General features: G+C 43.0%; 1 protein-coding gene and 1 long non-coding RNA gene across 7 annotated transcripts; both read left to right on the top strand.

Moving 5' to 3' along the window:
• Positions 1 to 27,369: 27,369 nt before the first annotated feature.
• On the top strand, positions 27,370 to 51,554 carry BTBD3 (BTB domain containing 3). Of its 6 annotated transcripts, XM_017834559.1 has the most exons (6): positions 27,370 to 27,473; positions 28,128 to 28,266; positions 41,764 to 42,028; positions 42,574 to 42,664; positions 43,134 to 43,252; positions 47,214 to 51,554. In XM_017834559.1, the coding sequence occupies exons 3-6, from the start codon at positions 41,886 to 41,888 to the stop codon at positions 48,244 to 48,246; spliced, it is 1,386 nt and encodes a 461-aa protein (XP_017690048.1). In that variant the 5' UTR covers positions 27,370 to 27,473; positions 28,128 to 28,266; positions 41,764 to 41,885; the 3' UTR covers positions 48,247 to 51,554. The 6 variants fall into 6 exon arrangements, with proteins under 6 accessions (XP_017690048.1, XP_017690049.1, XP_017690050.1 ...); XM_017834560.1 differs by lacking the exon at positions 27,370 to 27,473 and having other exon boundaries at positions 28,108 to 28,266; XM_017834561.1 differs by lacking the exons at positions 27,370 to 27,473; positions 28,128 to 28,266 and adding an exon at positions 29,810 to 29,824.
• Positions 51,555 to 52,076: 522 nt separating this feature from the next.
• On the top strand, positions 52,077 to 64,886 carry LOC108506987. Its single transcript, XR_001877919.1, has 4 exons — positions 52,077 to 52,215; positions 55,061 to 55,264; positions 63,740 to 63,914; positions 64,755 to 64,886. It is a non-coding gene; the product is annotated as an uncharacterized LOC108506987 (long non-coding RNA).
• Positions 64,887 to 71,204: the final 6,318 nt, after the last annotated feature.

Genomic DNA, 71,204 nt, shown 5'->3' with positions numbered 1-71,204 from the left:
GATCAGAATAGTCACCTTGGGCCTATTTGTCTTCCTGTGTGAGTAGTGATTATCTTCTCCGTAAGCCTTTCCTGGCTTTAGGCTGGGTTTAAAAAAAAAAAAAAAATCTCCAAAGCATCTAAGTTAATGAAATTACTGACGCATTTAAGAAATCAAATTGCTCCGTGTAGGGTCAAGTGAGTCAGTGCTCCGTGTCCTGGTGGATGGGGAAGGTGGTGGGGATGCTCTGGCACATTGCTGTCTGGGCAATGCCTGGGCACAGAAACTGCTTCAGTATTTCTCGAAGGCACTGAAGCGTGGCCTGTACGTGGCTTCATGTTCTCAATGCCTAATTAAGCACGAGGTCCAAGGTTTTGTGGAGATGATCTACAGGTCTCTGTCTGAGCTGTTCCACGTGCCTGTTTCTTTTAACAGGTTTTTAGCTCCGTAAACAAGTCACTTTAGTTTTATATGCGTTAAAGGAAGTCGTTTAGGCACAGCAGGGACTCAGTGGCAGGAGTAAGGGGATGTTTTTGGGTCTCACAAAGATTAATCTGCTCTTTCAAAGTGCTAATCCTTTCATCTAAGTTGCTGTGGGAATCCTAAACACCTTTCTATTGCACCCCATTACCCAGATATATAAATCTAGTCAGGGAAAAATCTCCTTCCAGCAGCGAGAAGTGAGTCATTTTTGGCGTGAGCAGAGTCCATGCAGGTTTGACACGAGTTTTCAGCAAGGTAACAGGAATTAAAGGGCACATCATGAGCTCATGAGACATCCGGATATCAGGATTCTAAATGCCACAGTGTAAATAATCTCTTACCACTCCATTAAATGAGAGACTTTCAGGGCATGCAGCTATTGTTAATGACTGCCTCCCTAATCCTGACTTTCACGGTGTGCTAATTCAAGGTCTCCCGGTGCTTTCTGCACAACACCACTATTTTCCAGTTAGGACTGCCCAGGGAAAGGGTTGCTGGACTGAAATGCACAGTGAGAGACCAGTGTGTGCAATGAATCCCTGTGGCCACTGCTTAGAGATGCTTATTTACCCCACTTGAAGATAAAGCTGCTGCTGTGAGGATGGGAAAAAATCCTATCCCAGGTTTAAATAGAAAAGAAGAGGAATGCAGGTTGCTAACAGACAGAAATGTCTCCATCATTGGCACAAAGCTGAGTCCAGAAGTCCTTGATTTTTGGAAAGATGTTGAACTGCTCCTATAAAGACCTAATTTTAGACACTATCAGCACCCTCAGTAAGTTTTTATTTCTGTGGAGCAATTAAACAATTATGTAAAAGCTAGTTAAACCCAGCAAATATTTGCAGTGCTGTAATTCCTTGGGCGGTGCTGTGACTGAAAGCAGTGCAACACTGGAAGAAAGTTGATAAACGCTATTCATTTAAAATTGCAATTAAAGAGAAACAAAAGCCAAACACTTCTCGTTTGATGCTTGGAAGAGTTTCACACAGATGGTCAAAACTGTCAGCACATCTTGAGGGTGTTCTTTGCCATGCAGTGACAATTGTGGGGCCCTTCCTGATGAAGGAAGACGAGAACTTTATCCCCTCATTGCACTAAGCTGTGACACTGCTTTTCACCTTTCAAATCCAGCTCTTACTGATGTGTGATATTAGGGCTGCAAAGGTGACCTGACAGCAGTGCCAGGTGGATGCTTCTGAGCACTGGGCTCTGCTTGCTCCTGAGCCTGGTTACTGGCTGAAAGGTTTTATTTGGATGTTTTTCAGTTAATTTCTGTGCTTCGTGTATTTTAATTACTCAGATGATAAAGTAAAGGTTTTATGATGTTCTAATGTGGAACTCTGCTCTTTTACTGCAGAGGTAGCAGCAATTTGCCAGCCCAGTGGCTGTGGGCTTCTGTCCATGTCTTGTGAGGTGTTTTATTTGTTGCTGGTTTTACTGGCACAGAGCCCTTGTCCTTTTCTGGAACATTTAAAGGAAATGGAGGGAGAAGAGCTCAGACTCCTTGGATGACAGTGCTCTTCCATGAATGCCAAAGGAAAGGGAATCGCCAGGCTTCATCTACAAAACCCCATATTGGATGGAAAGGGATGATGATGAAGATGCAAACCCATCTGTTTTGTGTGCTTTGAACCACAAGAAGTATCCTGGCTGGCACACAAAATGCTCACCGAGTATGGAAGGGAAGCTGTCAGGCAGTTGTCTTTCCAGGGCGTCAGTCTGTGAGACAAAGCTGTACCAAAGCTGGCCTCCACCACGCAGTTATGCAATTTTTGGGGGGTTATGATCAGTGTTTCCATTAAAACATCAGTTTAGCCCAGCATGCCTGGAACCTGCAATTCCTGATGGATATACAGCCCTCTCTTTGGCTCTTCACTGGTTCCACCCCTCTGGCCAGGTCTTGATTATCCCTCCTCAGACACTGGGGAGACACAAAACCTACCTTTGTATGGCAATGTGGTGAGGGTGGGTAGGGATTGCACCCATGGCTCTTTCCAGCATCAGAAACAGGAATGTCCTCTGTCCTCTCTTGTTCTCCATAAACAGCAAAAGGTTGGAGGCTGCAGGAGTATTTGGAAGCAGCATAGCCATTCTTGCCTCTAGTATTATATTTTTCCCAAGGGATCCACTTTTGGCTTTGTTAAATTGATGTGTTGGGCTACATGAGCACTAAGCAGCTTCAGCTCCTAAAGCCTTTGGAAAGGGTCTGGTTTTGGTAAGGATCTGCAGAGCTCTTTCTGACTTGCTCCAGCCGTGAGTTCTCTATTCTTCCAGAGCAGCCTCCTACAGTAAATTCTGCTGATCAGGGACAGACCTAGTGCCTTGTTTGTTCACTGGTGACAAAACAATGATAAATTCCCAAATCTCTCTGTAAACAGTTTCTTACTAAGATCCTGTCCTTCAGGCTGTGTTTGTGGAGAGAAGTGCATGTGAAAAGCAAGCAGTTTTGAAGAAGACAAGCTGAACTCTTGCCTGTTAAAGAGATGGATAAAGCAAAGATATGTCTAGACAATCTTTAAGGTCCCTTCCAACTCAAAGCATTCCATGATTCTTTGATCTGGAGGCACACTGGAAAGCAGAAAGCCCATCGTGTGAAGCAAAGATGCTCATGGGCACAGTCCAGTCGGCTCAAGGCATATTATTACTGTTCATGGGGTTGAAACCCAATTTACTAACATCAAGGCTATGGCATAAGTGACTGTAAATAAGGAAGCTCATGGCTGTGCTTAGCTCTCCATCCTGGCCTGGTCACCTGCTAGGAAAGTCAGTTCTGGGTGATGTAACTACAGGAATAGAGGGCACAGAGATACCTTTGCCCTTTATGGCTCAGATTGAGGGGCTGCAGTGGGGTGTGCTTGGTCCCAAGGGTGCAACCAGGCTGGAAAGAGCAAAAGGCACCTAAAGCTAATAAGACCTTCTCGGGGAAACTGTGTGTGTCTGTGAAGCTTTTACAACAACCATGGGGATTTCAGTCAAAGAGGCCACTAAGAAGTGCAGGGTAGGTAGTCCAAGGGGGGCAGTCTGAAATATGGATGTGGACAATCTTATATCAGGACACCACACTGTGACTGGATCAGCAATGACATTAAACCTTAAACCCATGACAGTGTCTTACTGATACCTGCTGTTCAGGGCTGCTGAGCTTCAGGTGCAGACTCAGCAAGCCTTGGAGTGTGGCTTGGTTTTTAATCTAAAGATGTGTAACGTTGCACTGAGCAGGAGGCTGTCGGGACCCATTTCTTGGTGTCTGTGTTTGTTTGGATCAGATCAGAGGTGCTGGTGTTGTGTGCAAGGCAGCAAGTCTTAGGTTTCCATCCTGTACTTGCAGCATATGTGTGAAAACTGGAAAAAAAAAAGAAAAAGGCAGGGAAAAAGCACTGCTGACGAATTTCTCTGCCTTAGTGATGCTCCTCTGGAGTGAACACAAAGTGTAGAATCAATAAAAAGCTTTATTTAGAAAGCTGAGGCCAGAGGAGAAAGAGCAAATGCTCTGCAAAAGGCAGAAAGGGGTAGACAGAGCAATTATGAAAGGCAGAAAATTACACCGAACCTTTAGAGGCACAAATGGGGTGCTATGACAGCATTTTAATCATCCATCCTATTTTCAGCATTGTGTTTGGATTAAAACCTCCCTCAATAGCATGTTCTTGGTAAATAAGGCTGGGTCAGGGGCATATTTTCCTGCTCAGCAAGTGAGATAAATATAGAAAGATGTTTTTCACCTTCTGAGGGGAGCTTTTCTGAAGCAGAAGGAGGAGTGGGAACTCTGAGCCTGCTCACAGGTAGTGTCTATTTTGCACATCTCTGCTTTTTTCCTGGTTTTTTTTGGTTGTTTTTTTTTTTTTCCTTCCCAAAGGATTTTTGAGCTTTTCTGTGCCACATACTCAGATGTGAAGCCTCCTTTCCTTAGGGGCTGAGGCAGGGCTGTGCTGCAGCCTCCAGCTCTGGTGACAGGTTGGATAACTCATGGCACTGTACAGAAGGCCAAGGTTATGTGAGGCTTGTGGGTTTCTAAAACCATCAGGGAAACACTGCTGCTCCCCTCGCCTCGCAAAACACCCTCAGGTTTCCACCTTGATTAAAGGAAAATGTTTTCCTGTAAGGTGGTGCTGCACATTATAGTCGGGGAAAAACATATAGGCTGGGAGAGGAGCTTGGCATCACCCTGCTAAAATCTGTCCTGTGCTCAGGTGCAGCCCTTGGCCCGTGCAATGGAAAAGCAAAGCCCTGCATGCTTCGGTCTGGGTTAACTTCACCTGCTGCCTCAAAATTCCAGACTGCCGCTCCCTGGCTATTAGTGGTGTCTATCAAATAGAAATCTAGGGTATCATGGAATGCTTTGGTTGGAAGAGACCTCAAAGATTATCCAGCTCTGAACTCCCCTGTTGTGGGCAGGGCCATCTTCCACTAGACCAGGTTGCTCAGAGCCCCATCCAGCCTGACCTTGAACACTTCCAGGGATGGGACATTCACAGCTTCTCTGGGCAACTTGTGCCAGGGCCTCCCCACCCTCAGTGTGAAGAATTTCTTTCAAATATGTAATCTAAACCTGTCAGCTTGAAGCCATTCCCCCTCATCCTATCACTCCATGCCCTTGTAAAAAGTCCCTCTCCAGCTCTCTTGTAGCATCTCTTCCAGTAGTTGCTGGAAGGGGCTCTAAGGTCTCCCTGGATCCTTCTCTTATCCAGGCTGAATGACTCTAGCTCTCTCAGCCTGTCTCCATAAGAGAGGCACTCCAGCCTTTGGAGCATCTCTGTGGCCTCCTCTGGACTTGTTCCAGCTGGTCCATGTCCTTCTTACTGCAGGTGGGGTCTCATGAGAGCAAAGTAGAGGGAATAATCCCCTCCCTCACCTGCTGCCCACAGTGCTTTGGATGCAGCCCAGGACATGGTTGGTTTCTGGGCTTTCAGGGCATGTTTGTGGGTAGTGCTGGGCTTCTCAACACTCCCAAGTCCTCCTCCTCGAGCCTGCTCTCAATCCATTCTCTGAGGAGCCTTTATTTGTGCCTGGAACAAAGACAGCAGACCCAAATCAGTTGTCAGGGTTCTGGTCTCTCGTTTTTAGGGTGAGGTGCTTTGGGGTTTAGTTGTGCAGTGTGAAGTTATAGCACTAATGATGTGGTCAGCAGTCCCCATGGAGGGGGAGCAGCACTCAGTGTTGCCTCAGAGAGAGCATCAACAATGTCACCTCTTGAAAACTGCTTTTTTCTTTCATCTTCCTTAAAGCCCACCTATATAACTTCTGCTTACCCGCAGCACAGCTGATAGAGCCAGCCATGGGAATGCAGCAAACGGGAAAATGCAGCTCAAAGTGGAGGATTCTCCTCTTGTGGCCCTCACTGGGGCCCCATCTTGGCTTATGCTCTGTTATGGCCTGGTCTGGCACATTCTGAATAGCAGGACGTTTTACTCAAGCCTTTATTGACTGGACCATAAATCCTCCCCAACTGCTGCATATATTTTTTGAGATAAACAAACTGAAAGTGTTTTTTGTTTAAATTAATTCTCCCAAGTGACTTAGGCTTTAATTATTTTTTTTGTTAAATAACCATTAAAGCTTTTGAGGAATGAGAGTTTAAGAAATGAAGAGCAATTTTTCTTGAATGCCTAGAAATCACTTTCTTCCAGTTCTTGATAAGCAGGTGACCAGTGCAGTAAAACCACTGGGAGCCTGCCCTTCATGAACTTGGTTGCTATTTTCTAGTCCTCCTCAGCTTCTCTTTGCTTTGTGCAACTCCAGATAAGAACCCCAAGAGCTGTGGTTGTCCCAAGTGCATTCTGGGTGCTGTCAGTATTTGAAATTTTCATTTCATACATTTTTAAAAATCTAAATCGTTGTCTCTTGACCGTGTTTTTTCTCAAGTCTTGATTCATAAGTTGTATAAGAAATCAGTGTATAGATGTCCTTTCTGTGCAGATTCTGGCTGGTTGCTTTCCTCCAGTGGAGTCCACATGTTTTGTAGCTGCACCTACAGCTTGTTGGATGGTGGCTGCTTTTGATTACTGCTGGAGAACAGCAGAAACATGAGCAAACAGCGATGTTCTGGTAGCAAGAGCCTTTCAGGCCAAGTCTCTTGTCCAGCTCCTGAGGGTGAGCTGTATTGGGAGCAAAGGTTTAGCTGAGCTTGGTGAGATGGGCTGAAGGACAGCAAACTGAAAAGATGAGTTTGAGTCAGGGGCAGCAGGTCCAAGCCCATTTTGCTGTTAATGCTTTCCTATTTGGGAGTTTAATCATGAAAGAAATTAAACATTCAGGAAAACCAGGATGAAGTGGTGAAACACTGAAGTGAGTTATTGCTTGTGCTGTCCCAAAATGTCAGGGTTATGGAAACTGAGTCACTTCTGTGCTCCTGAGCAAGGCTTTTCCATCCAGCTGACCACTGCAGCACCTTCCTGCAACAAGTATCTGCCTCCCTGATGCCCATCATCCCACTTTTCCTGGCCACACCACAATGTGAATTGGGAGCTCACTGTGTGAGACATCATGTGTCTGCTCATGAGCTGCTTTAGTAACAGTATTTTTATTTTCAGATAATATGTCCTAAATATTCAGTACACACATTCCTGCCATGAAAGACAACAACAAAAAAAATCTCAACAGCTGTTCCTTTGTTGTTCAACCAACAACAAAAAAAAAAAAGCAAACCCTACTACAAAGCAGCACTCCAAGGTCATGTTATTCCTTTATGGGGGGAAATGAAGAGGCTTAAAAAGTTTTAGTGATCTTGAGAATTTGCTGTTGTGCATTTTGAGATGTGAGCTTTCCTGCCTTGAGATGAGAGTCTGCTGAAGGTCACGTAGCTGGAACTATTGCTGTTTGAACTTCTCCACAGGAGTCCAGGAGCTACAACCCAAAATGCAGAGTGCCCTACAGTTACAGTGGATCCACAGGAGACCCTAGGAAAAGAGGCAATGCACTCTGACCCCTCTCTGGATACAGCAGTAAGGCTTGGGTTAATATTACTCCTCTAAAAAATCATTCACAGACTGTTTTTTCAATTGTACCTCTTTTCCTGATCAGTGCCAAGAAGGAAATTCAGCCTCTGGGTTATGGTGTGTGCACATTGAGATATGCTGTTTCTCAGGCAGATGAGGGGTCCAGAAATGCTTCCCAGGTGTTTTAAAAACCCATCAGCCTTCCAGTGCCAATTCTGAGAGATACTGAAAGGAGAAACTGCTTCCAAGCAGTAGATTACCAAGGTGACAACATGTGCAGCTGTGGACTGAGTCAGCTCATCAGATGATGTTTCCTTGCAGCAAAGTGGGGAAAATGAAATCTGCTGTTTAACAGGTGACATGCAACCCTTTGATGTCAGTTTGCCTTCTGCCCAGCAGGGAGATGCCCAGGAGATGCAATGCCCTTGCATATCTGTTTGCTTGACCTGCACCTGCTTCCAGGAGGGAAGGATCCAAGTCTGCTGCTGCTTCTGCAGCAAACAAATGGTGCTTTCCCCAGCTGATAATTTCCCTGCCACAGCTGTTTATGTGTCCTGTTGCTTTGGTTTTTCATAAAATTAGGGTATCAGGCTGCTTCTGAATAATTTTTATGCTGTGTGTTTGCTGCCAACACTTCTGGCTCATCAGAAGGGAGAAACCCTCTCTGCCACTGCAGTCTTCTGTAGCCACCACAGTTGGACAAAAACACTACTAATTTGGTTTGGAGTAATCAGGAATTCCCTTTGGGTAGCTTGATTCTTATTTCACAGAATATTCTGAGTTGGAAAGGACCCACCATGATCATCAAGTCCAACTCTTAAGTGGAGTTGGATCCCCTATAGGGATCGAACCCACAACTGACAAGTTCAGTTGTTTTATTGAGGTCAGAGGTTGCTTTTGGGGTATAGGCAGCTTTCAAGTTGCAACAAGCTGTGTCTGGAAACCTCAGTGTTTAAAAGAGACATCCTATCATGTCCTTTAGTCCTCCTGGGTTTTGGGTGCTGGCCATCCAAGAAACATCGAGGGCAAGTGATGAGTTGTGGTTCAGTGCAGGAGAACTGTGAGACACGGGCTCTCACCTATGTGTTACTTGGATGATTTGTCTTATTTAGGGCTTCTGGGAAGAAAAAGAGGGGTCAGCCTGTTTTCTGGGTGCAGGTATTGCAGGAACAAACCACATGCAGTAAGTGCAACATGCCTGAGATTCAACCTGTGCACAGACCAACTGTGAAATTCCTGTGCAGTGACTTTGACAGTTCTCAGAAGCAAAACAGCATTTCTTGGAGGCAATGGGTCAATCTTCACACAGATTTCTGTCAGTAATGGTTTTCTTGCATATAATGTCCAGGTCCTCAGACTGGTATATATGGATTTGTAAGAATTTCTGGGTAAAGATTATCCTTATGTGAACCTGTGGGGTCCTTGTGTTTGAGCATCATTCCTTCTGTTGCATTGGGGAGATGTGGCTTGTGCAGAGTTGGGGTCTCATTTCTGAGTCCACTTTGGCAGAGAGGCTCTTGCTGGCCAAGGCCTAATTGCTAAAATGATCCCTGAGGTTTACATTTGGAGCAGTGCCTTGGGAACTGATGGGGATCAGCAGAGCTTTACAGGAAAATCTGCCCAGTGCCTGTTTGCATTTGTCTGCCTTTAGCAAAAGCTATCAAGTTAATGCTAATTTAAATTCTCACTTAGGCATCTGTAGGTATAATTGCGTAAAGCACTGTGCATTAAATTACATCCACACATGGATTTGGAATCAGAGCCTTCAGAAAGACTACATATGTTAGCCTATTTCCAAAATACACTGGCCACTGAAGATCAAAAGCTATTATGCACCCTCTTTTTGCTTGGAAACATAATGATCTAAACTTACCCTGGGTTAGTTATACCCTGCTACCAGTTCAATTCCCACAGCTCTCCCATCAGTGTCATTGGGAAACACGGCCCTTAATATTTTATGAACCATTTTACTGATGTCTCCCAAGTCCATGGATTGCACAAGTTGGTTATGGTGGGTAAATAAAAGCCACAAATCCAACAGAAGCTTAAATCTCAGCTGTAACATGCTGCAATTAATCACTACAGCTATGTAATGCCTGGAACTAGGCAAGATTCCGAAGGCAAAGTCAGCCTGAAACCTGCATGGAAAGCAGAACCAGAGGGAAAGTCTCACCTGCATATACCTTGTTTTTAGGATTCCAGAGTCAGAGTTTGGGGTTTTTTCTTCATTATTTTATTATGCAAAGTGCAATCTTTAAGGTTTTCCTTTAGGGAGAAATGATTTCTGTGACTTGGAGCTCCCAGGGATGACCCGGTGTGAGTGTGTTCCCTGATGGCACAGGAGGACATGTGTCTGCTGGGCCAATTTGCAAGGGGGAAAACTGTTGTTGTCATTGGAAACTTCACAACTTTGTCCTTGAAAAATTGCTAATACCTAGTTTTTGGTCTCACATAACTTTCTGCTCAGCCTGTGCGTGCTGCTCTCAGTGCTGAGCTGTCTTAACACTGTATTAATTTCTTCTCCTCTGTGTGCATGGGTAGAATTGAAATCTCTCTTGGGGAGGAAGCTTGTTCCAAATAAGTTCCTAAACAATCAACTGAAGGAAACCCTGAAATCGTCTTCCACTTGATTTAATAATCCCTGCCAAGTGCATATGTATGCCAGGTTTTCAGCCTGGTGTTGGAACTGAGCCTTGAAGGAGGAACTGTCTATACAAGGTTTCTCCTTCAGTGCTGATTTCAACCAAGTCTGAAGAGCAGCAATCATATACACACCATGTCTGTGTGGTTCATGAAAGATGAGGTTTGTCCTAAGGCAGGTGCTGTGGTACCAGTCAGATCCTGCCTGCAAGGCATGGGTTTTTGGGTTCTCTGGGAACCCCCTCACCTGGGGCACATCATGTCACCAGCATCTCCTGCTGGGCTTCACTCCCAAATCCTCTATTAATGGATTTTTGAGGCTTCACTGGCCAAAGATCCTCTGCTGAGATACCTGCTCCTTCAGCTTCTTCCAGGTCCCATCAGGTTTCACAGCCTTATATATTTTTAAATCCTCTGACACTTGAAACTCTGTTCCCCTGCAAGGCCTTCTCCTAAATCCCAGCTCTTCAGAAGGCCCCAAGGGGACAGTGTTTGCCAAGGGTGAGGCTGTTCCAGTTTTGTGGGTGATGCCTTTTAGCAAGCAGCATGTTCAGAGACACGCTCTGCTGGTTCTGCCTATTGCTTTTGCAGAGAGGAGCAAATTGGGATATGATAAATCACTAAATCTTCACTTCCAACTGATGTCTGGGATGTAAACATTGTGCATAAACCCTCCTAGATGGTTTTAGATTTGTCCCTTAATATTTCTTCCCACCCACCCCATCACTGTTGCTCTAGAGTATGGTGTCTCTTAGTAGCTCAGTTTTGTTTTATTTGGCTATTTATGCTCACATTTCATACCTTTGGGGGTTCTTTTTAAAATTTTGATATTTAATTTTTTCTTGGCTTTCAGGAAAAAAAAAAAAAAACAACAACAAAAAACCCACACACACAAACAGAACAAGAAGGCAGGTGGCCACACATGGCTCAGGCCTGAGTGGTACAGGAAGAGTTGTTGGCTGGTGTGTGGTGCTGGAGAAGAACCTCTGCAAGGCTGAAAGGAGCATCCCTTCTCCACAGATGGGTTTTTAAATGGATTCTGGTGCCAGGAAAATCTGGAAAGAGTGCAATTCCCTTGTGCCAAGTTGGATGTCCTGCTCTTAAAAACGTGCTTTTTGAACTGTTGAAGAGCATAGTTTTAGATTCATCCTGGCATTCTCCATTCTTGGTGGTTCTGCTGGGTTTTTTTAATAAGTCCTCTTTCTCCTCCCTTTTCCCTGATCTCATTCCCTCACTGGATGAGGACTGACAGCTGCAGGGGATGTGAATCAGGTGCAACTCTGACATTACAGCTTTAAAACTGGTCCGTCTTTTCCCTTTCTCTGATAACAATGATGCAGAGCAAACACACGGGAGAGACATGTGGCAGGGAGAGGATTTTATCTGCTCACCCAGTTTGATGTTTAATACATGAGGCAGAACCCCAAGCACTTGATCAGGATATCAGGGTAAGCTGCAACAGAGCATGTTGACAGCAGCACAGTGGCTACATGACAACCAGGATCAATCTGATCTATGGAAGGGTTTAATACCTCTGGCAGTGACACTGTGACTGAGCTGAGCCTCAGCCTGGGCCTAACTTAATCCCTGAGCTGTGTAAAACCTTTCTCTGTGTGTTCCAGAGGCTGGAACAGTCAGAGAGGTTGCCTTCCATGAGCACAGGATGGCAGCTCTGTGCTAAAACTTGCTGCCTCGCAGTAAGTGATGGGGTGAGGAGGGATTTAAAAGAAAAAAACATTACAATGTCTTTGTTAGTCTTCCTGAAGTAAATAAGAAGAGGCTTGCCTAAGATGGCTGTTGGTGATTTGTGGCTTTTTTTAAAAATGCTTTTACTTTATGAATAAATATGCTATGAAGAGGGCTTCAGAGGAAAGATGACTAGTTAATATTTGACTTTCTGTGACTAAATTCACCAACGAAAGGTCTATATGCTGCCTTGTTTATTGTCAGTCATACTTAAACAATTACCAAACAGCTTGGTAATGGCCTGTATTATCAGCCATCAGCACCAGGAGTGGATTCGATCAGTGACACCCCCAAAAGCAGGAAGGAGAGAAAGGGGTTAAGCTGTAGGCAGGAAAGGGAAGGCAGAAATCAAGCAGCAAACAATTGGCACCTGGGCTCCATTGAAGACTAAAAGTGGAAAAAAATGGCTTAATTGAAAAATCTGCCTATTGTGTGAGCCTGCAGCCTCCAAGGGAAACAAACAAACCCATTCAAAGGAAGGAAAAAAAAAAGGCAAATAATTAAAAAAATCCTGTGCTGTGGCGCAGACTTGGGTTGTTTAACTCTTCCCTGCCCAGGAGTAGAAATATTGTTTGTAACCAAACAATCTCCCTTGTTAAAATATTTAGTTGGATCGAGTAATTTAGTAATTTCTTAGCTTCTCCTCGTGGCATCTTCCATCAGCAGCTGGAGCTGCTGGGGGATCCCAGGGCAGCATTGGATGTGCTGAAAACCCTGATCATGATGGGACAAGTGGAGAGATGATTCCTGATTTCTGTTTCACAGGTATCATAAAAATACAGAACTGTTTTCCCACTCACTTCAGTGTTGTTTGGGAGGTCTCCATAAGTTTCCTAGAAGTGTTTTCAATACTTTTCTACTTTAACTGTGGTAATAACTTTCTCCAGAGTTCACAGGCTGCAGTAGGTCTCCACTGCACAGCAAGTCAGTGAAGGCTTTTTTTGCTTCTCCAGCCCAGCCTTCCTCAGCAGTGAGTTGCTGAGAACCCCTGAAAACAGCTTGAGAACCCTCATATATCACTCCTGGACCTGATCCATAGTGAGGACAGTGCACAGCAACAAGCCTGGTGCTCTCTGGTGTGTGGCACACACCACTCTATTGGATTATCAGCTTGGAATGACGCCTTATTTACGTGGGGCTTGCCAGAATTGCTGCTTGGACAAATATTGGATAAGCTGTCCCAGGCCCAGCTTCCTTGGACAAGCAGCTTTTGAGCAAAAGCTCCTAATAGTGCTGGGTGGATGCAAGGTGTAATTTCATTGATTTATCATATCCAATTGTATTTTGCAGAGCACAGAGATGCTTCAACCCAGTTGTTTGCCATGTGAAATTCCACAGCCCTGATGGCATCAGCAAGTGTTACCTTGACCACTAAAGGCTCTGGGCTTCAGCAATGGAATATGAGCCCCAAGTTCTCCAAGAGGTCAGTTCTTCCCATAACACTAAAGATGTCCCTCGTGCTGTTTATTCTGCCCCTTAAATTTTCGTTTACCTGATTGCTGAATTGCTACTTGTGCATTTTTATGAAGTTATGTTTGAGTATGAGTGATTTTCAGGCTTTTTAAATCATAGAATCATAGAATGGTTTGGTTTGGAAGAGACCTTAAAGATCATATAGTTCTATCCCCCCCTGCCATGGGAAGGGACACCTTCCAGGTGACTAGGTTGCTCAAAGCCCCATCCAGCCTGGCCTTCAGCACTTCCAGGGGTGTCTCTCCATGTTCAACCTTGCTGTTGAAAAGTCTAATGTGGGCAGTGTCAAAGGCCCAGGATGGAGCTAATTTTAGACTATTCATACTTGAAACCAGAAGACTTTCCCTTCCATATTTGGCCAAATGAACATAAGGATTGGGTTTGTGTGCTGTAAGATATCTCCAGCAATGACTTCATTAGGCAGTGAATTCTATTGTCCTTTATTTTCTCTAATTCTTTTGAGGGTATATTATTTCATAAAATATTTTAATATGCTTTTTGGTATCATGACTAACTGTTTCAGAGGGGTTTTTTTTATTATTATTATACAAACTAGAAGAGATTCTTTTTATTTTGTGTTTTCCTCTTCAATTTGTCCTTGGCACTGCTAAAGCAGTTGTACTGGTTCTGAGGTTTTAGTGCATGTGGTGGAGGGCTTCTGTTATAACAAATTTCTCTAGCAGTGTTTAGAGCTGCTGCAGCATCTTTGTGGCATTCAGGTATTTGTCTTGTGGTGTAATTTCAGAGGATCAGGAAATTTCTGTGCATATGCTGCTCAGGCTGCTGACCTTGAGGTACTAAAAAAAAGAGTCCATCCCATGTCTGAGCCCCAAAAACATCTTCACAATTCTGTCCAAGGGTGGTGCCAAAGCTGCTAGATCCCTTTTTTAACATGAACCCTCTGTTGGTTTGAGCACTCCCCAGACACTCAGAAGCTCTGGGCCCCAGGTTTCTTAATGAAAGCACCTTCATTTTACAGAGTACTCAGAGCTATTTCTAGTGCCCCAAAGCTGCAGTATCTTGTGCATATTCTCCTTCTCTTTCTGGTCTAACAAATGCTCAATTATGCTGTGAAGAGTGGCAAAGCTCTAAGAGGAGAGTCAGCTGCTACTCCAAATGTTTTTCAGCTTGGGGTGGTGGATGGGAGTTCCTGTCAGGTTTCTGCTGGGGTCTCTCCTGCTCTGGTCAATGCCCTGATGGCTGGGCTGGGTTACTGGAGTTTTCTGTCCTCTAAACAAGCTTCTAAAGGTGTCCTGCTTGTTTACCTGGAGATGTTTATGCTGTTGAGATGTAGGTATGGGAGCAGGGAATGAGCACAGAGGAGGCCTGTAGGGAGAAAAAATACTTTCCAGGGAAAGGAGCTTGGCTAACTAGATGATTGCCCTCTCAGAGAACTGGTTGCTGACAGTCCTACTCTAAGGGGACCTTTCCTCATCTGGCTTGAACAGAAAGCACACACACCACAAGTTTGACTTACAGTACTACAGAAATAAGTCACCTGCCAGCGATTGTAGTGCCCTTTGCAGACCAGCCCCAGGCCCTGCTCTAACATTATCCCTTCCACATTGTTAACAAAAATAATAGTGCCAGCATGTCCGGAGTTCAACTGCCTGGCTAAAAGCAGAGCCGTGGTGTTTGCCTGCCTTTTTACTTTTTGATTTTTAGCAGTGTTGAAATATGAAAGCACAGCTGGCAGAGGTGGCAGAGCAAGGCTGTCATGGAGCTGGAAGCCCTGCTCATGCTTCCAGGATCATGGATTTAATGCCTATTCATGTCACACACACAGTGGGTTGAAAATCAGGTCCATTACTACATATCCTCAAAAAAGAGTTGCTCCGTGAGTGGGGAAAGCATGGAAGAAGCTCAGGCATGGGAATGTGGGAGTGGTGGGGGCAGCAGTGCCTGGGCACAGCTGGGAAGGGGAGAGGGGTTTAGTTGTTGGCTGTAGCATCCACCCACCCTATGCTTTGCTCTGCCTTGCACCGTCAGTCCCTTATCAGCCAAGGTTTTACCTTGAACTTCCAGGAAGGCACCCTGTCGGGAGCATGATGGTATTAGAAAGACTTTTAACTAATTATATCAGAGCTTTAAGATTCCACAAGAAAAGAAAAAAAAAAAAAAACAAACCTTCATAAATTCACATCTGCTTTGACAAAGCTCACCCCTGGTGTCACTTTCTGGAACAGCTCCGTTGCTTCCTGCAGGGCAGTGCCACCTCCTCGAGGAGGGGAACGGGGCAGAAATGAGCTCGGTGTGGAGGCACCAATGGCTCTGCCAGCCCAGCAGCTGATGAATATTTCACAGGACTCAAGAGAGCAGTGACTTTGTGGCAGATTATACCAGCCAGTGTCCCCTGTGCTCCTGTAAATGCTCCTGCATCTGCTTCCTTTGCTAATCCACTGTTCCTCTCAAAACCAAAATAGATGGAAAAAGCGTATCAATTTGCTACTGTGCTTATTTGCATTAAAAGTAAGGGATTCTGTTAGGATGTGACAGTAGTGCACAGCATGCAGCCTGAACGTGGATTATTAACACCATGTATTTGGCTACAGCACTAGAAAACAACATGAGAGAGTTAGGGTTGAGCCTATGGGTAAAGTACACCACAGGGATGCTCCAGCCTTGAGAAAACACACACTCAGGAATTTGAATTCAAACCGAACTTTAATTTACATTTTAAAGAGAAGCCCAAAGGTTTTAAGACATAGAAATACAAAAATAAGCACCCAAATCACCTTAATTCTGTCCTGAAGTAAGGTTACAAGTGGAAACGTAAATTTGGGATTATTCTTTCGTTACTTAGTCTCCAGCTAAATTGACTTAGTCATGCTTACTTGTCTAATTAGTGATGAAGGAAGAATTAAGGCTGTTGGCTTCCATCATAAAATTAAAACAAAAGTTGTTTCCACCCTCAGATCTCTGAAAATAAACTCACTTTCCAGATTGTGGGGCTTGATAGCTTTTCATTCCTCTCCCCAGCATTATATACCCCTGATGCTCTCTTTCTCTTTTGCAATACTTTCTGGCATGCTAGTACTTATTAAAGAAAAAAATGAAACATTTGTACACAGAGGATTCTGAGACATAAAATTCTTAGGGATAACAGTGCAATAGTTGTATCTATTTTTTCCTGCTTTTGGCATTTTTATGGATTCAGGGAGCTGTTTTGTCTTTAGCACGTACAGTTGATGGCCAGGAGACTTGTGTTGCTTTGCAGAGCCTTTCAATCTGCTCTGCTGTCCTCTCAGTGTGAATTGAATTCTGTTTGCTCTGCAAGGCCACTGTCTGAAGTGTGTCTCTGCAAGGCCACTGTCTGAAGTGTGTCACAGCAAGGTGACCAGACAGAACCCTCCCCAGGCACTCTGCCAGGTGGCCTCTGCCTCGCTCTCTAGGCTGGAATCGGAGCTGAGGGCAAAAGATATTCATTTGGTGGGGCTTAGGAAGCAGACAAGAGTCTGCTGTTGCTCGTCTCCTGCTGGTGTGAGGAGCTGGAGTGTGACAATCAAGCTTCAAAAGCCTTTTGCTTCCCATATTCATATGTATAATTCAAGCTGTTGTGTAAGTGGAAAAGCCCCTTGGTAGGCAGGAAGCAGATGTGACTGACTTTTGGACCTGTCAGCATCAGTAACACAAGGTGAGTAGGCAAAATTTGCTTGGCACAAGAAAGCAGGAGTCTCCACCCAGCTTGCAGTTCATCCCTATCCCTGGAAGTGTTCAAGGCCAGGCTGGATGAATCTTTGAGCAACCTGCTCTAGTGGAAGGGGGGTTGGGGTGAGATGATCTTTAAGTTCCCTTCCAACCCAAACCATTCTGTGCTCCCTGCACTGAAACCTGCGGGCAGGAACAGAGCTCTCTTCCCCCAGCCCAACCCCTGAGAGGTTCAAACCCTAAGATGTTTTGCCCATCTATTAACCCTCATGGGATTTCCAAGCACTTGCCCAGTCCAAGTGCTGCTCCTGAATCTCAGTGAGCACCTGTATCTCGGCATCCTCGGGCAGGGAGGCCGTGGTTCTCCCCGCTGTCATGTGAAGAACCATCTCTTCTTCCTTCATTTTGAACATGCCTCTTACTAGTGCCAGTCAAAGGCACCTCTTTCTTATGCTGGAAGAGAGAGTGAGTAACTGGTGTCTTCACCTGCTCTGTGCCACTCAGAGCTGTGCTCTGTGTTGTAGTTGATGAGGGTTGGGGAAAGACTTAGACCTCAGTGCAGGAAAACAGTCTGCCACTGCCTTTGACCTTCCATTGTTCTCCTCAAGGAGCTACAGCTGTGGAAATGAAGAACAAGTAGGGCTATAGCCTTTCAACAGCTGCTGTTGACAGGGCTAATAAATGGGATTTTTAACTGCTTCCTGGGAAAAGTCAAAATGTGTTTCATACAGGACATGATGCACAAAGCGTGGTTTCCCTGAAAAACCCGTGACTGTAACATGGAACTTAAACTTAGCAATGCAATTGTGAGGCAGAAGAGTTTTACTCCTGGTTTAAGTGCAAAACTTCAATACAGAATTAAGCAAGGCACTGTAATCTCCCTGCAACCAGTTACTAAGATAAAAATATCCAAGACCAAATGCTGAAAAATATATATTTTTAGGTATTTAATAAGTTCTGAGCAAGAGTATAGCATTTTATTCTGAAATAAGGAGTCTAATATCAGTTCATCCTCCTTAAGGTACAAGCTGCTGGAACTGTAGGTTTCATGAGGCTCTCGGCTTTCCTTTTTCTTTTCTTTTTCTTTTTTTTTCTTTTTTTTTGTTTCTTTCTTTAAGGAATGCAAGTCTCAGGACTTGTGGGGGAAAAAAGCTGGAAATGCAACCCAAATGTATGCCTGGAACACTGAAGCATATCAGAACAAATAAAAAGCAACTCAATTGGTTATTTCCATTTAAGTCCCAGCACTTTCAGAGGCTTGTTTTGGCACGATCAATTAGTTCCTCTGTGCTTTTCACCTTCCACTGAAGCAGGGGGAGCTTTACAAGTGCTGTTTTATAATCCTCAAACAACCTACTAATGCTTTCGTTTCCCATCAATTTGTTGCCAGGCACAAAGGAGTTTAATAACAAAATGATTGATGACTCTATTTAAACAGAACATTAGCCTAATGACGTATGAAAGTGTAGCAGAGTTGTTAGCTCATGTACAAATGTGTTCCTTAAAGAGAGACTGAAGTTGCCTGGTCTGGTGTCCGAGTTGGTTCGCTACTCTTTCTGCAGATTTCTTCCTCCTATCCATCTTCTCTTCGAAGTTTTCCTGAACATTACCATTATCTAAATTGTATTGTAATTTTTTTTTTCCCCCCAGAACAGGTGAATCATTAAACTACCTTATCCATCAGTTTTCTTCAAAACACCAGTAATTAAGAGCCAAAAGCACAGTGGAAGCATTTAAGAATCTGGCCAGCAGCTCATGCTCCTGTGGATGCCACACGTGCTGTGGATCACCCCAGTGTTTCCAGACATGCCCAGCTCCTGGGCTAAACTGGCTTGCTGCAGCTGGACTCTGCTTAAGCCCTGCAGAGCATCCACTTTACACCTAGGAATCAAGTCCTAGGTCATTTTTCCTCCCAAATGCTCAAGCTGGAGAACTCATGAAAGGTGAGCAATACATGAAATGTTGAGATCTAATACTGGCACTACAGGGATCAAAATGTTTTACAGTGTGATGTCCTCTGCTTTAAAAGCATGACTTAATTATTCTTGTAGTTGTGTTTTGCATACTTGGGGCTTGTGATACCATGGATATCTGGCTCCCATAACCACTTCCAGTCAGCAGTCACTGGCATATGCCTTACTCCTCCTTTTGTATTTTCTAGTAGTCCCAGACACACAGCTATTGCCTGGGAAGCAGCAGGACCTTGATGCTACCTTTCAGCCTTCCCAGAGCAGGAGTTGGTTTGATGATCTTTGTGGGTCCCTTCCAACTCAGGATATTCCTTGATTCTATGATAACTCCAAGAGCAGCAAGTTCTTTAACAAAGGACTTGGCCGACAGTACCATGCTATGGCTGCAGATATATTAAGGGCTGTCTAAGGGAAACCAGGCTTTGTGCTGCATGGCCAGGCTCATTTCTGAAGCAACCAGGATGGCAGCGTTTCTGCTGAGCCCTGCATCTTCTGTCTTTAATGGCAGATATTTCATTAAAGACTCCCAGCTCTAATGGAGTTAATCTTTGTATGAATGAGAACTCACCTGACCTCCACTTGAAACCTCTGGTACTTTTCCATTATCACACACTTAGAGGAAATCAGGTATTTTAGACAGTGCATTTATAAAGATTATGCAGGCTACATCACCATTTTAGAAAGGCTTTTCACTGCACATTTGTTTTTCTTCATTGCTTCTAATGAATGTTTGGCCAAGGAAAGCTCCAGCTTCATTTTTAATGCTGCTTGTCCCTGGGTGACCAGCTAAGAAATACTTCACCTGTCATTACACAGTTATCCTCTGTCTTCACCCTAAATGTCTCACTGCTGGATGAAAGTCTCCCTCCTGGTACCAATCCCCCTGCATCCTGACAAGTCTGTCAATGCTGCTCTGCAGAGCGTGTGTCCACCCCGGATACCTGATGACAAATGAACTATGACTGATATTGCCTTTATATCCAGCAGCCATTAACCCTGCTGGAGTTGTTCTGTCGCACTGGAGACTATGAGAAGGATGGTTTGCAAGTCTTTTATACCTAAAACACAGTTATTTATAGCCTGAATACTGTACAGGAATGGTGGGAAGTGAATTATCAAAGATGTTTTGATTACCTGAATAAGACTCAGTTTCAAGTTTATTCTAATGATGAAAATATTCTTCCCTGGAAATGAACATGTTGTCTCCTGTCACTCTGGCAGCCCCACTCTGTCTTTGCCCCTTTCAAATTTGGCTAATTTAGGAGAAGAACCTGATCAGAGATCTGGCTGATTTAGCTCTAAGCTAAATTTAGTATGAGGGAGAAAGCAGTCACTCTTACTCATTACATCATGGATTTTTCTAGCTGAATTCAGACCAAACCTTCAGACCACACTGTCCAGGAAGGACTTGTGCCTCAACTGGCTGGAGTTATCATCCATGGTCAGAGAAAGCTTATGCTGGCAAGGCTCCAGCCCTTCCCTAGGCTCTGCTTTCTGCCCTGTTCCTACTGTTTTTTATCATATTCCACCTCAGTTTGCCACTCACAAAACATCATCTGGAGCAGTCACAGCGGAGCCTGAAAGGAAAGCCCATCGAAGGAGATGGAGATGGGGAGCTCTGGGGGCACCCATGGTGCCTCCTGACTCAGGCACTGGAGATCCAGGTGGATTTTCTGCAAGATGAGGCTTCCCAGTACTGATGCTTCATTTTAGGTGTTAATTTAGACAGGTTTGTGCTGTCTCCTCCTTCCAGTCCTGCTTGAAACGAAAGAAGATTTTTCTCCTTGTGAGATGTTTCAGTCTGGAGCTAGTGGCTGCAGGTATGGGTCCTGTATAGCAGATAATATCTGATAGCATTCATTACTATCATTTATTATGACCTTTGCAATATGTTAATAGGACCCCACTCTCAGAATAGATTAAAAAATAGTCTACTTCAACATGCACTAGGGTGAATACTTGTGGGGAAATCTTGAGGAAAGCAAAAGAGATGCACAAGATTGTTAGAGGAGCTTCTCCTTCCCCCACCATCTCTAAAGAGCCTCACACTGGGAGCCTAAGAAGGAGTCTTTAATTAAATAGAATGGCTCATAAAATCATGAAAGACTTAAGTTTGGACATGCCGATGCCCTCATCTGGTATTTCCTGTCGTTGTCCTGGATCTCAGACACCTTTAAGCCTTAAAATTTTTAAGATACTTCTGATAGAAACAAGGAATGGCAGGGAGCTCATTTTTCATGTGTTTCCAGGTATGTATCATGCATATACAGTGGGAAACTAGTTTGAAATTCAGCCCCCATTGTGCAAGGAAAACATCTGTGATGAACCATGTCCCGTGCTAGGTCCAAGATACAAATCAATGGCACTTCTACATAGGATAGAAACATTCCTATTGACTGTGGGTTTGGGGTTTTTTTTAATCCACATTTCTGTGGAACCACGCTCTTTTTATCATGCAGGCTGTCACACATTGATTAGCCCAGTTTTATGCTAAGAAAAGCTGTGCTGGTGGTAATGTTCTTCTGCCTGCAGAATGAAAGAAAAAATCCATTTTTTTGTTACTTGGAGAATTGAAAATCAATGTTATTTTTTACTGTCTGGAGCTCAGCTATAGCAAAACTTGGGCCAAAATCTCTGCAGGTGTAAAGCAGTACAGATGCTCTGGCTGGAGGGTGCTCGTGCCAGCTGAGCCAGATGGGGTTTATTGCTTGTTTGATCAAATTAAAGGATATTTGTGTCTCACACCAAATCTGACAAAGAGATTTGTAAGCAGGAGCACTAAGGATGATAAAAGTCATGTATACAACTTATTATTAAATAATAAATCAGGCTTGCATTGCCAGCACAGCCCCCATGATGTGTCCTGCTTCCAGTGAGGTAAAATAGGGCTGATATTTGCATGGTTTGAGCAGTGATCACCCTAAAAACTGAGAGGGGCCCCATTGTTCACCATAGCAAGGAGCCCACCCCATTTCCTCCAGTGTTTCCCAGTCCTGTGAAACCCTGGGGACACAATGATTATGCAGACCAGGTAGTGTTACTGATGGGAGCCTGTCCTGACCGAGGAGGGATGTCCCCTGTGGGTATCAGTCCAGTCAAAAAGCATGGGGATCCTTATTCCCACAGTTTCTCATGCCCCTGCAGAAAACCAGCTTCAATTTCTTCCACTAAACCCAGATGAGCAAACTGGACTTTTTATCATATCCTTGAAACACCAAATAGAAATTGCAATATATCTGCCTGCAGGTGATGAGTACAATTATATCCCCCCTGCTGTTTTGTTGGGGTTTCTTTTTCCCCCCAAAGGAAAAAGCATCTTTCACTGCAGAAAAACCTGTCCTTCATTTAGTGAAGCTGGCAGCAGTAGGGAGAGAAAAGCTTCAGATTGACAGAGGAAAGACACAGCAAAAGTGCTCCCAGAACATTGTACAAAAAAGATAATCTTAAGATGTTGACCTCACACAGAAATGTGTATAATCAAAGAGAAAAACAGTAGTATAATGTCCTGGCTGTTCCCTAAATGGGAATACTGTATACACTGCAAGCTATCCTACCTGAGAGCCTGCAGTTACATTTTTCTTGTGATTTTTTTTTTTTCTCCAGAACAGGAAATCTGGCATCTTTAGAGGTTGATCCCCTTATTTCTGAATCCCCTGCTCTTCTTTTTTTCCCATCTCCTTGATCATATTATGGTCTGGTTTTATCAAAGTACTTTGGGGTTGATAATTTGCAAGCAAACAGTGCAGCTCCATTAAATTTGTGCCCATGAGAAATCATAGGAGATATCATTTAAACCCAAATAATTTAAAATAATAATAATAATAATTTGTTCCATCTCCTCTCCTTGAGTTCTTGTAGTCTTTGAATTTTTCCTCCTTTAATATTCTGCCTATAATCCTGTTCTCTTCCAGACCCTGCTGTTCAGCTGTTACTGAAACATCATCTTCAAAAACACCGAGTGGAGAAATGTTGATTTGTTTTGATCTCAGGGGAAATAATGTAACTCGGCGACAAGCCCACCACCAGCAACTCTAAATACACAGCCAGACAACTCACAGAGAAATCACCTTGCTGTTGGGCTGCCTGTGCATATTTAATTGCATCTAATTCTTGAATGCTTGTTTCTGCTCTGTGAATAATGGAGGTTTTGGTTCGCTGGCTGAACCAAAGGAGACTAGAGGCAAAAAAAGCCCTGTAAACGGTTTGGTTTCATTTTCAGGTTCGTTAATCCTCACCTTTTAAAACTACTTTTGTTGGTTTTATTATGAAATGGACAAAAAAGGGGGTCATCTGACATCCCCCCCCACCAAGACCCAGGAGGGTGGTGGCACCATCATCCAGCTGGTGCTGTGACAGGACCATCACATTCAAAGCATCTGCCATCATGTGATTTTCCAAATCAGGTCAAAGCATCTTCTGCCATCATGGAGTAAATCATGTTGCTGGCATCATTGCTGCATTTGGGGAATTGTAGTATGTTTAGTTCCCATTTGAAGGTTCCTCTAGACCTATTGAGCTTGAAAGGTAAGTTGCTAAGCCAGGCACCTCCAATGCCAGTTAATGCCAAGGGTTGAATGGCTCCTGCTTCTGCAATGCCTGTAATTGGAATGCTGGCACTTCAGTATAACCATCCTGAAATACCCAGGTGCCAGGATCCTGGTGCCAGGATCTTCCCTGTGCCTTACTGTCTGCACGCTGTTCCAGCTGCAGGCAACAATGCACCTTCCAGTGAGGGGCTGTCAGCAAGGAGATGTGGGAACAGAGACAAGTGGAGGGATGGAGGAGAGAAGAGGAGGAGTGGGGGGAATTGAGCATGGAGGATTTCAAGAGCTGTGTTACAAAGCCATGAGCTGTCAGCAGGTTCAGGGACCTTGGAGCAGCTTGCTACAAAATGAGACTGACAAATACAAGAATGCTGTAACAAATAATACGATAATGCAAGAATAGTATAACTGATGCAAAAATAAAAATACTAACAAGAAAGATATTGAGGTGCTGGAGCATGTTCAGAGAATGGCAATGAAGCTGGTGAAGGGTCTGGAGCACAAGTGTCATGAGGAGCAGCTGAGGGAGCTGGGAGTGTTCAGCCTGGAGAAAAGGAGGCTCAGGGGAGATCTTATCATTCTCTACAACTGCCAGTCAGTCAGTCTCTTGTCCCAAGTAAAAAGTGACAGGACAAAAGGAAACAGCCTCAAGTTGCACCATGGAAGGTTTAGATTGGATATTAGGAAAAATTTCTTCACCAGAAGCATTGCTAAGCATTGGAACAGGCTGCCCAGGGAAGTGGTGGACTCACTGTCCCTGGAGGTATTTAAAAGACACATAGATGTGGCTCTTGGGGACATGGTTTAGTGGTGAGTTTGGCCAGACTAGGCTAGTGGCTGGACTCTATGATCATAAAGGTCTTTTCCAACCTAAATTATTCATGATTCTATGAAAAAAAAAAAACAACCCTGGATTTTAATTAACGTGGTTTTTTCAGTCGTGCACAAAATTAAAAAGCCGTCCATCCTCAATCACCATCATCTTTTTTCTTTTCTTTTAATTAGGAATTTTTGCTATACTAATTGTTACATTTGTCCATTTCCATCAAATCAAACTAATGGCCAGCCAGATGGTCACAGTTCTTAAGACGCCTCACTCAGAGCTAATCCATCCCTCTTGCACAGAAGCAAGGAGCAGAGGGAGCCTCTCCCCTTCCTTCAGGCACCGAAAGGACGGGATTAAAAAATACATACTTAGTCAGCAGGTGGCAAAGCTGGTGAATGTCACTGCTACCAGCTCTCCCCACAGAGGGGAGGTTGGATTATCCACCCCATTCTTATGCTGTCATCAAAAAAAACACGCAAAGGGATGGATGGAGAAGAGTAAGTGGATGAGTCTGGAGGAGAAACGAGGTGCATGTGATCCCTTCAAATCACTTTAAAGGATGTAAAGATCCATCCATGCCCCCCTGACATGCTGTATAGATGCTGTGTGCATCCTCTTGCACACCCTCTGCCTCCTGCTTGGTCCAGAACCCACATGCACAAAATTATCAAGGGCGAGATCTCTACCGACATCTTTTGCTCTGCAATAACAGACTCGAGAGGTTGTTTCCAGCAGCTCCTGATGATACATGTGTATTAATAATTACAGCATTACTTAAGAAGAGGTGGGTCAAACCTGTTGTGATCACTTGAATGATACTTGAAAATTATTGCAGGGTGCACCCATTGTAAGTTCAGATAATTAAGGCTGCTGCTATTAACACTCTGCCCTTCCCTATTGCCAGTTTAATTTCCTCAAATGTTTTTACATTCTACTCCTCATCCTGCCTTGGGGTTTAGCAGTAAAATTCAATAATCGTTTTCCTATCCAGTTTTTCTATTAAAGCACCATTTTATTTTGCCATCAGAGCTCAGAAGCGAGTGAAGCCTCCCCGGGCCAGCCCTGCCAGAAACTGGGGAAACTTGTGCAGCTCTTTCATCACATCCTGCAAGCAGCTGCTTGCAAAGACCCTCCCAGTTATTAAGAGTATTTTTGAGGACTTAAAGGCAGGCTTAAACACCCACAGATTTTGGGAGGCTTGACTCATCAAGAACTGGAGCAGACTTTTTAATTCTCTGTGTTCCCCAGTCAGGGGGAAAACCACCAGTCTGTCACAGCCACGGGCACCACCAGCTGCAGTCCACCTTTATCAGGAAAACCTCAGGCTCCCATCTTTCCCTTTTTGATGGACAATCCAGTTAGGAAGAAAAAAACATGACCATAGACTTTGGTTCCTTGATTTCAGCTACAAAAAAACCCCAACCCAAACAAAAAAAAAAAACCCCACGTGTCTCATTTTGGAAGCTTGTTCATCTGGCAATGCAGTCTCTCTGTAGTTTGCGTGGTTGAGCCAAAATTTCAAGTTAAGGGAAGTTTTCCTCCATACTTTGCAGTCTCTGGGGATATTAAGGCTCCCTCTGAGATAATCTTTGAGCTCTTGTCTCCAAAACGCAATGCTGAAAAGCAGCTTTTCTGGGCTTTGGATCCCTTGACTCGGATTAAACTCCTTAGTCTGGTTTGTTTGAGAAATGCAAATGCTTCTGAAGACACTACAGGGACTTCAGCTCTAACTATGGCTAAAGACAGCAGGAGTCGATCTTCATGCTATCTAAAAGCAAGTATTGCTAGCAAGGTTGTGATGGGGTTTTCTCTGTGTTCAGGTGAGGCTGACCACCAGCACTGGGAAGTTAAGATTCTTTCCGTGCCTTAAACTATTTTACATATCACAGTCGCCAACCCTTTCACATCCAGACACCAAAAGAAGTGGCACTGCAATCACCAAATAGAGGGGCAGCACTTCTGCCTGCCACAGGGGAGGAAAGGTTAGAAGGCACCTGGGACTGTTGCACCTCTGGCCTACTGATGACAAACTCAAGCTATAAAAGGCTGCAGGAGAAGCACAAGCTCTTTCAATGGAGACCAGGAGCTTAGTCCTGATGTATCCTTGATACAGACAATGCATGTCTCTGGGGGTAAAAGACTAGTTAGAACTGACTGTGCTGCTGAAAGTGATTTTTTTTTTCTAGGGTGGAGAAAGTTGAGGTGCTGGTGCACATGGAAAGAGAGGCTGGACAGTCCTTGATGAGAGAAGTTGGCTCTCAGGAGTCAAACATGCCTCTGTGATGGACACTGGTACCCACTTGTTCATGTATTTTTATTTTAGAAAGGTTAACGACCATTTGGTTAAGTCTGACGGGGTTTCTGCCTCAACTCTTGGCAGGAGGGCAGGACTGGGAGAGATGAGGAAAATCATCTGTGCCAGTACACTAGACTGGAAATCAGCATCTTCTAGCTGCAGTTTCATAGGCTGTGGGACCCGACCTTATGGGTCAAGGGGGAGACAAAACTCAACACCATCTGTTATTAGTTAGTTAATACTTAACCCAAAAATTGGAGTCGGCAGCCTCAATGAGCTACAGCTGTGGCTGGAGATAACTTTGACTTTCGGAGGCATCCAATCCCTAAATCAACCCAGGGGATGCTGTAACCCCCTGGGGATATTTGGGATGGTGCTGAACTGATTTCCACTCCACACAAACCTCCTGTGGCCTTGGGATGTCAATGCATCTCCCTGCAGCTGGTCCTAGTAAGAGTGCCCAGTTTCCAGCCTCTATAGCTGCAAAACACCTGGGTGCTTAACCGTGTGTTGCAAGGATCTCATCCTGCCTGCCAAAAGCTTCCAGCAGCTGCCCAGGCTAATTTTACAAGTTAGGTGTTTGCCTCTGACAGGCAACTCTTCATATCTTTATGACTAGACATTAGTATATTGTTCTTTCATTTGATAACTGCTCCAGTAATGGCTTCCATTTGCAGTAAATCTCCTGTGCTGTCTTTTTCCCCACTGTTAAGCATAAGATGATAACCTTTGCAGGAGGCTGTGCACAGAAATTCAGCGAAGCTTTAAGCGGTTGGGGAGGAGGGGAGATGTGGAAGGGAAACGTGGTCAGCGCTAGCAAAGCGCCTGGTTGGAAGATGCTTTTGGAGAAACTAATTATACCCTGGAGCACTTGGAAGAACCTACCCGGCATGCAAGTTCAACTGGAAAATGAATATTTAAATGGCTCTTCAAGTTAGTAAGTCTTTAGAAAGCACTGCTCAATACCTGGAAAATAGGCCTGTGACACAGGAATGGATGAGTATGAATGTGACTCAATACAAATATTTGGCTTTTTTTTACTACCACCATGGAGCAGAACCTATCCTAGTTAAATGGCTCTGGAGACACCAGCTAAAATCCTTTGATCAGCTCTCCCCAGCACACAGCTGGTTCAGCTTTATCTTCCTTGGTAGTGCAGCCTAGGCAATGCTGGAGCTTGTCCAGAAACCTGGGCTGGGAGCAGGCAAGACCCCAAAGACCTTCTCTGCTCCTGCTCCTCTTCCTCGTGAGCTCTTTTATACATACTTTTTATACATATATGTATATATAAAAATATGTAGATTCTATATATATATATAGTCAGCCTGGGAGGTGACAGCACAAGGAGAGAGGACGTAACACCCAGCAGCACCAGGAGCTGGGCACTTTTCCTCCCAGAAGATGGTTTTGTGCCCCAGTGCTGCAGCTTTGTCCGGATCTGGCTTATCTGGTGGCTTCTTTGCTCTGGAGTTAATCTGAAATTTATCAGCAAAATGCAGTGCTTGGCAACTAAACACATCCCTGAGAAATGCAGCAAGGTCTGTTTAACTCAGACAGGTAAGCATATGTCTGTGTGCTTCGAAGCAGGTCACTGGGTGTGCAACTGCAGGAGGAAGAGGAAAGACTGCAGCTCCAAACATCAGCACTTTGGTGCCAAGCAGCTGTGAGCACGTGTTTGAGCTGGAACATGAAGATGAGGAGTAATGTAACCTGTCATCCCGTGTCTGTAAGTCCCTGTGAGCAAAGAGGGCTGAGGATGGGGTGGGACTGATTCTCAAGTGGGGTGTGCAGTGTCCTGCATCACTGGCTGGAGTGGAGCAGCTTCAGCTGGGTGTGCTGCTGGGTGGTGGTGACTGCTTCGGTTTAATTCGGTGTTGAGATCAGTATTAAATCAGAGCCTGGAACTCTTTGGAGGACGATAGGTAGTCATGGCTGAAAAAACTGGGCTGGAAATGCAGGAGAGCTCTAAGAAGCCCCAGAAAAGCAAAATAAGTGTTACTGAGCGGAGCCCCTAATTTGGGCAGCCCCTGGCTGCCTCTCAATCAGAAATGTATGTGCAGAAAAAACATAGAATCGTAAAGGGCTTGGCTTGGAAGGAGCCTTAAAGATCACCTAGTTCCAGAACTTCATCTTTTAACTCCTGTATGTGCTGGGATTAGACCCAGAATATGTTTTCATTCAGGTTGCAAAATAACCTCCTCTAAACTGAAAGGAAAAGGCTTGTCCCCACCACTTGCCCATCTAAACTACCCCCCTTGCAAAAGGGCCTTTTACCTTCCGCCTGCAAATAGGATGGAAAATTGCAGTGGTTATCTACAGTGTGTTTAAGTTCACTTCAGACAACGATTATTTTGTTGGCTTCCCAAGTCCCAATTAAATGATCATTTACACACTGTAATTTAAAGCGTGTGCTCTGCTGGCAAAATCCATAAGAGCTATAAAGCCTGTGTGTGTGTACAGTCATTATTGTTGCTGTTTAGTTTCTTATCTATTTTAATAGCTAAAATATTAAAATGGGAAAAGCAAAGTACTGATTATCCACAGATACGCCTAATTTCACATTGTGAAGGTATCTGCTAGAATAATGTGTATATAATATAGGGAAATGAGTGTTCATGGGAGACTAAAGCTGGAACACAGCAGCGATTCCAGAAATAATTGTTTCTTCAGGGGGAAAATAATAACAAAAAATAACCAAACTCGCCCTAGAGCTTCAAATAAAGCCTTTTTCTATGCTTTTAAAAATAAATGCTAGCAATGCATTTTAATTTCCCACGTGGCTACATACACTGCCTCTATGAGAAATCCCTTATTTATGAAGCTTCTGGATAAACCCGGGCGCTGGTCCTGGAAATGATTGATTCCTGTCGATCGTTTCTTCAGCAGCTCGAAAATGAAAAGTTTTGGGGGTTTGGGGTGGCTTTTTGTGTTTTGTTTAGTTTTTTTTGAACCTGGCTACCCTGTGAGCAGCAGGATGGGAACAGCTCACACGAGGAAGGATGTACGGCATTAATCTCTTCTTGTGCAATTGAGTTTATTTGGGAAAAAAACCTAATAAATGTGAGGGGGAAGGGCGGTTCATCCCTCCGGCTGCCTGTTGCTGGCCCTGGGATGAAACAGGTTTATTTTTATGTCTTTTTTTTTTTGTCCTTAGAGGTTGTGATTAACAGTGGATGAACAAACGCAAAGCTTTACAACGACTAAATGTTTTTTCCCGTACAATTTTTAATCAAAAAAAGCTGCTGTCCAAAGGGAAGTGGGAACTCTCATCCTCACAGATATTGGTGCGTGCACACACAAAAAAAAAATCAATCACTTTTTTTTTTTTCTTTTTTAGAGGGTGTATCCTCAGACAGGCTGGTTGCTATAAGCCATGAATATGCTTCACTTTCGGGCGTTAACAGGATTTCTAATTTTTTAAAAAGGGTTTTTCTAATAAAAATAAAGGAATAAGTTGGGAAGCAAACTAACACCACCTAATTTCGGAGATGAAATCCTAAGGCTGCACAGCACGAATACGCTTCAACTTCAGGCACAAACGGGGTTCCTAATTTTAAAAAAGGAAGGATTTCTAATTTTTTTTAAAAAAAGGTATTGTTAGTTCGCCTCCCAACTTATTTCGGGGATGGAACCCTCAGCCTTTGCTGCCACTGGTGCCCTGGGGGTCGGGGCGGGGAGCGCTGTGAGGGCAGGCCCTGACCGGCCTCTCGCGGGGCGAGGCCGCCGGTTCCCCGTCGTTCGGCGGGGCCCGATTTTTGAGGGGGAAAACCCTCCAAACACACACGAGCCCGGAGGAGGGGGGGAGAGAGGGCGGGCAGGGGGGCTGAGGGAAGGGACGGCGGCGAGGGGAGGGAGGGGCCGTGCGCGTGCGCGCCTGCGGGGCGGGGCCGCGCGCGCGCCGCCGGTGCGAGGAGGGGCCGCGCGCGCCGCCCCGGGAGCGCCCTCAGGTCAGTGCGGGGCGGGGGTGGGAGCGCGGCCGTGAGGGGCGACCCCGCGGGGGCCGGGGAGGGACGAGCCGCGGCGGGGCGGCGGCGGCGGCTCCAACTCCGGGGATGTGGCGGTGGCAGCGGCAGTCTCCGCTGCCGGGCTGTGGCGGCGGCGGGGGATGGACCTCAGCGCTCCGCGGAGGCGCCTCCGCGAGGGGACGGGGCGGGGCGGAGCGGCCGCACCTGAGCGGCGGCACGGCCGCGGAGCTGGCGGTGAGGGCAGCGGAGCCGCCGGACTGTGCCCGCACAAAGAGCCCCCGGGCACGGCCTTTGCCGTGGGCAGAGTCGCGGTTCGTGTCCGCAGCCGGGGCTTGGGGCCCCTCCGTCGCCCTTTGTGCAGCAGCGGGGCGGGTTCGGCGGGTGCCGGTGGTGGGGCGGGTTCGGGAGCAGCACACAGCGCTGAGCGGGGCAGCTTTGGGGTGGAAGGGGCGGGTTCGGGAGCAGCACACAGCGCTGAGCGGGGCAGCTTTGGGGTGGAAGGGGCGGGTTCGGGAGCAGCTCCGGCCCCGGGGTCCGGCTGTGCACCGGGACGCGTTCCGTGGTGCCAAGCCAGAAGTTGGGCTTTGGGGTTTTTCTCCTGCTTAAAATAAAGCTGGTTTTATAGAAGAAGTATTGTAAGTATTAATCCAGTAGACTTCCCAGAGGCACAATCAACAGTTGCACCTGGTTTGACATAAATGCCACCCCCTCTTCCCCCAAGTTGGCTGAACTTCCTTACCTACCTGTGTATGAAGGCTGAGTGGCTTCACTTAAGGGCCCGCACCTTTACATTTTGCTATTTTCCTGGTTGTTTTGAGAAAGCCACCTGTGAACCTCGAGGTTTATGAGTTCATTTCCCTATGGTGTTCCCTAGGCGGTGATGCCTTTTAAAACGGGAGGGAGCAGTGGGTTGTTCTCACCTGAAGTGAGAAAAAGTTTGAATTGAAGTTAAGGTACTTGAGTGTTCCTGAAACGTGGTTGCTAACATGCTTAATTAAAACAACAGAGTGACCGTGTCTCATCCAAGAAGTGCTGGTGCAGGTTGTCTGCGTTGTTGTTAGTGCTCACTGTGCTTTGTTTTCAGCATGTGATCTGTCAAACTTTAATCTGTGTCTTGGGCTTTTTCATCGGTGTTTTGTAGAGAGAGGTGATGTTGGGTTATAGGTATACAACACTGCGTGTGGTGTTACTTTAACTTTTACGCCAGAGTTAGGCTCAAAATAGCTTTTATTTTGGTGGGAGAGAACTGGTCTCACCCTTTGCTACAGAAAGTGTGTGCAGTGTGCCCCAATGCACAATATCTGGGGTTTACTATGGGATTTAATTTTGCAAATCAAATCTTTTAGGGCCTTCATTTGAAGTAAGTTCTGCAGGACTGCCAAAGTTAAATGTAGACTTCAGTACTTTCTTTTTTTTTTTTTTTTCCTTTTAAATCCCCAACAGTAAGTACACTGCAGCTGACTGCACAATAACTTCCCTTGTGTTTCCCTGCCAGTGATCCTCAGCTCTGCCCCGGAGGAAACACCTTTCAGAAGAAATGTGGAATTCCTTTAGTTTGCCCTTCAAGGCTGAGGAAAAAAAAGGTGCAAGTTGCAACAGTGATTTTTATGACTCTGGCACTTGCTTGTTAGAGCTGTTGAGCAGTTTTTTTCTCCTAAACTTACCAAACCTGTTTACATCACTATGTAAACAAGCGATAAGGAAGTTTGTGTCTCAAAGAGCTGATAGATGAGGCAAAAGAAGAATATAGGAGATGGGAATCTCATAAGGAAAAGATTAAAAGCTTTTTGTGCTGGAAGTTGTCATCAGCTGTGTTTTCTGCCATTTTTTTGAGTTCCAATCCCATGCCTTGGTTACAAAACCACTTCACGTCAGAAGACTGAGGTGGGAAGGTTAAGGACGACATCACTTCATTCGAATTTGCAAACTTCTCATTTTTTAGGCCTGGCTCATCTGTTTTGTGATCCTGCTGCCATTTCTGAGTTTGATAACTTGGCAAGCTGCAGGGGGAGAAAACCAAGCGAACCCATGTCTGGAAAGCATGTGTGCATTTTAAAGCACTGGGGAACTGGTTGGCGATCTCTGAATGTCTGCTGGCTGTGCAGGTGCAGAATCACACAAAAACAGAATTGGAAGGTGTCTGGAGACATCACCTCATCCAGCCCTGTTGCCTGTACCCTGAGATTACCTGATACCCCCAATAAATATTTCACCAGAGGATTATGTACCACTTCAATACAGGGCTGAATGACTTGTTGATAACGTCCTTCTGTGAGAGGATATTTAGGTACCAGGTTACACTCTGTATCCACCCTAGCTACAGTTTCTCCTGTTCACATACAAAGCAGTTTAAAGGAGTAATTTTCTTTATAAAACTGCGTTCTCTGGAATTAAAGCTTTGCTTGGTTGCAAGACTTTTCAGAGGGTATGGAAAGAAAGCAACTCTTCAGGCAGGTGGCATGTTTGCTTGTCTGATAGGTGTGAGGTGTTTTATGTAGGCTTACGATGGTTGGTGCAACAAAATCCCTTTAAAATCTAATCCATAAATATGCCACGTGTTCCTTAATGGGGTGTCACCTTGGCCGCTTAGAGGGGGAGGAAAGCGGAGGCCACTCTTTAGCTCTGGGGAGGAGCTGAAGCTGCCTGTGTGTTATTTACAAACAGAAAAGAGTGCAGTGGCTTAGGCTCTCCCTTTGTTGCAGTGTTTTCCCTTCCTTTGCAGTCCTCAGCACACAGCTCAAGTTGCAGATGAAAGAAATCCCTGCCCTGTCAGACAGCTTGCTCAGCTTCTGTCGAGGAATGCAGCTCGAAGGAATTACTATGTGATGTTAGAGTAAGGTAATGCACTTAAAAGTGTGCCAGGGTGCCCTGGCTTCCTTAGGGCTCTTTGCCTTTTGCCTTGAGTGATACACTGCCATCAGACCAAGGTGATAATACAAGAAAAAGTAAAGGTTTTCACACTGTATAAAATTTTATAATACATAAAACTAATATGCAGGTATGTTTATCTTGCATAGTCCCTTAATTTTGCTGTTCTGATTCCTTGCTCCTCCCTTAGTTGTTTTCTCTTTCTCTGTTGAAGTTCTGACATCACTGAAACAGAATTATTGTGAAGAAAACCTGGCATTTAAGATATCCTAACGTTGCTAGGCAAATACATCTTAATGCTTAAAAATACAGTCTGAAACCAGACTTTGATGAGTATATACACGTTCGTCTTGAAAATTCATGATGGCAAAGTAGCTGCCATTCACTTGTAAAGAGGAGGAGAAAGTGATGGAAATACTAAAGCATAACTGATTGGTAACAAAGGGAAGTGTGACTGAATTGTTTGCAGCAGAGGAAAGTAAATCTGATTTTCTAAAACAGTCGATAAGATAAGAATTTGGCAACATCTTTATCCCCCTGTGGATTCAAAGGGAGGCTGTGTGTGCTGTGTGTCTGGAAATAAAGTAACAAGATCCACACCTTTTAATGTGTGGCAGAGGGAAAATAATTCAGTACAGTGCAGTTTAATGGATGCCTTGTTTGGTTCCATTCCTTGAACTATTGGGATGCAGCTCAGTTTAGCAGCAATCAGTCTCATATCTAAAAGTTTGGGTTATTAAACAATTGTAAAAGCACTTGCAAGAGTTGTTACTGGTTGGTTTTAATTGTCACTTTTGAGAAGTGAGAGCCTCTGTGTTTCAGAAGGCATTTCACATCCAGTGCTTGGTTTTCTGATGGACTGACCTGTTCCTCTTTCACTAACTGGCATAACCTTCCTCTTTTGTCATTTAAAATGCAGTAGGGACAAGAAGTTGTACCAGAATTGTCCCATTTAACACGCTGAATGGTTCAAGTACGGTGTTCTTGTGGCTGTACACACACAGGTTGCTGATCTGCTTTGGGTTTTTAACCCACATGTTCCCTAAAATTCACTAGATGTAAAACTACCAAGTGACACGATGTAGCTTTCCCATGACAGACATGTACATTACAACACCTAACCAAGCTTTCCAAAAGTCCCCTCTGTTTTTCTTGCCCTCATTGAAGGTGCTGGTAGCATGGCAGTCCCAGGAGACTGGACTAAGGCCACAGAGCAGGGGTGTGTATTGTAGCAATGTCCTCTCCCCCTCTTTTGTCCCACTGGGTACTTCAACACTGGTTTGGTATGGTGAATGTAGCTTATCTGCTCATGAAAAATGTAGTTCTTGAATTATACACCAACATAATCAACTGGAATACAGTTCCCCTGTGGATATTCATGGGTAGTTGCTCTTCTAGTGCCATCAGTTCTCACAAGTGAGGACTCTGAGTAAGGGTCTGTGTTGCCTTTGCATTTTGCAGTATTACTGGGGACAAAAACATTTGGGAACTGCTGATGGAAAGGAGCAGTACCAGTCACCTTACAACCTTCCCTTTATAGAGCCTGTCTTAATTTAACTATTCAGTTTGAAAATAATAGTTTCTGAGCCAAGTTAAAATTAGTATGAGGATTTGCCTTTATAGTCAAGATTGTCTGCAAGATAGGAAGATCTGTCTGCAGTCATAAGATCCGACCTCTCCCCTGAAACAGGCAGCATGTGAGTGCTGATTGTAGTGGTGGTTTTCTGAAGTGCACTAAGATCACTGGCTTCTGTCTCACAGGGCACCGAAGGATCATTAAATGCTAATGACTTTTGATTACTGTTGACCTTGGTCAATTTAGAATTAGTGACCTAGAGAGGAAAACCACTGTATCTCATTACCAATTTCCTGAGCTATCTGATCTTTCCTTTGTAAGTCAGTTTTGGTAAGAGGCAGAGTAGAATTAAAGTTGACCTTTGTCTTAGAAAAAGAGTTGAGTGCTTTCAGGTTTGCAATATCATGTTTAGAAATAAATAAATAAATAAATAAATGGCAGCCACTAAAAAAGAACTTATTTTTTTGACCCCACAGACTGTCAAAAGCAAAGCTCTGTGTGGGCAAGCTCAAGTAGTAGTGATGGGGAACAAATGCATAATTTGTCTCTTTTAAATTAGTAGAGAAACAGTTTATCTCCTGTAACATTGGATTGAATTCTCATTTTGTGGTTGCAGGTTTTCTCATCTCAGAGTTCATTTATAATTCTGGTTTTTTACTTTGAACTATCAAGAAGCAAATTAATGCTCATAGAATGCTTTGCAAATTCTGCTCTGGGATATTTTCTACCTGCAGCTCCCTAACTATGATATTGAGGAATATGTCTTAGCAGGCTTGTAAAATCATATATTTCATATTGTAATGAAGCATTTGACATGATTTCTTTTCATATGCCCAGAAGAGAACGTCTGTGGGATAATTCACTGTAGCGGGATCAAATATGCTGTTCACTGTAGGTTGTTTAAACACAAGCCTTTCTTTTCACAGTTGTGGTTCATATGGACTGTCATTCAGGCAGCAGGCATGGTATTGAAATCAGAATGAAAATGCAAGAGAATTTTAAACATATTTTTTCTTTCTCACTTCTGATACATCAGCTATATTTATTTTGGTCCATCAGGGAACAAAACCTTTAACTTTTAAAAGAAAAAAAAACAGCGTAGGGAAGTCTTTTGTGTTACATTGTGTTTGGGCTGTAAGTATAAAGTTATTGAACCTCTCACTGGGGTTAAATTGTAGACTTTAGACAGCTAAGCAAGAAAGTTACAGGAAAAATTGAGTGGGAGACCTTGCAATTGGGGTAGGAATTGGTTCATGGAAAGCGACTTGAAATCCACACAAGGAAAGTGGATGTTTATGCAAGTAAACACAGGGCTAACTGTTGCTCTCAAAACATATTTTGTTCTGATTGCTCTGTCTCAAAAAGGATAGTGCTTTAAAAAAACCAAACCAACAAAACCCAAACAAAATGAAAAAGATTGCAGGTACAAAAAGGGCGTGTGAAAAAGATTAAGGCTGCTTTGGTAGAGAGACTAAAATCAAATGCCATGCATAGGATGTGTGCTAACAAATACTACAAGAGTGAAAAAGGCTTCTTTAGGTTTCTGTTTTAGTTAAGTTTGTGTTTACCTGTTGACTGCTCTGCTCAGGACTTTCTGCTTTTGTTTCCTTTAAAGCATTAAGAGCATTCAGGGAAAAAAAAGTGAAAACTATTTTAGTGGATGTGCAAAGTGTTTAAATCCTCACACACACTAAGCAGTTAAGACTATTTGGTAACAAGTATGTTGCAGGTGTAGCATGAGGTTTATAGCAAAATACAAGTTTGCTATTGTGGACTTTGGTTTAAAGCTTCTAGTCTTGGTTCAAGATGCAATTCTGTGATACCATTCTGCTCCTTCCTAGCTCTTGGCTATTCTGGGAAGTAAATGCTTTTTTTTTTTTTAAGCCTGTACTCTGGTTTCTCTGAGAGTCTTTACAATTTTGCCCATCTTTCATCCTGCTATTAGGTTTTTTTAATAGTTTGGGGTTTTCTTTTTTGACATTACTGAGTAAGACTTCATTGTCAGCTTTTCCATGCAGCAGATAGAAGTGGATGGAATTTTGGTTACTTCCAGTGCTGCCAATCAGAAATTTAGGAGAAAGGAGATTGGGAGATTTTGTAAACTGTAACACATTTTTTACTTGAGGAAATCAAGAGCAGAGCTATCAGTCCCTTTTCCAAATGAGTGTTTTTACAAACGCAAGGGTTGGAATGGTGATTGGGAAGGATCCTCCCACGGGACTAAATAATTCATAGATAGATAAACAGAACCGGGCTCCACAGCTGTGTGGGATGGGTCTAATGAGGTTTTTGTTTGTTTGTTTGTTTTTTGAACATGTATATTCCATTTTTAAATGAGTGCTTAAAGTCAACTGAAATTGAATAAAAACTAGCAGTGGACAGAGAGAAAGATTTGTTAAACTGTAATGTGTATTTATTTTGGTTAATCAAAATGTATCATCTGAAATTTGTTTCCTTGTAAGGGGAAATTCAGAATTTAAACAAAGAATGTTAATAATGCATAGGCATAATAACTGCCAAGGGAGACACTTGGCAACTTTACAAAAAAAGAAATATATGCATTTTCTCATTGCTTACTTGGAATTCTTTCCTTTATTCATGATGTGGTTGTAACAGACACTTGGGAATTTTGATGAAAGCTTGTTTTTTATAGAATTGTCCAGTTCATGTTATTACATGAGGAACAAGCCTGTAAATGAGAGATACAGAAAAACACAACTTATTAGAAGAATTAAAAAAAAAAAAAAATAGAAACACTAGCGGTATCCTTGCTATTGCAGCAGGAGAGACTGATGTAGCATGAGGAAGGATACTCCCATCAGCCCTGGAAATTAAACTGATTTCTTGATTGGAAGTTACCTTTAGAAAGGCATAATTATAGTAGTACCATGCTATTAAAAGTTGTACCAAGACCTGGGCTTAAATATGTCTGCTGTACCAGCCCTCACAATGGTGTCAAGGTGTATTATGTTCTTAAGGGATAAATGAAACTGGGATTGGAGGTGTATTGCACACACTTGGATTCGAACAGCAAAATTGCTGCTTCAGTTGTTCACAGTATTTCATCAGGAGCTGATTTCCAAGGGCTTGTAACTCGCTCCCGATAATTTTAAAGGGACATGTACTTGATGTGTAGTATCTCAGCCATGGAATGTAGTCCTTTGCTTAATTCTTCACCTCCGGTATTTTGAATTCCCATTAGGCCAGTGTTAAGATTTAAGCATGGAATTTCCTACACCCTCTAAGTTAAAATATTTCTGGTTTCGCTACTTTGCTTATAAAATAAAAATTAATGTGCCTTTGAAGAGCTGTATTTCCCTTTTTCTCAGTTGTATATATCAAGTTTAGATCTGTTAATATATAATTAATGAAGAAAAATGAGACTTGCTGAAGAAGATTACGAGCACATGGTAATAAGCTTTCAGAAATGGATAGATCTTTGGGTCAGAGAAGGTCAATTTTCTTGATCCTCTTGCTGGAGACAGACTGATCTAAACTGGGGATTTTGACTAGTCTTTCAACAGGCAGTAGTTCATAGGTTGCTTTTACTGACTGCCAGCATATTGATTTCTAAATTCATTAACAGTATGTGCATAGTAGAACAAGAAAACTATGTTACAGGCAAATAAATGGAAGTTGCTGCCAAAACAGAAAGAATGGTGAGTGCAAATAGCACTGATCCTTTGGGGTTTGTTTTTCCCATTTCACGTGCATCTGATGGCTGGTTCATGAGACTTGGTTTCTGAGCTGATGAAATGCAGTGGAAGGTGGTATGAAGCCTGTAAGAGGTTTGCAGTTTTTCATAGGAACTTCTAGAGTCTGTTGTGGAATCAGTGCTATTTTCCAGTTTTTGCTGGGTGGCTTAAGAGCAGGCAAAGGTGGCAGTTTGGCTTGCTATTTGCTGAGGTGGATTTTTATCCTGTCATGCAGATACTTCTTGTCTGCTGGGGTCTGTCTGACTTCTGAGTTCAGGTAGAACGTGCTTCAGCTGCAGCTTCTCCCTCCCTTCCTTTCCCAGAAAGCACAACAAGCTGAACGTGTGGTGTGTTACAGAACTCAAGGTGTGCTGGACTCCTGTGGATTTCACATTTATGATCCATCTTTTCCAGACAGAGTTAACTGGTCAGTCCATCTGTCATTCTCTTCCTTCCTCTTCTGTAGCCTCCCAGTGACCTTATGTGGTGTGTGTGTATAATCTTTGGATTTGTACTGGTCAATTGGTTTGAAGAAATGTGCAGAGACCTTGATTTTTATATACTTTAGGAGCCTATAAAATGGATTTGTGGAATGACAATCAAATCTCCCAACCCCTGCTAGCTTTCGCCTTCTGCCAACTGCAGTGCTGACAACCAGATTTGCTGAAGAGTCTGTGTTTTTTCTGTTTAAGACTCCTTCCTTTTGAAATGTTTGTCCTGTGCGGTGGCAAAAGGGTTATTTTTGTAACTAGAAGGGCTGGAAATTTACATAAGGAGACAAGAAAAGCTCAACAACCTCAAATTCTGTGCTGAGAATACCTGCTGTGTCCCTGTTATAAACTCAGCTGTGAGCAGTTATAAACATCCCATATGTGGGATGAGTTTCTTCTCCTTTACCCCTTCTTTTCCCTCTCTACAGTTCAATATGGTTTAGGTTGTTATTTTCCCTTTCAAATCAATCTGTTGCAGATAAAAAAGAAGGAGAAATAGGGAGGGAGAAAGAAAAGCTCGCTAGAAATAATTTCTTCGGGAATTACATAACCTGCCTCTCAATGTATTTAGGAACATATCTCTGCCTTTCAGCTACACCAGGCATAACCCACCATCTTCCTTTAAAGTAGCAGTCAAGGAGACTTTGCAGTAAGATGTTGGATTGTGGAACGTAGCAGCTGAGGCAGGGATGTGTCTCCTTCTGTTCCCCCCTTCCGTGAGCAGTGACTTCAGACAGAGAGGACAGATGTGTGTCTGGGAATGGCACCGTCTCCAACCACTGCAGCAAAGGCTGCACATGGCCAACTGCCAGGGTGTTCTGTTAGTCCTTCCCCTGGAGACCTGGTAATCTCTGGAATACCTGCAACAGTGTCAGACAGTTAAAGGCATTCTGAGTGTGCCTTACAAAGCCACAGCTGTGGTTCAAGCAGTTGTGGTGGCATTTCAATAAATACCCTCAGTTTTAAGTCAGTGGCAGATTTCTCTCGGGGATTTCAGCGAGATTTCTCCACCAACCTTTGATCACTTTAATTTCACCGTTGTACTCTAGTCCAGCAAAAGTAATTAAGGCAAAACGTGGCTAAATTTGCTTTGAAAGCAAGGAGGATTTTTTTCTTTAAAACTTGAAAATAATTATGAAATCGTATTTTAATTATCTCCCCTTCGATATTTTAAGGTGTGATGTGTTGACATCTCATACCTAGTATTTTTTATTTTCCTGTTTTTGTTAAGTGGCTATGCTTACTTGTGATGCTTTTATGCACTTGACCTGCTATTAAAGAAATCTGATCCATATTTAAGTTCTGAGTAAACTAATGACCAAAAATCAGTCTTCTTTCCTATTTAAATGTTTCACTTGGCATAACTTATATCCTGTATATTCAGAAAGGATTTTTGAGTAAAATCAGAGTATGTTTTTATCTCAAGGAGTGATTTCTGCCCAAGACTCTAAATCATTCAGACTTTTTCATTTAATGCCTTGAAATATTGATTAAATATATTCACTCTGGTTTGCTTTAATCTGATTGCACATCTACAAGTTTTCTTCTGATGTGGTGCAGCCAGTGTCGGCTGTAAGCTGGTTTAATTAGCCCTGCTCAGTGATTTGGGACCCCTGTCAAAGGCTGTTACGTTATCTGGAAACACAAGGAGTTAAAGCTGAAGCTGTGACCTCATCTCTATTCATGTTACACTGGAGCAGAAGCTGCGCTGAAAGGGGCTGTTAAACTGCGTCGCTGTCTTTGCTGCTGCTGCGTGATCGCTTTAATTTGGTTCTGAGATCTGTGGCGTGCTTTGCTGAACTCTTACAGAAGGGATTAGTGGGAATACCAGAGGCAAACCGAGCCGCGCTAATATCGAATGTCCGTAGAAATAGCTCCCACAGAAATACATAGACTCAAACACACCTTTCTACCCGATTCCAACTTTTTTATTGCTCCCCCTGTGACAATTCAGGCGGCACCGGGAAGGACTTGCTCTCTTTCTCTCACATACACATACACACACAGACACACACACACGATCCTGGCTTACGCAACCGTGCCGTGTGTTACTTAATTGCTGATCTGTGCGTAGGAGATGCCGATTCAACTGCTGCGGCTTTAACGTGGGAGCGGCGCACGCCACAATAGGTGTCACTGTGCGCGAATCCAATCGCTTTCCCTGGCTGCAGCCATTGGCTCCATCCGCACGGCTGCGATACCTACTCCGCTCCCATCCTTTCCACGCACAACTCCGGCTCGCCGAGCACACTGGCAGCGCGACCGTGCGCCTCCTCATACCCCCTCCGGAGAGCCTGCTCTCCTCCCGGGGTGTAGCGCTTCCCCGCGATCCGGACCGGGAAATCTGGAGAGAAATAAAGCTGGCGGGAATGATGGGGATGTATTTAACGATTCAAGTACTGGATCAAACTTAAAGTCAGTTTCTTACCCGGTGCGCTGGAAAGGTCACCTTGTCTTGCTGGAAAAGAAGCAAACTCTCAGCTCTGCTGCTTTCTGTGTAACAGCTTCCACGTGCATTCCTTAATGTTCCTGGCTAGTTAGGCTGTCGGGCTTTACAGACCGGTATACTCATGGTAGATGAGAAAGGAAAGAACATGAAATGTCTCACCTTCTTCTTGATGCTTCCAGAGACGGTCAAGAACAGGTCCAAGAAGAGCTCTAAGAAAGGAAATAGCAGCAGCAGTAGCAGCAGCAAATTGCCTCCAGTTTGCTATGAAATCATTACCTTGAAAACCAAAAAGAAGAAGAAGATGGCTGCTGATATTTTTCCCCGAAAGAAACCAGCCAACACTAATACTACTGCTGTCCAGCAGTACCATCAGCAAAATCTCAATAACAACAACACTATTCCAGCACCCAATTGGCAAGGACTTTATCCAACCATCAGAGAGAGGTAAGTTCGGGGCAGTTTATTTCTGCTCTTTGAATGGAAGAGTGAAAAGTAGCAAAATGTTCAGAATGCATTTATTTGCTGAAGAAAACACAGTTTTATTTTGTTTGTTTGGGTTTTTTTTTTCCCTCTTTGTGCGTGAAACAAGCATTTGGGTAATGGAAAATATTTTAATATCTCTTTTCCAGACAGTGCAGCTGTTTGTCTTGAGTAAATAAAAATGTTGCTGGAAGCTGCAGCATCCCTGTAAAGATTTGCTTATAGACCTTGGTGGGGATTGTCAGTGAAACATTCTCTTGACTTAGATTTCCACTGCTTGAAAAGTTCTCAGAAGTTTGGGGGTTTGTTTCATTGCACACACACTCCACACACATTTTAGTGTTTTAGCATTTTCTCTGGTATATTGGTGTAATGATGTGTAAAGTAGCTTGAAGCGTGACCTGCTTCTCTTTGCTAACTTTAAGTTGTTAAGACATTAAATTTCTTGGGTCTGGGGCAAGCAGAGAGTTACTGGGCACCACGAATTAACCTGCTCCCTCTGTTTGTAGAAATGCAGTGATGTTCAACAATGACTTGATGGCAGATGTTCATTTTGTGGTCGGGCCACCAGGTGGGACCCAGCGGCTGCCAGGACACAAAGTAAGCAACAGCTGCATTATCCGCTCGGGCAGGGAGAGCCCGAGGGAGCTCCTACGGTTACGCCAGGACATGACGTGGGAGGCTTGGCTCTCCTGGGATGTATCTTCTGTATTTTAGAAGGCTGCACGCAGTGAAATAGTCTGTCCTTTGTACATTTGTTGTGCTAAGGCAGTAAAGTTGGGAGTACTCCTTTGTGCAGTTGGTTAATACTGCTCTTGAGATTTTCTAGAAATAGTTAACTTCTGTGGTGGACATGAGGATTTTCCAGTAGCTAATGTATCTATGCCCAAGAGAGTAAAATGCAGGGAAAACGTGTAATTTGTTCTTAACTTGGGCTTCATTTCTTACTGAAGTGTGTCTGTAGAGCCTGTCAGTGAAGCCCAGTATGCTCAGAGTGGCTCTCCCACACTGTTTTTGTTGGCAGTGCTTTCAATTTAAAGCATGAAATAAGATTTCCCTTTCTCAACAGTACGTCCTGGCTGTTGGGAGCTCAGTATTCCATGCGATGTTTTACGGAGAGCTCGCTGAGGACAAAGATGAGATCCGTATCCCAGATGTTGAGCCTGCTGCTTTCCTCGCGATGCTGAAGTAAGCACCACTCATCTGCTGGATGTTTTTTTCCTTCCTGATGTATACACACACCACTGATGTCAGAGCCGAAGTATTAGACTTGCATGTAGACAGAAAGAAAGCAGTCTCTTAAAATATCCCTCTTTTTTTTGTTGTTTTAAACTTTCACCTCATTTTGCTCTCCCCCTCTACTTCCAGGCACACACATATCAGCCTAATGTAGGCAGTTGTAAATAATGACTTTGACAGGGGATCTTTGAGCACATTGTGTACTGTAATGCCTATCGATCTGATTTGTCACTACACGTTACACAAAGGAATGGAGTTACTAAAAAGATTTGTCAGCTGTAACAAAAAAACCCCAAACCAACTGTTCTACTTTGCAGGCATAGTGAAAAGTTAAAAACACGCACACAAAAAACCCCCCAAGCCCAGTAAATTGCTGGGTTTGTATGTTGACATTGTTCCAGCTCTTTTATAAACTTGCTGTATGCAGGTCTTGTCTTTGAAAAACCACTATATTCAAGTTATTGAATATAGCCTCTGAAAATTAAATTTCTCCTCATATATCATCGTGATGCATTTGGAAAGTGATAAAAAGGCTGTTTGTGTGAATAGGGGTTTCTGTCTACCAAGGAGAACCAGTCAGTTTACATGATCATTATTTTTCTTCTTGCAAACTGCATAAGAAATGCTGTCTTTTCCTAAATGGGCATAATGAAGCAGATTCCCTGCTGAATTGTCCTTGAATGTATCTATAGACTGATTATCAAAGAGAAATGACCTATCACAGAAATGCTATGGCTTTGAGGTTTTTTCCCCCTCAGAAAATACATCAGTATCTGATAGTGATCCTTTTAATATGCTGCAGATTTTCTTGCATGTAATGGTATAATCACTAGCTAGAAATTTATTGTATTTCACAGATTGTTTTGACTAGCTTGTGATTACAGAATGGTTTCTTTTTTTTCTTTTGCATTTCAGTGGCACTGTAGATCAACATTCAAAGTTGCATGTAGAGTTTTTATAGGTTATCATGAACATCAGAAATGTTCTTTGCAAATATCAGTCTCTGCCAGGAAAAGCTACGCAGATGTTCTGTAGACCTGGAATATCAAGTTAAGATATGACATTATGCAGGGAGATGGATCCTTGCTTTGGGTCTTTCTGGCTTTGTGACAGAGCTCAGAATTGTGCTTTACTTTCATGCTGAATTTTACAAATCAGAAATACAAGATACTTGGGTTCCCCCAACCCCCTTTCTGTTTGAAAAGCAAATCTGTTTCACTGGGGCTAAATATGATTTGCCATATAAAAACTGAATGCTCCCTGAATTTATCATTTAAGAAATGTTTTCAGAGAGCAAACCTGATAGGAGAGTATCAATACTGACATCTAGGTCTTGGCATGTTATGTAGCCCATGGCAATTTAGGAAACTGTCTATGAGAACATGACCAGAACCACTGGATTCTCCACCTCCTCAGCTTTTATTTAAAAAGCTAAAAGTCCAGAAAAAGTTCATGGTCTGCGTGGATGTTGAGGTAACCTTGCTAGTGCTGCCTTCCCCTGATGCAGTGTGCCTGAACCTGCAGAGCTCCCGTGCCTGCAGATTCTGGGATATCTGCAGCCCTGATGGTGCAGGAAAGGCAAAGGGATGTTGCTCAGCAGTGCAGCATTCCCCTCATCCCAGGATCCAGTGCATGTGGAGCTTGTGGGAAGCCACAGTCCCCCTCACTCCTCTGGGAAATCATCCCACAGTGTTGCTTGCTTGCAACTGCTGTGAGCATTGAATGGCAGAAGGCTCACGATGCTGTTGCTGCAGAAGGAGCAGACTTTTTACCTATCCCAAAGCGGCCCTCTCCTTCAGACACTTTTTTCTGCATCATAAACTTTGTCAGAAAATACACTGACTTTGTTTTTGTGGATTTTTTGGTTTTGATGTCTTGTTGGTTCTGGTTTTGGTTTTTTTTTTCCCTAGACAATGAATTCTTACCGCATAAATATTTTTTGTGTTTTACTGTATAGTGGGCATTCTGACAACAAACATCAGATGAGGTTTTGCCAGATGTACCATAGAAAATAGTGCCTCGACTTGTAGATGTCAGTTATTCTCCCAGTAAAATTGCCTTGGCTCTTCTCTGCAGTTTTAAAAATAGGATTAAGCTCATAGTCTAAAATACATAGTCTCACTGACACACTGAATTGGTGTCTTTAATGTGTTATATCTTATCCTGATCTTGACTGTTGAAGTTAGAACCATGATCTCATCTTATCCCAGGATGAATGTGTTACTAAACCGTCAAATCCTGTGGTCCACCAGAATCCTCAGTTTAAGAACAGGGTGAACCTGGAATATCAGCAATTGCAGACCAGAGTGGAGGTGTGTTGGCAGAGTGGGAAGTGTGGGATAGTGCTGACAGCCGATCTGTGCTGTGTCTGCTGAAAAGCAGTGATATTAGTTCTTCACTTTCATGAATATTAAACTTGCAACTTTTGTACTATTTCGATTTAAAACAGATGTCATCATTCTCTCTGTACTAGCAGGGAAAGAGAAGGAGTAGAAGGAAGGGAAGAGTTGGAGAGCATTGAGGAGAATCATAAAAACAAATTAATTGAAACACAGGAATTTTTTGGCCAGTAAAGGAGCTAAGGCTGTAACCAGTGATATATAGAAGTGTTCTTTGTTGTTACCAATAAACTGAAACCAAGTAGTAAAGATTAAAAACAGGTTTGGCACTGTGTAAGTATTATTTTTGATTGTAACTCCTTAGATTTTATATTGCTGGAGCAGTATCTCCTCTGTGCATGTTTCCTAAGTGGGGCTTGGAGGATACTATCTCACACCTGCAAAAATACAAAGTTATTTACAACTATAACCAGATCAGTGTAGATACTAATTCTACCTTATAGGCACATCTGTTCTGCAAAAATTTCATTGTGTAGGGAAACCTACTAACTAGGAAATTTTAATTAGTACAAGGTCACATACAACTTCAGCTCTTCTGGAGGAATATGCTTTTATCAGCCATAACCATCAAGACTTGCATATCCCTGTGAAGAGTAAAATTGCATTTGGCATGGTTTTAGCACATTGTATTCACCAGCTGCAAATGGGGCCCTGAAGCATGAGATACTGAAAAGAACAAACTGTACAATGCTTCATTTCTCTGAGCAATGAATCCCGGCAGTTTAGTCACATAAATAGCATTTCACCTTCATCTCTTCCACCACACTAGCATAGCAGTAAAGCTTTTTTCCTCCTTATGCAGTGAGACCGAGAGAAAACGCTGTGCTAGTGGAGTTATGATGTTGCAAGTATTAAAAGAACTGAAAATTACAGTTCTGTGCCTTTTCCTATAGACTTTATCACCCTGTTTGAAAAAAAAAAAAAAAGATAAAAAAACCATAATCTAAAAACACCCAACCCACTCTTTATGGAAATGGATAGCACCTGATATGCTGGAATAAGATTTATCTTCTTAGACTACCTAGTTATTGCCTATAGACTTGTTTTCATTCCTGCATTGTATATACAGCTCAGTAAATCATGGTGTTTATCCGTTACAGGATATCCAGTCCAAATCCTCTTGGTAACAAATGTTCCAGGCTTGTGTTAGCCAAGTAAGGTAGCATTCATGGAGCTCCCACCAGGGGCAGATGGGCTCTCATCAGCCATGGCCTGTATGGAAGGGACACAGAGCTGGAGGGCCCTGGTTTGTAAATATAACCAGTGTCTCATAGCATGTATCCCAGATGGCAGGTTGGATTCACCTTAGATTTAAGATTCTCTTCCATAGTCTTATATGAGTGCTGAATTTGTTTTGTACTTTCATTTTAGATTTAATCCATATTCCCTAAAACCACTGCTTAGTTTTAATGTGAAGCCATCTAACTATTCTTTGTTTATAATTTTTTATGTTTGTTGTTGACACATTTTTGCATTAAGCATCAGTGTTACGTCCCTGTGTTTTATTTCAGGTACATTTACTGTGATGAAATCGATCTGGCTGCCGACACCGTCCTGGCCACTCTTTATGCTGCCAAGAAATACATTGTCCCTCATCTCGCCCGCGCCTGTGTCAACTTCCTAGAGACAAGTCTGAGTGCAAAGAATGCCTGTGTGCTGCTTTCCCAGAGCTGCTTATTCGAGGAACCCGACCTGACCCAGCGCTGTTGGGAAGTGATTGATGCCCAAGCTGAGCTAGCTTTGAAGTCTGAGGGGTTCTGTGACATTGATTTTCAGACACTTGAAAGCATCCTCCGAAGGGAGACTCTGAATGCCAAAGAAATCGTTGTTTTCGAGGCGGCCCTGAACTGGGCTGAGGTGGAGTGTCAGCGGCAGGAGCTGACGGCGACCATAGAGAACAAGCGCAAAGTCCTGGGCAAGGCCCTGTACTTGATCCGCATCCCCACCATGGCTCTGGACGACTTTGCCAACGGCGCTGCTCAGTCTGGGATCCTGACCCTCAACGAGACCAACGACATCTTCCTGTGGTACACGGCGGCCAAGAAGCCGGAGCTGCAGTTTGTCAGCAAGCCCCGGAAAGGCCTCGTCCCTCAGCGCTGCCACCGCTTCCAGTCCTGCGCTTACCGCAGCAACCAGTGGCGCTACCGGGGCCGCTGCGACAGCATCCAGTTTGCCGTGGATAAGAGAGTGTTTATCGCCGGCTTTGGGCTCTACGGCTCCAGCTGTGGGTCAGCAGAGTACAGTGCCAAGATTGAACTCAAGCGACAAGGAGTTATCCTGGGCCAGAACTTGAGTAAATACTTCTCGGATGGCTCTAGTAACACTTTCCCCGTGTGGTTTGAATACCCGGTGCAGATTGAGCCCGACACCTTTTACACAGCGAGCGTGATTCTGGATGGTAACGAACTCAGCTATTTTGGACAGGAAGGAATGACAGAAGTGCAGTGTGGGAAGGTGACTGTTCAGTTTCAGTGCTCTTCGGACAGTACAAACGGCACGGGGGTACAGGGAGGGCAAATTCCCGAACTCATCTTTTATGCTTGAATGAGAGTTTTGCTATGAAGAACCTGTCAGGTTCGGGCCTCCTGACACTTAGGTTTTTATCTGCAGATATGTGATCAGTGCAGGGAATATGTAAACGCTGTGGGCAAGTTCCTGGCTTGCTGTACTTGTAGCATCGTTGGTGATAAAGTTTAAGTGTAATATTTTAAACTGGAAGCTCTTGGAAACGAGTTTTAAAGGCTTTTTGTAAGAGGGGTGCCTGTTTGCTGGTGACGCTGACCCTTTCTTTGATGCACCTGTGAATCACCAGAGGACATCCCCCTCTTGTATCTCACTAAACACTGTCTTCATTGATCCCTTTCCTCTTTCTCCATTTCCTGCTTTCTGCTTGTAATTCTTTGGGGAGGTAGGGGTAGAAAATGAAGAGCCTTGTTTTATGGCTCTCTCTGCTGTCTGCTCTGCAGACTTTGGAGATTCCAATAAGCCAAGCTGCTTCTGACCATGGGAGCTGAAAGAAGTCCCTCAGTTGTAAGCGGAAAAAGCACAGGTTTTAAACCTTCATCCTGTAAGATTTTCCTGCAGCCAGCTGTTTGGGATGGCTACAGGGGAAGATGGAGAGAAGGAAGCATCTTTCAGGAAGCTACACAGCATGCTGACCATGTCCACAGTGCATGGACATGTTTACAGTGAGGAAGGGATGTGGGCTTGGCAAGTAACCCTCGGAGTTCATTTACTAGGAATCCCACCTTGAAGGCAAGGAAGTACTTGCACGTGTTCAAATTGTATATGCAGCTCTTGAAACTCTACTCCCATGACCTAGTTTTTGCTACATTGATTTGCTCCTTAAATGGCTTTTCTCTGCTAAATAAATGGGAATTAATATCAATCATCTGATGCAGGGTAAGTTTTTGTTTGTTTTGGGTGGGTTTTTTTTCTTCTTCCTAAACATGGTAGAGGCAGATTATAGAGAAACAACAGAATGTATCAATCCTAACTTGGACTTTTTTCTGTAATATGAGATTTTTTTTCTTTTTATTACCAGTTGCAATTTAGGCAAAGACAGAAGACTCCCAACTGTGGTCGTATTACACTTAGTTTATATTATCAGATAGCAGTGAGGAGGAAGAAGTCTTCTCTGATGTGTTAATGTTGGATCTCTTGCAACTGCTTATGGCTACACATCAATCAGAGGATTATGTGGTACAGAACCTTTTCCTTGTCTGAATTTTTTTCTCCCCAAACTTCTTCTTGTATGTCTGTACCATTTCTGGAAAATATTAGGGATACTCCTTGTATCAGGGAAGGAATCCAGTATAAATAAGAACTACAGGTACTGTTTAAACATGAGCAAATCCTTCACCAGTGCAGTGGGACAGTTGCTCCTCAGAGACACACTACCTGTTGTAAAGCATCTCATTCTTCCTTCACCTCTGAAGTGGGTTGTGTTTGTTGCGTACGTTTTAACGAAATGAGAGGGACCAAACGATTCTTCAGACAGGCTGAAGATAAATGTTACAGTATATCAACGCATTAATGTAGCATAACCCTAAATTCACTTGTCAGTTCTGTAATAAAAATGTTTTTCTCATATGATTTCTTACCAGTTTAATGCTATTACTCTGAGTGTTGCTGGACAGTTGGAATCCTGGCCCCCGGCCATCCTAAAGTGCCAATACATCTTTGCAGTGTCCGAAAAACCATCTGAAGTAAGGAAAACTGGAGCATAGACATCAAACACTTTATGGCCAAAGCCCAGATCTTCTCTCTAGGTAATAAAAGGAGAGCCAGGTAAAAAAACTACCCTGCAGGATTTATGCCTTTCATCCATCTTAGCGTTTAATGTTTTATATACATACGTACATGTGTGTGTAAGCAGAGCTCTCTCTGAAATGTAAATATCCTCCAAATACAGAGAGAAATGTTTTGTTTTTTGTAACAGATGTACGTAATCCAGGCTGTTAGTGAAACCTAAACAGAATGCTCCATGGAAAACTCCCAGAGAGAGATTTAAAAAAACCTCCAGTTATTTTTATTTAGATCTGCAGCTGAAAATAGACAAGAGTATAAATGGTATGGAGTGGAGGAAGAGTTGCTGAAGAGATCGCAAAAAGGAATCGAAGATTGCAATGAGGTAATGGTCACCCTACTTTTAGACAACATCTGAGCAGCAGTTCCATTTATTTAGATCCATTTGAAGCAGTGAAAGACGCTAATCAGCTGATTAAGTTTTCTTACAGCAAGCGGCTGATGCAGATGTAATTACTCGGAGTGATGATCAGATTGACAAGTTGCTTGTCAATGCAAACTGCATTCTGAGTTGTTTGGGGAAAAAACCCAGGTGCCTCAGCTGGTGGGACAAGTCAGAGAGTACTGCATTGGTATAACTAGACTTGGGTCCTCACTTTTAATTTTTTTTTTGTTTGTTTTACTTACCTGTAAACAAAGGTGAGGTATCTACTACCTTCACTGGCTAGAACAGAAGTTCAGACATCAGAATACCCTGTAGCTGTAATATGTAGAAAAATGAACTGTTATTTAATTATTCTTATTTGCTTCTTTTATGAAATCCTTTTGACGAAGTAGGATGAAAGCAACCTCTGGCTTAATTCCTCTGAGTCCATTCCAGGTTTTAGGAGCTGGTGCATGTGAACGTTTCCAGTATGAATGACCAAACAAAAGCACCCCAAAACACCTTTTGATGCTCACAGTGTGACTTGTTTCTGAGCACTGCCTGATGCTAACGAGTAATGGCGTATAAGAAGGTGGCCAGCACCAGTTACCTTGGGACATCAGGGCACTTCAGTAGGTGTCTAAATGTGAATTTGGTTGGTTTAGCAGTAGCATCCAAGCTTGAATACGTTGACTGACATCTTGCAAGCATCAGCCACATCAGCCTGGAATGTAAACGTAGTGTCGATAGAGATCACCTCATAGATTCTGTCTTAAACTGTACCTGGCCATCTTTGCTACTTGTATCTTTGATTTTCCTGGTGAGAGGAATCTGTGATAAGAGAGTATAATGTAATATACTTTCTTGATATCTGAAATAGTATTTAAGTAAACATTTTAATTTCTACATTCTTATTGCACTGAACTGTTTTGGGGTTTGTTTCTTTTTTGTTGTGATAAACTCGGCTCACTTCAGGTCCCAGCACCCGTTTGTGCTGAAGCAGTGTTTGACCTTAGCAGGCTTACAGCATTATTTATAAAGGACAGATATATATATAAATATATGAAGTACCTCATGTTGAATGTTATTGTACTGTATCTTTAATGTCACAGTGCAGATCTTGTTGGACTCATGAATGTGTATAATCACGTTAAACATACAAATAAAAATGATTCTTAAATGACTGTTTCCTGCAGTATCTTTGAAGCATGAGCTGTGAAAGCCCTTACTTTGTTATCTCTATTGTTGTACAGTTTTGTAGGGATATTTGTTGAGCTTATGTATTCAGAGATCTTTTGATCCCCGAAGAAGCAAAAGTCTAAGGGAAAAACAAGGAAGAACAATGAAAATGTTAATCAGTTACATTGTAAAAAGGTTGACGATTAAGCTAATGAGCTAGAGTGAATGAATTCATTTATGTGCTTTATGAAAGGCCTTGTCTAGTAGCATTAATATTTTAATGTTCTATTAATATTATTAAATATGTGGAGATGAAGGGGGAGGATCTTTTGTTTATTCTAAGAAGACAGTTGGCAGAGGAAAGGCCTTGCTTTTCAGTCTCTGATAGATCAGAAAGGACATGGTTAGTGCCAAGAGGCTGTTCTCTGCTGAAAAGTTAATTATATCGTTTTATTCAGAATTCTGACTATTTTTTTACTTAACAATTTTCTTCCAGAAGATTTGAGGCTTCATTTTAAATACTTCTGGGGTCAGTGAAGCTGAAGCCCCACTTCCATGATGTCTATCTCCAAGACCTTTCAGATATTGCTAAGCTAATATGAGAAATACTCCATAGTCTGATAGACATGGAAATTTAATTGAGGAAGTCTTCCCCAGTAAAAGTGAGTACCTTCAGAGTTCATCCAAAATTCTGATCAAAGCCTGTTTACAGGCATCAAACTTTTCAGTTTTGGTAAGTTGTTAGAGTTCTTACTGCAGTACTTGGTACCAAACTGCTACGTTCCTGATCCAAGTTCTCTTATGTGTCCTGCACTTCTCATGTGGAACTGGCTTCAAGCAGGAACTGTCCTATGCCTTGTACTGTACTAATGACACCACCTCTCAAATGTGTGTTAGATAGCAATGTGATTTGGTGCAGGAAGGACCACATTGGCATTAGAAGTCTAAGTTGCTATGTTGGAGGAGATGGGTGCTGTTGGCAGCCTCAGATCCTTTGATAAACAGGCAAGAAGCACATATGTGTTTGCACCAGAAAAAAAAGGAATTTGAAATGGAAGGAAAAAGTGATAGCATGTTTCTGGGTTGAGGAGGAATTGGCCTCCAAGAGCTGAATTCAGTCTTGCAGGTAATATCCTGCTTGGTGGAGAAGGGACTCCCTGTTCCCACTCAGTTGGAAACTCCTCAGGAGCTGACAGCCTCTGCCCCTCACAAGGACAAGGTCCTGTCTAAAACAGGCTCCTTGTGAATGCTCAGCTTTTGGGTGTAGGAACCCAGGATTTCCTGGCCTCTGATAAGCAAGACTAGTTATCCCACAGCCCAGGACAAGCTGAAGAAAGCTGAGAGAGCTTTTTTGGACCTCCCAAGCCCAGCCCTCAGTGGAAGCTGAGATCCTGGCACAGGGGTGAGGTGGGGACTTCAGCCCATCAACGGTATTTGGCCACTGTAAAAAGCAGCGGCTTTTAAAGCCTATTCCTTGCAGGGAATCAGTGGCAGCAGGAATACCTGCTGTTTTCCTGAAGGCAATGAAAGGAGCTGCTTTCTCAGATGGCAGTCTGACCATGTTCAAAATAAAATTAAGAAAAGGCTTCTTGGCATGCCTGCTGCATTTCTAGAAGTCTGAATTTATTTTCTCCCCAAGACTTCCTCATAAAGTGAGGCCCTGGCCCAATTGAAATCAGTAGGAGTTGCCCTAGTGACCTCAATAAACCCAGGATTTTCATTTGTAGTGTTCATTTTGTGTGATTATTCCCAAAACACAACATAAAACTGCCCAAGAAAGGCAAATTAATTTTGAAATCCCACTGTAATCTGATTATCTAAAATACAGGTACAAACATTCTATTAAATTTTACAGAACTCCTGCTCATCAGATTTTGTGTGCCTGCCCCCAAGCCTTTGTACTACAATGCTTTATCTTCAGCCATGAATCTACAGACAGAACAGTAAATTTGTATGAGGCTTTATGTATATTTTTACAGTCTGTGTGTGAAATTCATAGCACATACAATGCATAGCACAGATAAAGTATTTTTAAGATTAGAAAGTGCATGTAAATTGCCTGTAGTCTGTTCACCATGAAGGAGGAAACAGAACCTGCTATTTTGCTTGAAGTCACTGATATTTTGAAAGAGCTTCTTGAAGTCTGAAAGCTTGTTGATACCATCAGAAATGTATTTATATTAAGCCTTTAATTGTAGCATTTTAAAATCAGCTTTCTAATTGTTTTCTCTAGACAAAAGATAACACAGTTGGCCTTCAGGGATCCTCCACCTTGGTACAGTGGGGTTTACATTTGAACAAATCCTTACAAGGGCAGTTTTCTAGGTCTCATTTTAAAGCTTCACAGTGACATTAAGTGCTGCTTGGGGAGCATCAGTGTTTGAGAAATAGCTGTGGCTGGTTTTAGCCTAACAACAAACAGGGCTGGCATGGGGAGGTATCTGAGTGGGGTTTCCATTTCCCTGAGGGTGAAGCACCTTGTGTTGCTGACAGCAACCTCGTGCTGAGCATTGTGTCAAACAGCTCAGCAGCTGGGAGGAATTGGAAGACACAAAGTGCAGCGGGAACCTCTGTGTGGAGGCAGTGGTGGAGGCTCCCAGGCGCAGGGCTGTTGTGAGCAAGGCGATTCCATGAGCCAAAGAACTGGGATCGTGTATCACAGTACTCTGGTGATGGAGGGTTATAGCTGGGCTGCTGAATGGCATGTGATTGTGACTTCTCACAACTGTGAATCCCATTTTGAATTTTATTGTTATTCTGGGAGAGTTTCCAGCTCTCTTCTACCCTGAGCTCCCTATTCCTACTCTGTGCCAGAGGCTCCCATGTGATCGAAGCCCAACGATTCCCTGTGTTCTGAGACTGGGGGCACTGGGAATACCTGGTGGAAAAGGACTGGTTGAGTGAGAGTGGGACATCCCAGTGCTTTGGTGTGCTGCCTGGAAGTTGTCTTGAATGTGCTGAACACTGGCCTAGCATGGCAGGAGAGGCAGGATAATTCCTTTGTGTGTACAGATGTATTTCAGTATTCCCTAGCCTCACTTTCTCCAGCCAATTGCTGGTTGTGCTCAAAAGGGAAAATGAGCATTAATTCACTTTTTTTGTAGGGTGTGAGAGTTATGATTCTGCAAAGGCTAATTCATGCTTCTGTCTTTACAGAGTCAATGGTCCCTGTGGGCTCAGGGGACGTGTTGGGAGACAGGGCTCACATCTACTTTAAAAGCACACATGGAAACATCTGCTTTCCTTAACGCCTTGTTCTTAGGAAGTTGTGGTGCAATAAAATAAATTCATAGACAGCTGGAGCTTGGCTTGCCTGGCTTGTTTCTGCAGTGGGACTTTTTATGAATAAAAGAACGATGGAACCGTATTTAGCATGGAAATCCTGCAGAACTTCCAGAGCATGGGGGTAGCACAGTATAAAGGCACTTCAAGATGTGAGGATATTGCCCCTTGGTTGCAGTCTTAGGCTAAGGTGTGACATGTTCTTGCTTTGTTCTTACCCACTAGGGCGTGCTGGAGGTGGTACCTGCATCAGACACCTTCAGTGCTTAGGGAGAAATGTGCTGAGGGAGAGAAAGCACAGAGATCTGGAATACAGAGGAAAAGCATATAATCAGAAATAACAGCTCTCATCAGGCACAGACAATAGATAGCAAACTGGCTTCAGAAAAGATATTCAGGCATCACGGGAGCCAAATCAACAGACACAAGGTAAGAATAGGGTCATGACAACTATTTAAATGATTTTTAAAAGTTGATTGTGCTCGTGACTTTCCTAGACCCTACAGAGGGAGAATTTGTTTTGCTGCGCAGTCCATACATGTTTCTGCCTTTGTCCTCCACACTTCATATGGCAGTTTCTTCACCATATATGCTACATAAGATGTTTTTCCTGCTCAGTGCCGGGGCATGAGCAGGTTGGCTGACCCTGCTTAGGAAAATAATTTTCAAGTATAGCCTGTAATTGTCGTATCGAGCGCTCTCCTTCACCCGTCTACACGTGGTCTTTGTTGGCTTATAACAAGATGGCAAAGAGCAGGAATCCCGAGACACAGCTGGGAGAGGAAGCTCTCCTGTTTCCAGGGATGGCAGGAGCAGGGTGTTGTGTTCCCTTTTCAAATGCTCCTAATGATTTGATGTGAATCCGGCGTGGGCTCAACATGGTGCCTCTGTGGGGAATTAGCTGGGGCACACAGGATGGCCTTTGCAAGTGCTGTGATTTCTGTGTCACCTTTCTGCCAGCTGCAGGGGGGGGATGGATGATCCCAGATCTGGCAGAACGCCTGCCGAGGTTTGGAACAGATCTGAACTGACAGAGGGAGTTCATGCCAGGTCAGCGTTTCACGGCATTTCTGAGCTGGTATTAGGAGCTTGAAAAGTCACTGAAGTGCAGCATGAGAAATTTAAAAGTTGGGGTCCCTACCAGCTCATGGCAGTCGGTTTTGTTCCTATTTTACAAGCAGAGCTCCCCAGCAGAGCAGTCACAGTGATCATGGGTATCACCATCTCCAGCATGCTGGGAAAAGGCAGAAGAGCCTTAAAACTGAAAACTGGAGCTCTAAAAGCAGGTTGTGGAATGGTCACTAAAATCAGCTGAAAGCTACTGTGCTGTCCTGATTCGTTCCTGGCATTTTCCAGGAGCTCAGTCTGTGCTGGCAGGTTTGTTGTCACTGGTTGAAGGTGTATTTTTGTATAATGAAATACAACTCCTGGTGTCAGCAGGACTGAGAGCAAACACCTACCATTCCCCATCTAGGGAAGCTGGCATTCAGCACTCCATGGCTGCCTTTGAAAGAAAAAGGAGAGTTTCTTTTCAGCACTGCCAAAACCGTGATATTAATTGAACTAAAGCTTGGAATGAAATGTGAGCGTGACTTGATCTAGGAGCAGCCTTATAGAATGAAATGTAAAAATATGCAGCACAGGAAGGAACTCATGCATTGAGCTACAGTAGGACTGATGAATTAGTAAGGATGGTCTATCCATAATTTCAATGAGCTGGGACAGACAGGTAGGAGAGAGGAAGATGCACATAGAAAAAGCAATACCAGCAAGTCAGATCAGGAGCCTTCAAAGGAAAAAAATTCAGCCAAGATAAGGGAAAAGAAATCTCCCCTTGGTTTCTGCCATTTGTCATGCATCTCTAGTGATTGTGTAGATGAGGTGCATTTGCTGAGCTCCTGTTAGGACACCACAGTTAGAGAAATTAATTACCCCAGAAGGCCAGAATGAGGTCTTTCAAAGGTCATTATCAGAACTGGTTTCTCATCAATGCACTACTTGATTGGAGGAAAAGACTCAAAATTGCAGGCCTTTGATTGCTGAGAGGGAAGCTTTTAACTGCTTCCTGCTGTTCTGTCATTTTGTGCTAACCCCAAATGGCCCCATTAAATTGATGTCCTGTTTCCCATTCACTGCCCACAAATCACTCTTCTTCTATTAATATAGGAAACATTTGCACATGATGGGAATTGGAGTGGCTAAACAGTAAATCTTAGAGCCAGTAAAAGAACTCAAAAGCATTTACCCAGTGACCAAAGTATTGATTTCCCCCCACCACTTCATAATATTCAGTTGTGAACTTTATCAAAAAATCCAGAACCTCACGTCTGCCTTTAGAGAGTCTTTGCACAAATACTGTTCCCAACCAATGCAGTGGGAGTCAATCTGATTTCTGTGTGACAGTGAATTTCTTGCAGCTAATCAGGAGACAAAACAAAGGCCAGGAGTGATGCAGCTGCTCAGGCAGTGGGGTGTCATCACTGACACTGTGTGACACCACGTGTGGCTGCTGTGGGTTAGGGCAGCAATGAAAACAGCACAGCAGCTCTGCTTTCTCAGGCCAGCAATGCCGTGAGAGAGCACCTGGAGCCTGGGAGCTCTTTGGGCTGAAGAGGAGCTGAGCCTCAGAAAGGTTTTTCTTCACTTTGATGGATATCTGAGCTTACACAGTCTTACAGATTTGCACATACACTCTCCCATCTCGTGCCTCGGGTCCTTCCATTGACAGCGTTTTACTGAAGTCCACTTTTACTGTCAGGTTAAACTAAAAGATGCTGACAGTGCACTGGGGTGATACCAGGTCCCTTCTACACCTGCTCAGCTGCAGAGTTCCCCCAGCAGCAGAGGGAAGTGTAACCGGATAGTGAATCCTAAAACAGGACTAGGTAGTGCAGGAATACCCTAATAATAGTCTCAAAGCACTTTGACATAAATGGAGAGGATGGAGTGAGTGAGCAACTTGTAACCTATGGTGCTTGTTGTGAGCAAACAAGAAAAAAAACTAATCCTTTTTCTACTGGCCTTCAGGCAATATTGTTCCCTTCTCTCCTTCATATCTCAGTTTCCCCCACTACAAAAAATGGGACGATGAAATCGAGCACCTCTGCAGAGGGCTATGACGTCTGCTCATCAAACCTGCTCCACAGGCAGCGGGAATCAGGACAGGTGCAACAAAGCCCAGCTCTCCTTGGGCAGCTGAGCTCACTGGTGGGGTCTGTCACCAAAATATTTCCAATATCCTTAAATGTCACTAAACTAAGAAAAGTGGCATTGCTGAAAATCGTGATGAAAGGGGCCTCAGATGTAAATCCTTTCTAAAATCTTTGTAATCCTCAGCTGCTTTGGTTCCAACAGATCTTCCCATAAAATGAACTGCCAGCCAAAAGGTAAATATAAATGCAAAATATTCCCAAAGCAAACATGTTACTGGCTTTTAAAACAAGTCCATTTAAATAATGTGGAAATATATTACAGAAACAGAATCTATTCCGATTTATATTTAAAGATGAATTAATGCAAATATCACAGGTTTATCCTGCATTACTCCCTCGAGAGGAGTCACTGGGGAAGCAATTTGTTTCTTGTTAGCTAAGGCAGGGAGCTTTGAAGTTTCTGAGTTGTCTGTCTCTGCGAGTAGCCCATTTAATCTTGAGGAAAAGTGTCAGATCTAAGTTGGAGTGAGTTGTGTGTCTGTGCATTGTTTAAAAGTCTGGCAGGAAGAGGTCTTCAGCGTGCAGTGCCACCAACCAGCAGTATGGGGACAGTGGAAGTGGCACAAAGAATGTCTGGGAGAAATCTTTTATCGGCTGTTAACAATGGACATGGAGCCCTGAACAGGGAGTGTCAGGAGAAAGGCCTCAATTGTGCCCTTTTTTTGTCTTTTAAATTGACTCCTACTAGGTTTATAAGGGCTCTCATCACTTGCTTTTTGGTCATATCAATTGAGGATGATTTCTCTGAGAGCTGGTTGCTGGGAAAGCTACCAAAAGAGGCTTTTTTTCCCCAGACAGTGTCATAGTTTTAGGGATGTTCACACAACCCTGCTCCCTTAGCTGTGCTCATTAATCTGTTTCTGGAGCTGTGCTGTGACTGGACTAGGTAGATCACCTAGAATTAATTTCTTTTGATTTCAGCTTGGAATACTGTGATCAGTTTGTTGGCACAACTGTGTGGGCAATGAATTGTGACTGGTTAGGTGGTGGAAGCACAAACCTCTGACAGGCTGTTTCCCTGCACAGAAAAAAATTTAAAAGCTGTTGTCTGAAACTCCAGAGCTGTTGAGTTCACAGCAAACTCCACCTTCATCCCAGAACTGTTTTTCAGAAATCAATTTTTCTACTCTTTAATTACAAATGAGACCCTCAGCTATCCAATAGCACGGCTCCACTGAGCTGGTACACATGAGCTCTACAGCGTCAGCTTTTAGCCTGAAGGTACCAGCCTGGGGTTATCAGCTGCAAAGAAAACCTCTGCAATGTTAAGAGCCTATAAAGCAATTCAGGGAGATCAGTATGCATCTGAAGATAGCTCAAAACAATAGCTAGAGGGGGAATATAAACTGTTTACTGCAATTGGATTTGCACTGAAACCTACCGATGCAAAATTCATAGCCTACATGAATTAATTTGCTCCTGATCACTTCTTACAAAAACTGTGGCTTCTCCCCCCTTCCCTTAATGACTTCTATTCAACAGCTGTGGATTTGCAAAGTGAACTGCAGTAGCAGAGTAGACATAAACGTTTGGAAATGGCACTAAAATCTGTGAAATGAATTGCCTTTGAAATTTACAGTTGTCACCAGCTTATACCGAATCAAACTTGTCATGTTTTTATGGACTACACTTAATCTTTGAGCATCTTTCATCTCCCTATCACCTGTGTGTGAGGGAACTATTGGCCCTATTTTACAGATGGAGAAATGAGGCACAGGACACCTGAGAGAGGCCTGGGAATGACTCTGCTCTGTAGCAGTTTTACTCACAGGAAGACATCCCCTCACCTTTTCTTGTTGTATCAGCTGCAAGATCTCAAATTGGTTTTCCTGATGTACCATGAAATCAGAGAATCACAGAATGGTTTGGGTTGGAAGGGACCTTAAAGATCACCCAGTTCCAACCCCCTGCCATGGGCGGGGACCCCTTCCACCAGACCAGGTTGCTCAGAGCTCCAGCCAACCTGGCCTTGAACACTCCCAGAGATGGGGCAGCCACAGCTTCTCTGCCTCAGCACCCTCACAGTAAAGAATTTCTTCCTAATGTCTAATCTAAACCTGCCCTCTGTCAGTTTGAAGATATTCTCCCTTGTCTTGTCACTACAGGCCCTTGCAAATAGTCCCTCTCCATCTTTCTTTTAGGTTCCCTTCAGGTACTGGAAGGCTGCAATTAGGTCACCTCAAAGCTTTCTCTTTTCCATACTGAACAACCCCAATTCTCTCAGTCTTTCCTCATAGGAGAGGTCCTCCATCCATCTAATTAACTTGCTCCAACAGGTCCATGTTTTTCCTGTGCTGGGGATTCCAGAGCTGGGGGCAGCACTGCAGGTGGGGTCTCCCCAGAGCAGAGCAGAGCAGAGGGACAGAATTGCTTCCCTCACCTGCTGCCCATAGAATTTAAATCAAATTCCCACCGGGGACCAGGCAGTGAGTGAGGTGGACAACATCCCTCCTGGTTTGCAACCACACCTCTGCAGGAGAGGAGAGAGTGAGGTGCTGCTGTTTCAGATGTCCCTGTTCCTCTCAAGGGTGAGCAGAGAGCTGTAGCTAAGTTAATGGTCTCTGCAAATGCTTTATAAAGTCATTTTATGTAATGACCTGGAATTTATATCTTTGCTTATGAAACAGGAGCTGGTGGCTGTTTTAATAATTAGCATGTAGTGTAAATACTATACTGAGCTGAATTCTTTCCTCAGATAGTCTGTGCCTGCTGGTGAAGTCAAGGAGAACTGGGCTGGTATCCAAGGACAGAAGCTGGTTGCTTGTCTAGTTAGGATACATTGAAAGCATTAGTAATGAGATGTGAGAAGAATAAATAAGCCTATTTACCATGTGGAAGAGAGCTGCCTTACAGAGGTTAGCTGCAAAATGACTAGTTAAGAGCTGCAGTCAACTGCCCCCCCCCAAAATTCCAGGCTCTCCTGCCTTCCCTTCCCCCATCAAGCCAGGAGTGAGCCCTAGGAAATGATTTAAAGGGACAACCCTGCAGTAAGGAGGTCTAGTCCAGTGTATTCTGCTGGAAAGGTCCCTTTTGTCTGAGGAGCTGAAGATGTGAATGATGACATTTGTGCAGGGAATTTAAGTGATTCCATGCTCGTGTACAGGATGGGAGCAAAAGAGGCCCTGGCTCTTTTTAGGCTAATTGAGATCAACCAATGCAGAGGAGGATCACCTGCAAGCAGGCTTAGAGTTGAGGACGGTACAGAACATCATATGGAACCTTACACTCCAGAAATCAGCTGTGAAGGAAGTTATGGGTCTGGTTCAGGACTGAAAATCGTTTATAGAGCCTTGGACCATGGGATCTAATACAAATTGTAACACACAAGTAAAAGTTATTTCAGGTTTAGAAATCTGTGCAGCATGAATTTTGTAGCTGCAGTTTACCCTTTAATGGTTGGAGAGTTGTTATATGAATAGTATAAACCAGGCACTGTGCAGACAGGGTGGGAAGAGAGAGCTCATTTCTCTTGACTAAAAGAGTTCCCTTTAAAAGAGATCCCTTAGGAAGTGGGAATACGGTTGCTGTGAAGGGCAGAAAAGAGTGTGATCCACAGCTTGGTGGAAGGCCTTGTCAGCCAAAGCAGCATCTTCTCTAAGTAAGGATTTCATAGCAGAATTAAAAATACATCAGATCTAAGATCTCAATTTCTAAAAAAGATATGTGGGAAAAAGAGCACAACAGATCAGGCAGATCCTGCTGGCCCAAATGGCTGCCAGCCAGGGGCAGAGAGAGTGTGGGTCTGCACTTCTGCTGGAGAATTACAAATAAAGGAACAATTGGGAAAGGCAAGGTGTAATTCATGAAGCAGCCAGAATTTGTTTCATGTTTCTCAGGATTTAAAGCTAATCACAAGCTAAGTTTACCCTCCTGATTCCTCCTTCCACTCCACACCTCCAGGATCTTCTAATTTATAACCCTCCAGATTCTTGTGCTTTTCCTGAGCGTGATGTACATGGATGGAGCAGTCTAATATCTCAGTGGCTGCAGAAGCCTGACAGTGTTTTCACATTGCTTCTCCCTCCAATAAATCAAAGCGTTCAGAACTGAAGGCTGCATACCCAATAAAAGTCCTGTGGCAGGGGGAGACGGCTGTTCCTTCATTTTTCCAGCTGTGAATCTCCTGGATGGCATTCCTGCTGACTGGAGAGCCTTGCAGCAGTTATATAATTGCAAGTCAAAATTTCTCTGGTTCGCCAAATTGCTGAACCAGAAGGGTTTGCTTACTAAAGGACTGGAGGGAAGAAACTGGAAGGGAGACATAAAGGCAAGAGGCTGTATAAACTGTTGGGCTGTGATCAGCATTTTGATCATTTTAGGAATTTGTCAAAGGGGAGGGGGGGAAGTTGTATGGTGAGAGATGGGTGAATAATTAATCATGTATAATTTAGTCAATGAATTTTGCTGATCGGGGATTTTCTACAAATGGATTCCTCTGTGTGTCAAATGTTCTTCAACAGCTCTTTTCAGTGAATAATTTTTGAGTTGTAGCTGTATCCTGAGGAGTTCATTGAGGTATTTGATAATTAAATACTGAGAAATAAGTGAGAGTACAAGCAGAGCAAAATATAATCCCATAAAATGCTGTGTGCATAGTACCATTGACTTCTTAAGGTGTAAGACAGGAAAAGTTTGCTTGATTTGATCTTTCATCACTGTCTAATCTTTGAAGAGGTCACTTTAAATCTTGAAAGCCATGAAATTTGAGGTACTTGGAGTGAATTACTCAGTTTTGGGGATCTGAATGCCTATCTATCTCCACATGACTGTGTGTATGAAACGCTCATCTGCAAATCTTGTACAGACAACTAAGCCTATTTCTTTCACTTATTACTAGTTATTCTTACTTTCCTCTCATCCCTTCATTAACCTGCTGTGCTCTTCCTAGATTGCATCAGAGATTACTCAAATAGGGCAGTTTCCTGTAAAGTATTTGCAACAGAGCCCAAGCATCATTCAGAAATTCAAAGATCTTAATAATGATCCATAGTAATAATTTCCAAAGCTCTGAGGAAGACGCTGATATTCCTTAACCTCCACTCCTTGCACAACCTTGGGCAGATCAATTATTTGGAGAAGTTTTGTTATCACCATCTTACAGCTAAAGCCCATTTGGATGATAAAAATCACTTCCAGTCGTGAAGCAAAGATCTCAGAGACCTGCATCCCCAAAACTGCAATGGTAGTTAGGGGAACTCGTGTTCCAGAGGTCTGCAGAATCCAGTGTCATAGCAAAATATAGAACACAGCAAACTGCAGATGCTGTTGATGAAATAAAACTGCAGATCAAAAAAAAAAAATAAGATCACACACTGTTTAGGTGAAAGACTTTACTGGATAAGACACGGATTTTTAAGCATTAATTCTTGCAGTGGCATTTCACCTATTTAATTTAAACTGGTGCCCACGAGAAAACTCTGGACAACCCAGTGGAACTCAAGCCAGGGCAAAAAATTGTCCTGAATTCATTAGTGGTGAAACAGATGGTACATCCATTCAAGAAGGCAGTAGCTTAAAATAAAATAGGACACTATATTCTAATTCTATATTGCCATGTAGCTTTATCCTGCAGAGTCACACTCCAAGTAGCACAACTGGCCCTTCAGAGAAACATGTGCTCTGGTCAGCCTCTGTGCATGTGTTTGCAGCTCACAAGCAGATTGCTAATGTGGTGGTTTTCTGTTTGTTCCAGTGCTTTCTCTTAGGAGGATGCTCATGACAGTTTGATTACTTGGAATCTGAGGAGAAAATGCCCAACCAAAGAAATCCGTTGACACAGAGGAAAACCAGCAGCACATTAAAATAAGAAAACCAGGAGGTTTTGTGAAGGACACAATTGCGTGTTTGCGTGTTGCTGAAACACAGAGGTACTTTTAATAACTCTTTAAACCTCATCTTTTTCTAATAATCTGCATAATCCTCACCTAGGATTGCCAGGGAGTAATTTGTGACTGCTGTCTGTATGACAGGGGGAAAAGCAAAGCTGCTTGACAGAACATCAAAGGTTTGTGCCACTGAAGTTTTATGCAGCCACTGCTAAATCTTTCATGCTTGAAACAATGATGAAAAATGATTGTCAGCTATGAAACCAAAATTATATCAATCTGCTTCAGGGCTGTGGGGTGTTTTTTTCTTCATTTGAAAACATGACCCAGCCTAGCACAGTTCACTTACCAACCTCAAGTGTTCTGTCAGGATTGAAAAAGAATAGAACTGAGTCAGGAAGGGTGAATGTATTTCATGCTTCACAAATATATGTGGTGGGGTGGGAAGGAGAGAATGCCAAAAATAAAATCAAGCAGGTCAGTGCCCAAATACCTCATCCTGATTGTCTTTATATAACACATGTAACAGACAGTGCAGTAGCTCTCTGAATTTCCAAGGGGAATATTCAATGCAGAGTAGCTGAAATGGAAGCTAAATGTGGCTGGAGGCTTTAGTTCCCCAGCAATGCTGCTGCAGGTAGTTTTTCTGGCTGTAAAACAAAACGATCCTTAAAGCTGAATGCTGAGAAGCAGAAGTTTGGGGCTGAGTTGGCTTGTCATCTCTATCAAAATCTGATCTTAATGAATATCTCGTTAGCTACTCCCACACCTGCTTTTTCCTATGCAGAGGCCTTCGGGATGCTAAAAAAAAAAAAAGGGACCAAGTGGGGAACAAGAACAAATGTTTAAATTATCATCATGAACTCTGTTTGATATGCACAGGGAGAGAGGCTGCATGGAGCTGCTGCTGCAAACAGAGCCCAGAGTATGTGCACTCCATCTATGCCATTGCATGCCCATGGCACTACTGGGATTGCTGGAGGAGTCCTGTGGAAGAGAAGTCCTCAGGCCTTGAAGGGGAGAAGGCAGTTTGATGCCAGCCTGTTAGGACTGAAGCACATTGTCCTGCTGTTGCTGTGCAGAAAAACTGAATCACTGAGAACCTTGCTCCTCTGTGAGTCTGCTTGTACGGTTCATTTTGGGGACTGGCAATAAAAAAAATAATCCTTTCAACCCTCATGGGTTTATCTAGACAACATCCATTCTGCATTGCAGGTAATTTTTTAGAGTTATTTTTGGAGGGAAACAGGAGTGACACAGCTTGGCTACTACTCTTCTCAGACATGAGGGAGAGGTCCCATCGGTGCAGTGCCCTCAGCGGTCCCCCTGCAAGGGCTCTTTCCCTCCCCACGCTGAACACTGATCAGCCAGAAGCTGAAGGGGGCCAGATTCTCCCCTCCAAAGCTCTGTTGTCTTCTCCATGACAAGTATTTGCAGATCTTCTCAGCTGTTTGCTTTGCAAAGTTGCGTTCTAATATCTTGATTATAATTTGAAGCTGATTATCATGCGTGCACACAGTCAGCCTCGAACATATGGGAACCTTTCAGAGACTGTGCTAGTTCTGAAGAGATGCTACTCAGTGATTAGTCACCAAGACTGTGGTATAAATTGATACTTCTCTGTGGTATAAATTGATACTTCTCTCTGCCTCTGCTCTCCTTCCCATTGCTGCTGCTTATTGTCTGTACCACCTCTGACAGAGGAGCTGGAGGTCAGACAAAGAAATAAATGAAATACGGTCTAGAAAGAAAGGGGTTATAAAGATAAATGGTACTATTCAAATGTGATGCACTAGCAGGTGTGCTGCATAGTAAGGAGGGCTGCATGTTGAGCTGTGTCACCTCACTTGTTTGCAATGCTGCTGCTTCTTTTTCTTCCGCTGTTTTGCCGTAGAGAAGACATTAAGCCATTTTATCCTGAAAATCCAAATATTTCATTTTGGCTAAAGCTTTTTTTTCTCTTTGGTGAGAGAGGACAGCCCTGTGCCAGAGCCCTGCAGAATTCCTTGCGAAAGAGAATCAAAAGAATAATTTCAAGCAGTTAGATAGGTGGATATTGTCCTCTCAGTGTTAACTTACCTGCTCCCCCCCCCAAAAAAAAAAAAACAACCAAAAATATTGTCTACGTTGTCAGATAACCACGTTGTTCAGGAGGTTCCCTCAGTAAGATCCGGGCCTATGAAGCCCCATGTCTTTACTGCTCCTTCAGGAACTCTGCACCTTGGATGTTAGGCAGGAAAAATCAGCTTGTTCTTGCAGCTGAGCATCCTGCAAAGGCAGTCCCCATGTGGCAGGGATGTGCTGTATGGCAGGGCGAGAAGTAAAGGGGTAGAGCAGCATGACAGGACCAGAAGCCAGCAGCTGGTATTGTTGTACTTGTGCATCTGCATTATAAGAGTTTATATGATTAAATTGTTCCACAAGGTAGCTCTAATGAAGTTATAAAAAGTCTCATCAACGTTCCAGCTGGTAGGTAGCAGAATGTGAGATGCAACTGATGGTCAAATGTACACTCTAATCAGCCATGAGCAATTTTATTTAATTAACTTTGGTTTACTTGAGAGAGACTTAAAAATTTTGATCAAAATACCCTCTAATTTTGAATCTTCTTTTGGCCTAATTCTTAAAATATGAATACTCAAATGCATTTGACCTTTCAAGCTAGAACATGGCTGATCCTCATGGTTTAAACCTCTAATTATACAAATGAACTCATAAAATTGTCTCTTCTTTTATACTCCTTTATCTCAACAGCTTTCCTTAGAAAACACCAGAAATTTAACTAAGGGAGAGAGGGGGGGCTAGTTAGAAGCTTCTGATTTAAGTCTCAGGGGATTTTTTTCTTTTATTGATGATGTGACTGAGTTTTTTTTTTTTCATCTTCCTTAAAAAAAGCTTATTTTTAGGGATGTCTTACTTCTATATCACCAAAGATTGGTGCTTTGGAACAGCATAGCCTGCTGAATTTACTCTTAGTGAGAAATAGGTGTTCTCTACCAGCACAATCCTGTGCATGTTTTATGTGTGCCTAAAATGAGGTGCCATGTTTCAATGAATAAGAGGAGTGTGTCAGTAAAAACTCCCATTGATTTATTCTTCACCAAAATTCTTTTCCTTGATAATGCTTTCTATTTTTTAAATGAGCTGCATTTAAAAGTGCTCAAGTTTACATAGAAAGTCAAAGCTTTTTTTAGGGTGGTTTTTTTCCTTTTTTTTTCCACTACTTTCATGCCAAAAGTACTACATTTTCTATGTTAAAAATACAAAAGCAAAATAACGTAATAAAGTATGTGCGTGATGCAGCATCTGCTAACACTGTCCCTATTCACTGTAATCAGGATGGTCAGATACCTTTCCACGTTTAAAAGTGTATTTTCTCTGTTACTTTCACAGGAATAAACTTCCAGATCTCAGGTCTTCTCATACCACTGGACAGGACAACATGCCTGAAGTGATTGTAAAGAACACTTCATACAAAGGAAATAAATGAGGTAATTTGTCCTAATCAGGTCTTGTCCTGAATGCATTGTTAAATCCTTACATGAAACAAGTTTTCTTTCCCTTTCATTACACTTCTTTTTATCATTAACTCTTCTAATTAAATGTCATTGCTTCTATAAAATAAAGTCCTTCAGAACTAGCTTGTGTCTTTGGCCACAATTACATTGCAGCAATGAGCTCCACTTGGAATTTCTCTCTTCAGGTTTTTCCAAAGATACCTTTCTTTTAAAAAGAAAAATTTGTCCTTTAAAAAGAAAAGTTGGACTTTTAAAATAGGGTTTTTTTCCTTAAGAAAATTGAATTGAAAAAATCCACTTTCTCTCCTCTCTTTTCAAATAAACTCACGTTCAGGAAAAGACTTAGTTTGGAAGAAGTCATACAGAAAAATAAAAGGTTTGAAAAGCTGTTGGAGTTTTTTTAGAAACTGATTGTTATACTTGGAGAACCAAACAAAAATAAATTATCAAAGATAATTTTCCTTCCTTCTTCTGATGAGACCTCATCATCTAATGCAAAACTGAGGCAGGTAAACAAATTTTGCCCCATCACTGTTGCATCAAACTCAAAGTTAATGTTCTGCAATTATTACAATAATAAGGAAAACGATCTCAAAGGAAGGAAATTGGGCAACAAAGGACAGGGAAAGGCAGGAAGCTCCATATCCAACAGACCTATGCATTTTCTATTGCAGCATCTTCTCTTTCAGCAGGGCATATTCCAACCATGTCAGAAGATAGTTCAAGAAATATTACAGGGCAATTTATAGAAAATTGTGCCAGCACAGAGTTCCTGGTCCTTAGTGTGCAAATCTTGCTTTCACTGTTCCACCTGTGCTGTGAAATACAAATCCATGCACACATACAAACCCCTCCAGGTGTTTTGGTTTGCAGTACACTACAGTATTTTTCATGCTTTTTTGGAAGCCAGCTAAACAGCTGACCTGTTCTGCTACTTTGTGGCATAAAATCCTCAGGCTGAAAAGGAGCTTCTCCTTCAGTCATCTCTAAATCATTCACCTTTCATTTTATTGAGTGCCTTCTGGTCAACGTAGTAGAGAATGACTAGAAATGCTGCAGTGACCTTCATGAAATTTTCATATTTGCTTCTATTTCCAAGCCATTTTAAGAACCCTATTCTTACTTACCAGTTTTCACCTTAAATATTTCTGTCTTGAATACTTCAGTAACTGATTGGAACTTTACTGGGAGTCAGGAAGGGAAGAAAACAAAACTAATTTAATGAGGACAGAGGGAAGCAAGTTCATCTTCTCAACCCACTGTCTTGAAGCTCACGCCTGGTGGAAGGTCCGTGGGGTTCAGCACTGCAGGTGAATGACTCTGGCCCAGAATGATTTCATCTCTCTGAAAAGGTAGTTAAAGTGTTTGACAATTTTGTCTAAACTGCCAAGTTTTCCTAGAAATAGTGCTCCAGGTTTTCATGAGCCTGGAGACATTTTTGTCATTTCAGCCTCATTTGGCTTATTACATCCTGTCACCCATGTCCAGATAAACTGCCTCTGTTATAAACCCACATCTTCTCTATCAACAAGCCTTTCAGTCCCATGGCCATTAGGAAAGCCCTAACATTTGATCTGCCACTGATGAGAGGCAGGTTTCAATTTGTGGTTGCCAGCCTGCAAAAATGATCTGCAAATGGCACGTTGCAGGATGTAATTTCGTATCCTGCAGGATGGTGTTCAAGTCCTCTCGCTTCCCTTCAGTGTGAAGGTCATTCCTCCAGATCTGACATTACTGTTGCTCCAAGTGACATGGGAACTATACCACGAGCTTAATTTAGAATAAAAGCACAGTATAATAATGTTTCATGCCAATTTGTTTTCTATGATTTGACAAAAATGTTAATTTCTCACTGAGCTGGAAATAAGACTAGTCCTTAAGAGAACAAAGTATTTGGGAATATGTTTCTCTCTTGTTCAAACTAGTGGATCAGTCCTCAAATGATTCTTTATTTTTAGTAGGAAATATTCCCTGTTTCCTCCATTGCTTTTTTTAAAGCAGCCAAGTGCTTACCAACCACCTTTTTACAGCTTTTCTTCTCACCAAACTTTCCTGAGACTGTAACTGTTCAATACTACAAATCCATGTTTCCTGGTATTGATGAATCTGGCTCTTGGAAAGCCTGAGTTACAGTGATTAACTATCTGATTAAACCAAGAAAAAGAGCTGCCTTGAGGGTTTGAAAGACGTGCCCTTCAGAAGATTTAATTCCATGATCTCCCTAATCAGTGTTTGTAAGTTCAGTGTACATCCTATGCACATCTTTTAAATCACTGCAGATTGCATATTGGCTGGTGGTGTTATCACAAATTAGCAGTACAATATCAGTTTCTCCGATGCAGGGAACTCTGAACAGGAATCGTTTGCATTTCTATTTGAGCCTCCTGGAGACAAATATCATGAAATGAATAGCCTTTTAATTTAATTGGCTTCCTAGGCGAGTCTGAGAATAGAAAGCACAATGCAGTGCACAGTTACTGTAGAAACGGCTGAGGTCAAAAGCTCAGCTTGCAGACCCTACATCAGTCACCACTGCTCCTGCAGTAATTTTTTTTAATTCTCACTGCATCTCCATCAGACCCCAGGAAGCCAGATAATTCAGCGTTACTATTCCAAGTGGAAGTGCTGGGTCATTTGTCACTGGTCGGATCATGCTATGGAATCTGTTTTAAAAAAAAGCTGCCGAAATGAAAAACTACATTTTATCAGTGCTCTTATATATCAGCCACAAGAATTAGATGAGGCTGAAAAAGAAAGAAAAAGGAGAGGAAAAATCTGTCTTTCTTTCTCATATAAGAATAAAGGAGACAGAACAAGGCAAGGAAAAGTGGTACAAAATGGATAACAGTCTGCCAAGAAACCCTCTTTCAAAACCATCTTTCTGTTACAGTTAAGATTTCTGTGTCATTTAGTGGAGCCAGTCATGCTGAATGCAATGAAATCAAAAAGGGAGATAATATCATGTTAATATTCAAAACTCCTGCACTCTTTTGACTGTAGAAATAAAGAGCTACAGCTCTTGTAAAACTCAAGCTAGCCTAGGAGCTCATCAATGAACATAGAAACCCATCCACACAGTGCTAAATGTAGAAAAGGGATTTCTTGACTATTTTTGGACTGGCTACTGCAGGATCTGTGCTGCTACTTCAGCTTGAATTCATTCATCTGTCTGCAGAAAAGTTCAGAACTCCTCCTCTGTGTCTGATCCCATATGCTTGTGCTGGCTCAAAAAACTGACACAAAGCACTCCCATATGTGTCAAACTCAGCTGCACAAAGGGGATCACATTAACTTCCCATTTCAGTGTTGGACTGTTGATTTTTAAAAGCACAAAAGTTCTTTTCAGCAGGTCTTGCATGAACAGTTGTTGGCATTTTTAATATTCCCTATTACTGCAGTAAATTATTACATGCAACTGTATTATTATTCTGTATTATTATTTGTTGAAGAAGAAGGAGAGGGTAATACTTTCCAACTAAAAATATCCTAGAAGCCACTGTTCTTTCCAAGGAGGGAAAGGACTTGTGTTCAGCTCATTCACAACTTCCCCAGGCAACCTGTGCCAGTGCCTCACCATCTTCACAGTAAAGAATTTCTTTCTGAACTAAACCTACTCTTTTTCAGTTTCAAGCCATCCCCTCTTGTCCTGTAACAACATCCTCTTGTCCATTGTCCATGGTGGAAACAGACTGCATAATTGTGGTCAGGCTGCTGTGAACAGGTATCTATCTGTAAGGTAGACTCATGCAGGTTGACTTCTCTGCCTTGAATTTAAACCTTTAATTAGTTAGAATTGATTTCTCTCAAGTACCCT

This window comes from Lepidothrix coronata, unplaced genomic scaffold, assembly GCF_001604755.1.
Source record: "Lepidothrix coronata isolate B3197 unplaced genomic scaffold, Lepidothrix_coronata-1.0 Scaffold234, whole genome shotgun sequence".
NCBI classification, from domain to species: Eukaryota; Metazoa; Chordata; class Aves; order Passeriformes; family Pipridae; genus Lepidothrix; species Lepidothrix coronata.
Note: the sequence above shows the minus strand (reverse complement) of the source record. Positions and strands in the feature narration are given on the sequence as shown.

Excerpts from the sequence above, each read along its gene's own strand:
- BTBD3 (XM_017834557.1), top strand. The coding sequence starts at position 41,706 with ATGGTAGATGAGAAAGGAAAGAACATGAAATGTCTCACCTTCTTCTTG. Across the intron at positions 42,665-43,133 it reads AGCGGCTGCCAGGACACAAA|TACGTCCTGGCTGTTGGGAG; the intron begins GTAAGCAACAGC and ends CTTTCTCAACAG. Across the intron at positions 43,253-47,213 it reads GCTTTCCTCGCGATGCTGAA|GTACATTTACTGTGATGAAA; the intron begins GTAAGCACCACT and ends GTTTTATTTCAG.